The following is a 72,089-nucleotide window of genomic DNA, read 5'->3' as shown; positions in this document are numbered from 1 at the left end:
CTGTTAAGGAAGACTACAGGCTGGTCTAGGCACTCTTCGTTCAGTTGTGAGAGCACCTCTCCCAGACCATGCTCCAAAGCGTCAGTCTGCACGACAATTGCTTGGAGAAGTCAGGTGCCTAGAGCACGGGCATCAAAAACTTTCTGGCAGGATTCGGTACAGATCACTCTCTTGGGCTGCTTCCTGGAAGTCAGCTCTGTTAAGGGGGCAACAATGGTGCCATAGCCTTTAACAAATCTCCTGTAGTAACCGTAAGACCTAAAAATGCTCTTACCTCTGTCTGGGTCATGGGAGGCTCCCAAGCCAGAATGGTGTCAATCTTGGGTTGTAGGGGTACCACCTGGCCGCTTTTGACCTGGGGTCCCAAGTACACCACAGAGCCCTGTCCGATCTGGCACTTACTGGCCTTGATCACGAGGCCTGCCCTCTACAGAGCCTTCAACACTTCCCAGAGGTGCTGCAAGTGTTCTTCCCAGCTGGACCTGAGCACTGCAATATTGTTCATGTAGGTGGCACTGAAATCCTCCTGTCCAGCCAACAGCTCGTTGACCAACCTCTGAAAGGTGGCAGGGGCATTCTTCAATCCAAAGGGCATCACCCGGAATTGGTAATGCCCCTCTGGGGTTGAGAATGCTGACCTCTCCTTGGCCCCATTGGTTAAGGCAATCTGCCAGTACCCAGACGTCAAATCAAACGTGATGAGAAACTTGGCAGCTCTCAACCGATCAATGAGCTCATCAGCTCTGGGGATGGGGTGAGCGTCAATCCTAGTGATAGCATTGAGCCCACGGTAGTCGACAGAAAACTGTTGTTCTGGAGTGGCACCGGGTGCAAAACCACTAGGCTGGCCCAAGGACTGCTGGAGGGCTCTATCACCCGTAATGCCAACATCTTAGAGACCTTTTCTTTGATGCTAACCCTGACCCGGTCAGTCAACCTGTAAATCTTGTGTTTCACAGGAGGGCTGTCACCAGTGTTCACATCATGGGTACACCAGTGAGTAACACCTGGGGTCAGAGAGAACAGTGTGGCGAACTGTCCCAACAACTGGTGACAGTCCCCCTACTGTTCTGGGGTCAGTGTAGGGGAGAGGATCACACCTTCCACTGACCCATCGTGCTCCTTGGTAGACAGGAGGTCAGGGAGAGGTACACTCTCCTCTTCCACCCCATCATCTGTTGCCAAGGGAATGCTCACTTCGGACCTCTCAAAGTGAGGCTTGAAGCAGTTCACATGGAGGACCCTCAAAGAGTTCCTGGGAGTCTGCAAATTCACCAGGTAGGTGACATCACTTTTGCGCTTCACCACCTCAAAAGGCCCAGTCCACTTGTCCTGCAAGGCACAAGGTTCCATGGGCCATGACCCATGACCAAAGTGGCCTTCTGGTCATACCAGCATTTCTTCTCCTCCTGGCTTGCTTCCAGGTTCGCCTGAGTAAGTTTCCTAAAGCGGGCAGTTTGGTTCCTGAAGGCAAGCATGTAGCTAAATACATCCTGGGGAGTTTTCCTGGGAGCGGCCTCCCTGCCTTTCTTAACCAAACTAAGAGGTCCTCTCAAAGGGTTCTCATACAGAAACTCAAAGGGACTGAACCCTAGAGACTTCTGTGGTACCTCCGTGTATGCAAAGAGAAGGAATGACAAGAGGATGTCGCACTTACACCCAATGGGTGCTCTTAGACCCTTAATCATGTCCTTCAAGGTTTGGTTGAATCTCTCCACCAAACCGTTACCCTGGGGGTTGTAAGGAGTGGTGAACTTGTAGGTTACACCACACTCCTTCCACAGGGGTGTCATATACTTCGATATGAAATTGGTGCCACGGTCAGAAACCACCTCTCTGGGGAAACCCACATGGGAAAAGATCCCCATTAATGCCCGGCCCACCACTGGTGCCATCGCTGTCCTGAGAGGGATTGCCTCCGGGTACCAGGTGGCATGGTCCACCAAGACCAGGATGTACCTGTTGCCAGGATGTACCTGTTGAAGCTCTGGGCTACCACCAGCACACGGGCTGACCCAGGCTCAACAACTTTAGGCTCGCTGTACAGGAGACCATTCTCCCAGTAGATCCAATGTGATCCAGATGGATCATCAGCTGCCTGGTTTGCAGCCTGCTGCCACAAACCCTCTAGAGAAGGGCATTCTTTCTGCTCCCTGCAGAATTCTTCCCTGGTGGGACCACTTTCTTGCTGCCAATGGGTCAGCTCAGATAAGTCCCCCAGTTCAGCTACCTGTTCCCCAGTAGATACTGGGGTGTCTCCCTCAAGGTCAGCCTCCTCCCAGTCTGTGGGAACCTCAGTGGCCGGTTTCCTGCCCCCCCCTGCACTTCTTCTTGGCAGGGACCTGGGCCACTGTTTCAGGCCCTTCTAAACACCCTTTGTGGCCACCATTGAACGAGTGGACAAGCATGCCCACTCTGGCAACCCAAGCATCTCCAAGTGAGACCTGAGCTCAACATCCTCCCATTAGGACAGCTCCAGGTTGTTACCTAGCAGACAATCTACGGGCATGGTAGGGCTCAGAACCACCCTCAAGGGACTTGAGACCCCCCATTCAAAGGACATCTGAGCCACCATACACTGGCGCTCCAAGTTGTCTACAGCAAGTACTTGGTGGAATGCCCCGGGGACTACTTGGTCCTCAGTGACCAAGTGACACCAGACAGAGGTCACACTGGCTCCAGTATCTTTGAGAGCTCCTACCCTTTTCCCATTGATGGTCACCCAGGTGCTGTATTTCTTTGTGTTAGGGGGCACCTGGTTCCCTGAGACCACCTCACTGTCCCCTAGTGAAACAAGCATCATTTCAGCAGGATCCCCACCCTCCTGTGAGCACCCCTCCTCCCCAAGTGCTACCCTAGCCAACACCTTGGTCTGCTCACTGGTGGGTGGCTGTACTCTCTTGGGACACTTGGGGTCCCCCTTCAAGTGATCCACCTGGTCACAGGAAAAGCACTTGTGGGGGCCTGTTCTCTGCAGGCTTTCCTGAAGAGACCACTGCTTTCTTGTCCCATGGGGGATGGGAACCTTTACCCTGGGTATCAGTTTGGGGCCCTTTAGAGAACTCCTGTGCTTTACCCTTGCCCCCCCAACTCTTCTGCTGGGGACCATGCCCACCGTGGGGTGAGTCTACCCCAAAAACTTTCTTGTGGACTCTGGTACTAACCCAGAGGTCTACCTCCATAGCAAGCTTCATGGGGTCAGTCAGCTTACTATCAAATAAGTGCTGGCGCAGCTCTGCAAAATATAGACTAGACAAGTGCTCCCATGTAATCAAATTGTAGAGCCCCTGATAATCTGTCATATTACTGCCCTTCATCCAGCCATCCAGTGACCTGCAGAAAGAATGTACACATTCAAAGCAAGTGTTGGCATCAGTTTTCCTACTGGGCCTAAATTGGTCCCTGTGCTTTTTCAGGAGTGAGACCATACCTGGTGAGCAGGACCTCCTTAATGTCAGCATAGGTGAGGTTATACCCCTTACCCAAAGGGTAGAGAAACAAAATATCGAAATTAAAATATCGATATACAATAATATCGATGTTTTAATTTCGATGGTATAGAATATCGATGTGTAATATTATCGATAGACAGAATATTTATATTAAGGTATGTATGTTACTAATATCGAAATTTTGTTTAGTGTTATGTATTTTATTATGTTGTTTATATGTTTGTTAAACATGTTTTTTAATGTATGTTTAGAATTAGTAATTTTGTTTACATTTTGCGTTTTAGTATGAGAGCGGGTTGTGGGTTTATAGGGGAATAGGGTGGGAAGTAATTTAATTATAATTAATTGATTAAGTGGTAATTAATTATTATTAATTAGTTAATTAAATTAATTAGAGTTAATGTAGTAGTATTTATTATTTTTTGTTATTGTTAATTAATAATTAATCGGTAATTAATTATTATTAATTAGTTAATTAAATTAATTAGAGTTAATTTAGTAATGTTTATTATTTTTTGTTATTGTTAATTAATAATTAATTGGTAATTAATTATTATTAATTAGTTAATTAAATTAATTAGAGTTAATGTACTAATATTTTTAATTTTTTGTTATTGCTAATTAATAATTAATTGGTAATTAATTATTATTAAGTGATTAGATGACAATTACATTTTTTATGTGATTTATCTATGTGTAGTGGGTTGTGTGTTTATAGGTGAATAGTGTGTGACATAATTAAATTAAATTAATTAAAGAGATTGTATTTATTTATTGGTATTTATTGTTAATTAATTGTTAATTAATTAATTGGTAATACATTTTTTTAATTATTTCATAATATTAATTATAAATAATTTATTAATAAATATTGTTTATTCTTGTAAATATCTTGTTAATTAATTGGTAATTAAATATTAATTGGTAATTAATATGTGTTAATTAGCTAATTTATAATTACATCAATTTAATATTAATTGTTATTAATTTATTAATTGATATTTATATTAATTGTGGTTTTTTGTATGTGTAGTGTGTTGTGTGGTAAAGGGGGAGTAGTGTGGGAAGTAATTTTTACCCCCATGCTATCCAACGCATTCCCTACTGTTGCACCCTCTGGAGTGGGAATAGTAATTTTTACCCCTACGATATCCAACGCTTTCCCTACTGTTGCACCCACTGGAGTGGGAATAGTAATTTTTACCCCTACGCTATCCAACGCTTTCCCTACTGTTGCACCCTTTGGAGTGGGAATAGTAATTTTTACCCCTACGCTATCCAACGCTTTCCCTACTGTTGCACCCTTTGGAGTGGGAATAGTAATTTTAACCCCTACGCTATCCAACGCTTTCCCTACTGTTGCACCCTCAGGAGTGGGAACAGTAATTTTTACCCCTACGCTATCCAACGCTTTCCCTACTGTTGCACCTTCTGGAGTAGGAATAGTAATTTTTATCCCTACGCTATCCAACGCTTTCCCTACTGTTGCACCCTCTGGAGTGGGAATAGTAATTTTCACCCCTACGCTATCCAATGCTTTCCCTACTGTTGCACTCTCTGGAGTGGGAATAGTAATTTTTACCCCTATGCTATCCAATGCTTTCCCTACTGTTGCACTCTCTGGAATGGGAATAGTAATTTTTACCCCTACGCTATCCAACGCTTTCCCTACTGTTGCACCCTCTGGAGTGGGAATAGTAATTTTTACCCCTACGCTATCCAACGCTTTCCCTACTGTTGCACTCTCTGGAGTGGGAATAGTAATTTTCACCCCTACGCTATCCAACGCTTTTCCTACTGTTGCAATATGTAGAGTAAGTAAATATATTAATTCATATGTCGTTTTTAATTTATTTTAAATGTGTATGTATTAGTTATTATTTTTTAAATATGTTTTAATGTTTATATTTATAATTTGCTAAATTATATGTATTTTTAAATTATTTTACATTACTATTAATACATTTAAAAAAGCAATATTTTTAACTTCGATATTTTTGTACTACTATATTTTTTTCCGATATTTTTGTACTTACCTTCATGTAGATATTTTTGTATGTCTATATTCTGTCTGTCGATATTATGTCATAGATTCACCCAAAGCTATCAAAGTATCCCTTGCTTCTCCTGGGAAAAGAGGGGACAATCCTGCCCCCCAATTCTTCTCAGGGACCCAATTCATGTGTATAGATGCCTCATAACCCTGAAACCACCTTTGTGTGTCATCCCCCTTCTTGAATTCCTTGCCTACATTCTTGGGGATGTACACAATTCTGTCTGACTGCCCTGAAGAATTGCTGCTACCATCTGAGTTGGGTCTACTTCTCTGATCCAGCTTCTTTATCCTGATCCCATGGTCTAACATCATCCTTTTCTCCTCCATGGCTAACTTAGGTTGCAATCTTTTTATTTGAGTAGAAAAACAAAAAGGACAGACAGATGCATCAAGCAATATTGCCCAATTTGTGGGCCGTAAACAGTCATAGCGCTACTCATTGCATCAGGAACAATCAAGAAAAACATCCCTTCCCCCTTGTCCCTCCCCCTCCCCCTCCTCCCCCTTCCGCCCCCACCCCGACCAAGGTAGCAACTTATCGTGGCATGAAGCAAATCAGTGGGTCTGAGAGTGATTAGGATCTTTTGATAGTGCAGGGAGGCGCAAGAGCTGCATGTAACTAGAGCAGATGAGCTCGCGAAATTCAGAGCACAGCAAGGTGATGAAGGGACGCCAGAGGTCAGCAAAAGAGGCCCCGTCTCTCTGAGGAGAGAAGGAAATGCGCTCCCTTCCGAGCACGTACCGCAACCTGTGCAGCCACCCCAGCATAGTAGGTGCTTTGTCAGAGCCCCAGAGTGGCAGTATATTCTGTAGTGCTGCCCATATGGCTACGCCCATTTGCTGGCCTTTGCGGGATTTGAGGGGAAATGTGAGTCTGTCCGAGACACCTAGAATGATGTATTCCGGGAATCGTAGGATAATGGTATCAAAATGTTGGTCTATCTCATCCAGCACCTGTGTCCTATAAGCCTTAAGCATGGGACAGTCCCATAGTATGTGCAACAGTGTGCCTGCGGCACCACATCCTCTCCAACAGCTTGGGGAACGACGGGGATCACTCTTGTGCAGCCTAGAGGGGGTGAGATATCAGTTTATCACTATTTTGGTAGCAGACTCCACACTAGAGGTATTACGTGCTGAATGTCGAACCCTGCAATAAATGTCTCCCCATTCTTTCTGAGTCAGTGTCCACCCCAGCTCGGTCTCCCATCGTTTTTGACCTTTATATTTGGTCACTTGTTCCATGGTCGTAAGATGTGATAGAATTCTGTGATAAGTCATTTGGTAGACTGCTTAGTTAGCAGCCACCGCTCGTAAGGGGTAAGCCGTCTCTCAGTTCCCTCGCGTACCTGGGGTTGCATCAATGCCGTACCTGCTAATAGTGGTACCGCTCCGTTTCGGGTATGGCAAAATTGGATCGAAAAATGCCCTATAGACCTGCAGCCTTCCTTGTTCCAACAACCAAAAGCTGCTTGGTCAAGGCCTGGGGTGAAGTCAAGATTATTCATGATAGGGGTGAGAGGTGATGGGAATGTGGTGAGACCATTACCTGTAGCTGTGGCATCCCATGCGTTTAGGGTGGCTCGTGCTATCAGGGATCCATAAAGCCCAAGAGGTCTGCAGGCCCTACGGAGAAAGGGAATCCTCCACAGGGGCTGACTGGCCAGCGCTCGCTCCATAAAGAGCTCGTGCTTTTCGGATTCCGGTTAAGCTCCTTCCAACAAGCAGCAAATCTGTGTAACCTTATAATAACTATCCATGTCAGGTATTCCCATACCCACCTCCCCAGGAGATCTAAAGCTCATATGCCTGCTTATCCGTGGTTTCTTATCCGCCCCGACAAAGGAAGAGAATTCGGCCTGCAGCTGCTTCAACATGCCCGGAGGTGACTCCACTGGTAAGGTCTGAAAGAGATATAATATTTTAGGGAGTATATTCGTTTTAAGGGCTGCATCTCGGCCCAGCCATGAAAGACTAAACGGACGCCAGTGCCGTAAGTCCCGCTGTGTCTGCGCTAGTAGGTGAGTGTAATTTAAGGAGACTGTCTTTGCAGAAGAATAGTTTTTGGGTCCCAGCTGATAGGACATGCTTGGGCAGCTATAGTTGGTGGCTGTAAGGAAAAACCTAGGACCTGCAACTTGGTCAGATTTATTCAAAAACCAGGGACAATGGAGAACTCTTCCAATTCAGCGAGAAAAGCCAGAACAGACTCAGCGTGGCGATAACATCTTCCGCGTACAGGCTGATGTTATGCCTCTCCCCTCCAAAAAGAACCCTCTAATCTGCGTATTCTCTCAGACCCTCTGAGTTAGGGGCTCCATATAGAGGCAAATAAGAGCGTGGAAAGCGGGCAGCCCTGTTGTGTGCCTCTGTCAATCGGAAAGGGGTCATACATAAAGCTGTTCACTCGGACAGTGACCGAGGGGTGACTATATCCGCTGAGCACCCACCTCCAAACTGCTCCAGAGTGGTCTCCAAAAAGGGCGAGTGTACTCTATTGAACGCCTTTTCAGCATCGACAGATAGCGCCACTCGTTCCACTGGTTGGCGATGTGCCTTGTCCAGAAGGTGGAGCAGCCTCCTAGTGTTGTCACTGCATTGCCTTGTTGCCACAAATCCGGCCTGATCTGGCTCTATCAATCCCGGCATTAGCTGGCCCAGTCAGGCTGCCAGTATCCCAGTGAAGATCTTAGGATCGATGTTCAATGGGGAGATGGGCCTATATGAGGCGAAATGCTTACCATCCTTATCGGGCTTGGGCAAGACTGTCACTGCTGCCATGAGCATCATCGGGGGCATGTCTGAGGTGTCTCCGATCGCATTGAAGAGTCGCACCAATATCAGGTCCAGTATCGAGCAGAAGGTTTTATAAAAGATGGCAGTAAACCAATCCGGGCCTGGGGATTTAAGGAGCTTAAGTCTAGCAATATCTGAAATAACCTCTTTGACCCGAATCGGGCTGTCTAAAGAGGTGGCTTGATCTACTGTCAGATGGGAATGTGTGATACCCTGAAAGTACGCAAGGGAATTTTGTTCAGGTATTTGCTGTGCTGAAAAGAGATCTGCTTAGAAGTCCTTGAAGGCTCGTGATATGTCTGCCTCTCACACCAATTCAACTCCCCCGGCGTCGAGAATCATCGGGACTGATGCTCTCTGACGCTGCGCACACAGTTTGTGCGCTAGCAAGTGGCCGCACCTATAACCTCCTGTGTAATACATGTGTTTCAGACGCAAGGCCGCATATTCAGCTCGATCCAGATCCAGGCTGGCTAATTGAGCACATGCTATCTTTAGCTGCCTCCATAACCTAGGAGCACCTGCACATTTGTGAACCCCCTCTAGTTCTGAGGCCTGTTTGGAAAGCTCCTCCCTTTTCTCCCTACATATTCTATTGTCTACTGAAAATGTAGCTATTAAGCCGCCCCTGACCACTAGTTTAAGTGTTTCCCACAGGGAAACTATGGAGGTTTCTTGGATATCATTCTCAGCTAGATAGTCCTCTAGTGTCTTAGTGAGGCATGCAATAACTTCAGGGAGGTAGAGGAGTGTTTCCCTAAGCTTCCAAGAATATGGTGGGTGAGAGGTGGGGGGAAAGTAACTGAGTTGTAGTCAGTGCTGCATGGTCAGAGAGTGTTACAGAAACAAGGGTTGTACCCAAAAAAATCACTGGGACCTGGGGGAATACATAGTACAGAGAAGAGGGGTCCCAGATTGCAGAGAGTTAGAGAGAATATACAAATTTAGTAATTAGAAACATAAATCTCGAAATAGTGACAACATTGTTATTTAATCACAATGTGTAAGTACATTTTGTCACAGGATTTTTTGATAGGTAAACGATTCAACGTATTTTGTGCCCCAGAAGGGGAAACAGGAAGGGAAGGTGGTAGTGTAGGAAGGAGTGTAGGGTAGTTAGAAAAGTGACATAACAATGGTCAACCGACCTTAATATACAATGCAAAAATTTGATTCACAAAACAAGGACCAACGGTTCAAAATTGTTATATGTACATCATGCTTCGGAAAGAAAATACAATCAGTGATATATATGGAAGGAAGCTGAAGATAAGAAGGCTGTCGACGTTTCGACCCACGAATTATTGCAGACAATTGATGGTGCCTTGCTGGGGGGGTCTTCATCAGGACGGGGGTGGGGCGTGTCACCTAAAGAGGGGTTTTAATGGACAGGTTGACATAGGTCAAAAGAGTCTATACTCTCAGGAGCCTCAGGGGGAAAGGAGCAAGGGAACCAGGCCGCCCCCCACTCAAATCTATATCAACAAAAATGGCCTGCCCCATTATACCCTGCGTGTAGGGTGAGCAGAGGCCACATCGGTGCGCAGTGACGAGAGCGACCTATAGGCGGTTTACGGAAACCACTAATGGTTTAGGGGTGTCCGAGAGTCACACATTCTTCCACGGGGGCCGGGTAGGCTCAACATTGGAGGCCACCTGGTACAATAAAGGCAGAATCTAGACGTGCAATACGTATGCTGACCCAAAAACCCTGAAGAAATCACCGGTAAAGTATATGGCGGTGATGAAACATGTCGGTTGGTTTTAACAGAGTGGGAAACAGCACAGAATAAAGTTGTATTTGTCAGTTTAGCTCAGCTCTTTTTAACGGTGGTATTTCCTTATCTTGAATGGAAGAGGTTCTGGCATACTACAGTGGGGTATGTAACACGTGTAACACATAATGGTTTTTTGGTTTGATTGCACATACTTTATCCCCCCTTTTCTTTTCTGGTTGACAGTAGCTGATGATGAGAAGTGAGGATTCAGGCGAGTACCAGTCTGTCAGATCCTCCCCTGGGTGTTGCTCCCGTGAGGCTCTGTCTACCCTCCCTCCCCCTTTTTCACAGTTGAAAGGTACAGGGATGCAATAAGATCGGTGGTGGGCCACACAGACACACATATATGGTTTTTAAAGCTAGTTTAGGTAGTGACTGTGTTCAGCATATTCAGAGAGAAGGTTGAAAAGCATCCTCTATCTGACTGAATTAAATACAAAATTAATCTGGGTTCTTTAACCACAGAGTATAAAGGGGCAGGCCATTTTTGTTAATATAGGTCAAAAGAGATCTAATTTACTCATAAAAATAACAATAATGGTTGGGAGTATAATAATTACCATGAAGTGTTGAGTACTATGGTCATGGTAAGAGGTATCTCATAGTAGGCGAGGAACATCATAGCGTATGAGTGCTACAGAAGGGGGAAAAGGAACAATGATCAAGTAATCATAATCAGACGCGGGAACGGGCAAATTAATCGCGCCATGTTTCTAATTTGCATGGTTAGAGAGAGCCTTTGATTTTATAACCGAGTCCTGTAGGGAAGGAAGGAGAGATTGAGACCCCATGAAATAGTCTAGACGGGCATATGTACCCCGGGAGTGGTAGTAGAAAGTGTAATCTGTTGAATGGGGGTGGAAATGGCGCCACATATCCATCAACCCCAGATCGTGCAGCCACTGCTGGGCACCGGCAGATAGTGCCCCGGTCTGTCCCTGCCTCTGAGCCAAGCGGACCAGTTGGTGGCCATCGAACACAATGTTCAGGTCACCCCCCAGAAGTATGTGCCGGTCTGAGGAGGATGTCAGGTCTGATACTGCTTCATGGAGGAACCCCTCCTGGCCCTCATTAGGAACATAAATAGTGGCTAACGTAAGTGTGTGCGGCCCTATGATCAGGCAGAGCACCAGGAACCTCCCTCAAATCTCTGCTACTTTTGCCCCACCACCCCCGGAAAAGTACGGGAGATAAGGACAGTGATTCCTGTTCTCTTAGTGGTGAGTGAGGAAAAGTATTGCTGTAGGAAGGCCTTAGAGCAGCATAATCTATGTGTGTTCCCACGCAATAGATGAGTCTCTTGTAATAGGCAGACAGCGACAGACGGCTGTTTTGTGGGGTCTGACTGGGTGGTGAGCGAGGTGTGACACTCCCATTGTTGGACGTTCCTTGCCAGCGGAGAGGAAACTGAGGCGGAGGGGCGCCTCTGAATAACAACACAATCCTCTGGGTGCTATACAATTTAAGGGAAGTGACCCTTGGTGTTGACTGGATTCGGCCGGGTGAAGTGTACGTGCTGCATCTGGAATCGGCCCTCTATGTGTTTGACATTCTGAATAGGGGGTGTACCGCGACCTCACCCATAGCGTTGAAGAAGACGTGCACACTACCAGAAAGCAATATGGCGGCAAGAGCAGACTTAGATAAATCCCAATCCAAGGCCTCTAGAGGTTCCAGAAATATCCAGTCTAATAAATTAGACCGCTACACTCTACCTAAAGGGTCCCCGTTGGATCCAAAGAAGAACCCTGCGGGGGGACGGAGGAAGCTCCTACTGGTAGCGAGCCGACGCTGGCAGATCTCATGGCGGCCATCACTGGGGTTCAGACTTCCCTGGGCCAAAAAATGGAGGTCCTAGACAAACTCCGGATCTATTTGAGGAAAATCTTATTCTCAACCACCTGAAACCTAAGGGACTGAGTAACTACTTCACGGTCGAGCGCGTCCACAGAGATCCGGGAGGTAGACCTAGACCAGGGGCCTCTCCCCGTCCTATGATTGCCAGAGTGCTGAATTTTCGGGACAGGGATGTGATCCTTCAGACGGCACGGACTGGAGCTCCACTAAAACTTGAAAACGCGACTCTCTCCTTGTTCCCAGATTTCACTCAAGCAGTGCAAAAACAAAGACAAAGCTTCATGGCAGTAAAGAGGAAACTGAGGGACAAGGGTATAAAATATGCCATGATGTTTCCGGCCCGCCTCAGAGTGGAACTCAACGGGAGGGCTTGGTTCTTCGATAAACCGGAGGTGGTGGCCGATTGGTTAGACAATATACTCACATGCCTGGTACAGACAGTCAAGATCGACAAGAAGCGGAGGAACAATGAACATGTTCATGTCGACTTAATTGGCTTAAATTGTCGTAAGCTGTTGCAGGGCTGAAATGGGGTTTGCAAATATTCCCCTGTTTAGCTATGTTTTGTATTATGTCTGAGAATGAAACAGTGCAGGGGTGGCCGGTCTTCCCATTGGCCCTCCTCTGTTTTCTACATTTAGTTAACGTTAGATTAGATTAAGGGCGACAGGCACACTGCTAGTTGTGGATTAGTGTTATATACATGCAGGGGTGCAGGTTGGAGGGTCTAGTTTTGTGAGTTGGATTGGGGTTTCGGTTTGTTTTTTGTTTATTTTCCTTTTTCTTGCATCAGGTGACAGTATCCTAATTTTATGCTGGTGGTGTGGGGTAGATGTCGAGTGCTAGCCAGGGATCCGGGGTGAAAGTGTTGAGCTGGAATGTTAATGGGCTGGGGGACAAGATCAAACGTGGGATGGTGAATCAGCTAGTTAGGAGATACTCCCCGGAGGTGGTGTTATTGCAGGAGACGTACCTGGTTGGAAATCGATGTATGGCCCTGCACAGAGGTGGATACAAATTAGTTGCGCATGCTGGGTTTACGTCTGGTTCTAGGGGGGTTGGTATACTGCTTAAAAACTCTTGCCTGTTCGAGTTGCAGGCCACATGGTCAGACCAAAGGGGCAGATATGTTGGTATATCGGGACAATTAGGGGGTAGGACAGCTACCTTTTTGTCTATATATGTACCACCGGCCCTCCAGGCTGACACCTTCAAAGATCTGAGCTCTATATTTCTGATTCTGCCTTTGGGTTTTCTTGTTCTAGGGGGTGACTTTAATGCCCTGTTGGATGGTGGAATTGATAGATTCCCTCCACGTGCGCAGATAACAACACAGAGGTGGCTCCCTGACTTTCTTGAATCATTGGGACTGATAGATTGCTGGAGACTGCGTAACCCAACTCGGAAATGCTTCACCCATCTTTCGGCCGCACACAATAGCATGTCTAGATTAGACTACATTTTGGTTTCGGCGGCCATGGCACACACAATTAGAGAGGTAGGACACTTGGGGAGGGGCATTTCCGACCACTCCCCGGTGTGGCTGCAGCTTGAGATGGGACAGCCTGCAGTGGGTAGAGTCGCACCGATCAATGCCTGGCATTTGAGGGACCCTGCCACAAAAAAGGAGGTGCACCAGATATTGGAACATTATTTTCAGGAAAACTTAGGTGCGGTGGACTCAGCACAGTCCCTTTGGGAGGCATACAAGGTAGTATTGCGGGGAGCGGTCCACTCTTTGATTGTGGGGGAAAAAAAGAGGCACCAGGCCGAGGTGGTCAAAGTGGAGGCAGAAGTGGTGGATTTGGGGAAAAAGGTGGCAGAGGTGGCGACTCAAGAAAACATGCATCTGTTAAAATTGAAACAAGATGAATATAAGGGCCTTTCTAGAGAACGAGCAATTGCACAAAACAACTATGTGCAAAGCCGAATATATGAACATGGCGATAAGGCCGGTAAATTAATCGCTTGGCTCTCGTCTGGTACCGGAATTGGAGGGGTCGGGACCTGATAAGATCACCTATCCACAGGCGGTGGCAGATAACTTTTCTGAATATTATAAGGTGTATACATCTGCAAATAGCTTTACCGAGACAGAAAATGGAGAGATGATTAGAGATATAGCCATGCCCAGCCTGTCAGAAGAAAATAAGAGATACTTGGACTCACCCATTACAGATGATGAAGTTGCACAAGCAATTAGAGGTATCAAGTCCGGGAAGGCGACAGGCCCTAATGGACTGCCTATAGAACTGTATAAACTGAATGCCAATAAAATCTCTCCCCATATACATACCATGTTCCTAGAGAGTAGGGACCTGGGGTAATTGCCTTATGATCAACGGGTGGCGAATATTGTCATTATCCATAAACCGGGCAGGGTTAAGACGTCCCCTACCTCGTATCGGCCTATTTCACTTCTCAATGCGGAACCCAAGATACTGGCAAAGTTACTTGCCACTAGATTGGTCAAGGTCATCACTACTCTGATACACCTCGATCAGTCTGGCTTCATGCCGCGTCGGAATACGGCCCTGAATCTGCGTAGACTTCATGGAATATTGGGAGGTTCTTCAAAGATATTAGAACCATCTGTCTTGGTGTCCCTAGATGCCACCATGGCATTTGATCGAGTTGAGTGGGCTTATCTCTTTGCCGTTCTGATTAAGTTGGGCTTTGGCCCTGATTTCATTGGATGGGTTAGATTGTTGTATGCCGCTCCGCTTGCCAGAGTGATTGTAAATAACTGCAAATCCGCCGACTTTGTTCTTGGAAGGGGCACGAGGCAGGGATGTCTGTTGTCCCCACTTCTTTTCGCGTTAGCACTGGAGCCACTGGCGGCATGGGCCGGTGGGACCGGTCAATATGCGGGCTGCGGTGGACGTTGGACTGGGAGGATAAAATCTCGCTTTACGCAGATGATATTTTGTTATATTTAACAAAATCCAGAGTCTCCTTGAGTAATTTCCTAGATGTTCTGGTGACTTTTGGCAGATATTCTGGGTTTGCAATAAATTGGACGAAATCTGTGTTATTTGTCATATCCGGTGACCTGCCTGTCGTCCCACAGGCATGCCCTATTAGGATAGAGCAGGTGGGATTTAAGTACCTAGGGATATATATAACACTGGATCCAAAAGTGAAATATGCCAATAATCTAGTACCTCTCCTGAGTCGGCTTAGAAGGGACGTGGAAAGATGGAGGGCCCTCCCCTTGTCATTACTTGGTAGGGCAGTTCTGTTTAAAATGATGGCTCTGCCCCGGTTTTTGTATATACTTCAAAACTCCATGGACCCTGTGCCTGTGGCTTATTTTCGGGAGATTGAGGCGCTCCAGCGGCAGCTTCTTTGGGACGGCAGGGCTCGTATAGCCTTTATCAAACTCACTCTTCCTTGGTATGATGGTGGAATTGGGCTGCCGGACTTGAAAAGATATTATTGGGCTGCTCATCTTGCGGCAGTAAATCACGTGATCTACGGCTCGCCTGGAGACCCTGGCTTCGCCATGGATCGAGGACTCGCCCCGGGTGGAGTCATAGTCAGAGCTCTATATGCCAGACCGGGGATATTTGCTCTGTCGGGTCCGTTGGCACATGCGGTACACGTTTGGCGCCCACCAGGGGTTTGGGCTGGGAAGGAAAATTAACTATGGCTACTCCCCTGTTTAATTCGGAGAGGCTTGGGAGCCTGTGGCGTACCAAGGGGTTTGACAAATGGGACCTCATTGGTATCAGTCAGATTAAGGATGTGTGGGGGAGGGTCTGTGTACAGACCTTCGAGTCACTCCAACAACAGTATAGCTTGCATACCAATGAACACTTTCGCCAGATTAGACACGCCCTGCTCGCTCATGTGCCGTCGGGTACAGAGCTCCCGGAGGCCTCCTCCCTTGAGGATCGAGTACTTGATGGACACCTTCCTGAAAAAACCATCTCAATGATCTACAAGAAGCTAATTAATAATATGGAAAACCCGCTAGGTAGTATCAAAGATGCGTGGGGTGCAGATGGGTTGGAACTTGACGATGAGGATTGGACAGAGGCAGTCTCTTCCCAGAGAGTAGTGGCTATCCAGATGAGGCTCAGGTTGGTGCAACTTAAAATCCTAAACAGATCACACGTCACAGGGCCAAGGCTGGTTAAGATGGGAATAGCGACTAGCGGGGATTGCAGGAGGGGGTGTGGTGAAGTGGGCACATTCATACACATTTTATGGCATTGTGACGAGATACAAACCTACTGGATGAAGGTGCATGATATTATGGGAGAAGCACTGGGGATGGATCTTCGACCGCAAGCCCGTAGATGTATTTTAAATGTGTGGGAACTCACTGATTTAAACGGCTATCAGAAACAATGGGTGACGTTGGCGTGCATGGTGGCAAAACGTAACATTGCTCAGCTGTGGGGAGACAGCCAACCACTGCAGCCCGCCAAGTGGGTTCAGGATCTGGACTGGTGCATGTTTCGGGAGAGGGCAGTATATGTGGCATGGAGATGTCCTGAGAAATGGGGGAAGATCTGGGGGGCCTGGAACAGTCACCGGGGCGGAATATGTGCGCCCCCAAAGATACTGAGAGATGAAGCAGCGCCGGACTCCCCGTGATCCCAATTACTATATATACTGTAATGATTATTTGGATGATCGACAGTAATGCCCTCATCATGTTATCAAGATTTGCTCACCTGATGTTTTATTTGATTATGTTCTTTTTTGTTTAATAAAAAGATATTTAAAAAAACAAAAAACAACGTACTATCAAAAATACCATTTGTGCAATTTTGCAACAGGCAATCGCCCAACTTGTGATGCAATAGCACACAGCTAACGTCTAGGGGAGGCTAGGAGTCAAAGAAAACAGAGGAAGAGACCGTCATGCATAGCTGAGCCCCTCCCTGGTCAGGCTCTTTTCTGAACGGGGCCGCTGCCCGAGTTATTATACATAAAATTCCCATATAGTACGATGCTAATGGAAAGAGCATTTCAACAATACCAAGACCCACCCCGCAATACTGGCCTGTGCATGAACATTAGACGCAGTCAATACAGTGCAAATACAACACTCTGAATATTTCTTATACTTGCGTTACCAAAAGGTCTATGCATCGTCCAAGATACAGAGGAGATAAAAGATAAGCAATGAATATTTCCACACTCAGGCAATGTTATCGGAGGTCTGTGGGGTGACATGTGGTGGTCCGCAGGAGCCCTGGGAAATATGGAAAGCGTCCGAGAGTTCCTCATCACTATTCAGCCCATGATGATCAGAGTCTGAGTTGGATTCCCTCTCCGGGGACCCGTTGATAGACGCTACTGCCTGCGCCTCCACGAATTGTCCGCTAAATATCAGCTCTGACGTCAGGCCAGATGCTTGGTGGGTGAAAGACTGCGACCTTCTCTGCCTCCGTCTGCGATGCCGTAGTGTAATTTCTGGTGGTTGCTCCGTTCGCCTGGTTTGTGATGTGTTGAAAGAGTCCAGCCACTCCTCTGCGCCTTCCGGAGTATTGAAAAGTGGGTTTTCCCATTTGCCACAACCCTCAGCTTTGCAGGAAACAACAACGAATATTTAAGATCACATTGCCTCAGACGTCTCTTCACCGCTAAATAAGAGTGGTGCTGCTTCTGAACTTGAAAAGTGTAGTCCGGGAAGATCATCACTTTGTGATAATTCACTTGTATGTCTTGCAACTTTCTAGTTTTTTGAAGAACAGCATCTCTAGCCCTGTAGTTTAATAGACAGATTAGGAATGGTATTGGATTCGAGCCCGGAGGTGGGGCTTTGGCGGGGACTCTGTGTGCCCTTTCAACAACAAAGTGCGGGGACAGGACCGCTCCAGGTAGCAGCGGAACAGATCCAATCTTCTGCATAGGTTACTGCATTCTTCCCTTCCACTCCCTTTGGAAGGCCCACAACATGCATGTTATTGCGGCGGGCCCTTCCTTCGGCATCTTCCGCCCTATCTTAAAGGAAATCAACTTGGTTGAGCAGATCACGGATATTCTTTTCAGCTGTTGATACTCGTGGTGAAACCTCCGTTATGTCCCGTTCAGTGGCAGCGGTACAATCTGCGAGTTTCCGATGGTCTGCATGCAGCAGCGTTAGATCAATTGTCACTTTGTCCATTTTACCTTCTAAAAAGGTGGGGATTTGATTCATAGTCTCTCTGAGTTTCTCAACTGCCACCAGCACCACATCTAGCTTATGCATCATAAGATCTGTTGTCTCCGCCTCCGCCATTTTGTCCGCCTGTGCCTGGGTCTGTGGATGAAAGCACGTCGCACCCCCAGTGCCGATCTTCGTTCGTCCTCCTGGTGACATGGAGCTGAAGGGAACGAGCACTATGTTGGACGTATCACTCCTCAGCTGCCTCTGGAGTTGTGCCTGAGTGCCCCATCGCCATCCACCACTAGTAAAGCCTTCAATCAATTCAAAGGGGCGGGCGCGTCTCACCTATGCTGCTCGTGTCTGTGCTGCTAGTCGGTTACTCGCAGGTAGTTAGGTGAGTCACACCGCCCCCGAGTCCGATAGTAGTATCTTGGAGAGTGAGGCGTGGCTGATGTGACTAGTCTGTGATGCCAGAAACCGGTCCCCGGAAAGCTTGTTTCCTTCCCAGTATAAGAATTGGCTTGGTAGTTTGGTTTGCCCTGTTCCCATCATGCACTGGGACAGGAACAGACTAATTTGCATATAGCCAGGTTCTGAGCTGGGATGGTGCAGTGAGCTAAAAAACGGTGATGGATTAAAACCATGATCTATTGACTTGGTAAGAGTATTCTGCATCATTCAGAAACTCTGTCCATCACCACCCCCCCTTTTCCAAAATTAGTCACGGCATGCCACCATGTATCAGTCCATAGCTGCAGCAGCAGCTTTGTCAATCTAACTCTGTATGGTACCAGCGGGCAAGGCACCCTTTGCAGCAAGTTTCTCGAAGTGGGCCATTCAGAAGTGAGGCGTGCCCCACTTGGTATCCCCTGGGGCTCTTTAGATGTCTCTGCACGACTTAGTCAGTTCCAGGGGAGTGGTGACTCAGTCAGCCCCGCTAGGCCGCAGTTACGTTGCCCAAACTGCTCAGGACACAAGCGTCGATTTGGGCAGATGGCACACTAGCTCCACGCAAATTTTTAAGAGCTGTGCTCCTCAGGTGTTATGAATGTCCAAGACAGGGGGAGCTCTAACATGTACACCCAGGCTCAAAGGGCAGGGCAGCCACCAAGCATGAGCATACTGTGAGTCCTACATTACTGTTGTGCCCAAGGCAGCAATCATGGAGGGGGATAGATTAATTTCTGTGTGACAGCCTCTCCACCGCCAGTACGCACATCAGCCTCACAAGCGTTCGCAGGGTCCGCACAGCACGGTGCAGCCTCTTCTCCGACGTAGCTCCACTTCACTCGAGTAGCCCGATGGGCAGGGCTAGACCCCGGCCTCGCGTTGGGAAGCACAGCCGGCAGCAGCTCTCCGCGCTTGGTGGCCCAGAATCAGTGGGGTTCAGTCCGGGGCCGAGCAGGATTCACTCTGCATACCCTCTCGGTGACATGCAAATGAGAACCGGGGTTATCGCGGCAGCAGGAGGTCCGGGAAACAATTCCAGGCTGCAGTGCAGATCAGGGCCTAAGGGGCGGGGTCAGTCCCCGGCGCCACATACCTCAACCATCCCTACGTCCTGGTGCCGCGATCAGCCGTAATGAAGGCAGGGGGTCCGGTACGGTGTTCTATTACTTCCGTCAATTAATGCGCTCAGCAGGGCATCGGGATCGTTTTAGGAGAAGCCGCGACTGGCAGCGGCCCCCTGAGCTTGGTTACTGATGAAGTATTGCGGCCAGGGAAGGGAGCCACAGACAGAGCTCCGAAGCTACATGTCCGACTCCATTGCTGGCCAAGCCACGCCCCCGTCCCCATGAATATGTGATACCAGCCTCTCGGAGGTAAGAGATGATCAGGTGAAAAGTTTTGCACTTGAGTAGGGTGGAGACTGCGAGGTCTTGGAATAACATAGGTTTGAGCCCTGATAAGTGAAGTCCATACGACGCCGAGCCTCTCGGAGAATCTTCTCTTTTAACTGGATGTCGTGGACGCTTGTCAGGATACCTGCTGGAGGGGTGGGGGCTGCCCCCCTAGGGCCTACTCTGTGGCAGCGATCCAATTTGGTGCCAGTAGACATGTGGGGCTGTGGGACCACTACTATTGCAATGATGCCTCCTCTGGCCGTGTACCTCTAGCATGGTGAGCTCTCCCTATACGCCTCTCCTTGGTCTCCAGTGGGGGGTGCTCGATATTCCACCAGGACTCTGACTCGGGTGCCACTCTGTTGCACTGGTGTCCAACTCCTGCCCCAACCCGCTCTCACCTCACATTGGGGCCTGTGATCTGGTTGCCAGAGGAGGGGGGTAGCCCTGAAGCTGGTGGGCCAGAATGCTCCTGTAGCCTCCCCTTGATTGAAATGTTTGTTGATGCCTGCAGATGACCCCGGTATGGTCAGAGTCAGTGGGGCCCCCTTGCGTGCCTCTCCTCCAGTAAGGCCCGTGAGCGGTGTGTGCACGACTCGAAGGCCTCAATGAGCTGTTCGTAATCCATCAGGAGAGACATGCTTTCTCCTTACAACCACTAGGGGGAAGTGGGCTTTACAGGTGGGGGGCCCGTGTGAGCGTTATGTGCGGCTGGTGAAAGTGACAGCCCGTGTTCTGGTAAGTGCTGACCTGCAGGCCCACCAGGGCCTATGTAGCCGGAATCTCCCTGCTGCCCTTTCTTTGGGCAGGGCCCGTGGACATTGCAAATGTCTCCCGGAGGCTTCATGGAGCTGTTTACTGTCCTCCCAGGGGATCCTTTATCCCTGTAGCTGTGTAGGAGGAAGGTCCTGGCTGGCTGGGCAGCCGTGCAAGTTCTCAATGCTGCCGGTGCGGGCAGCTGCTGCAATTGTCAATAGCTGCTGTGGTGAAGGCCTGACAGGGCCTACCGAGCCGGGGCATCGCGTAGTCACACAGCCCGCACTCGCTTCTGTGGCCACCTGTGTGCATTACTTCTCCCGTTGCCGGCGCCACTGCCAGGAAATGCTATAGATCAGTGTTGGTCCCTTTGCTCGTCTCGAGGGACAGCCAGGAAGCTTGCTAGCGTGCCTTCTTCTCGAGGCCCGCGGCCTCGCTTGGATTCCGGTACATCTCAGACCGCACCATTGCAGCCCTCCAAATAGCCTCTCTCGTCAGGACCAGGCCCTCCGCCATTGCCAGGAACTGTCCCTGTTTGACCGCCAAAGCAGACACCGGTACCCCTTCCACTGCTAGAAATGCGGTAACAGGCCTGGCGTGAGTAGAGAGCAGAGGAATTGCGCCTTACCAAGACGCCATCTTGGCCACGCCTCCTCAATGGCTAACTTAAGCTTCTCCAGTTTCATAGCAACTCTCCTTGCTTCCCGCCTGTCTCCAGCTCCTCTGGGCACAAGCCACTGCTGCCTGGTTTAGAGGGTGCCCCCTCTCCCAAAAGCACATCCATCCTTGGAATAGGCTCCTCTGCCTCCATGCCAAAATCCCCAGACAGCTCACTAGCATGTCTGGCTGCTACCCAGGGCCTCAGTGCCTTTTGTAGCTCCTCTTTTCTGGTGAGGCCCCTGATTTGGACTTTGAGGTTTTTGCAGATTGCCTTCAATTCCTTTAAATTGTAGGTTTCTAACGTCTCCTCCTCAAATGCCACTTCCAAGGATGCTGCAGATTATGCAATTGATTCAGGCATGTTGTACTGGAAAGTTCAAGTTCAAGACCAATGGAAAGGCAAAAAAAAAACTAGACTACCAAAAAAACAGTACGTGGTATGTAATGATCTGCGATATGGTAGTAGTGCACACCAATCACTGTAAGTCAAGTGCAAACACAAGACCTATCCTCACTGCTGGCAATCAATGTTAGAAATGGGGGTCTCTAGTTGGCAAGAGTTTGCACCTCTGTCCCAGTAGGGACCCTTCTTCCAAGTCAGGGTAAGGTCATTACAGTCCTAAAATAACCCTTGCTCACCCCCTTGGTAGCTTGTCACGAGCAGTCAGGCTAATATTAGAGGCAGTGTGTAAAGCATTTGCACATAACTGACAGTAATACAGTGAAAACAGTACATAAGGACTCCAGACCAGTTTTTGAAAAATATCCAATATTTTATATACTTAAAACAAGACCAAAACGATAAAAATCCACAATACAGTACTTAAAAAGGTATACTTTGTAAGAATACTTGAAAAAAACAGTTTGTACGAGTCAGGGGCTACTGCGATGCTGAAAACAACAGAGTCTAACAGTGCCAGCCAACCATGTTGGTACGGTCCAGCGAAAGCGTGAACAAACTCAGTAACAGCACCTTTCTCGTTCCTGCTGACACGGTGGTGCAAGCCATTTGTGGCAATTGTCGCGGTTGCGTTGCAAAATGGAAGCAGTGCAGGGTGCGAGGTCCTTTCGATGCGGTGCAGGCAGCGGCTCAGTGATGATCACCCAGATGGCGTTGGTGAGACCAAGGCTTACGGTGCAGGGCGAGCCGGTGCTCGATGCGCTGCTAGCAAGTTGCAGTGCAGGCGACAGAGCCGGTTAGCGGGAACTGGCGTCGGTTGGCCCAGATGGCTATGTGGGATGAGGCGATGCATTGTGAAAATTACAAGAGGTGCCCCCAGCCATGATGCGGTCACCGGTGTCGAGATCAGTAGCGGCTACAGCGTCGGTGAGACCAGGATGGGGACGTGAAGCGAGGCTGTGCAGAGTGTGGTGCCCACAGGCATCGGCTCAGTGGCGGCAGCATCGGTCATCGGTGGGACCAGGGTTGTGGTGAAAGATGCGGACGGTGTGGTCGGTGGTGCCTACAGGACACAGAGCCAGCGACGGAGTCGGTCACAGAGTCGGTTGAGTTTCCCTTCTCTGCGGCAGCTGAAACAGCGGTTCCAGAAGCGGTATCCAGAGGTTGGTGAAGTCTTTGCAGTCCCTGAGACTTCAGACCAGGAGGCAAGCTCTATTTCAGTCCCTTGGAGATTCTCAATAAAGAAGTTGCAGAAAGTTCAGTCCAGTCCTTTCACTGTCCAATACAGAATCAGCCACTTCAGTCTAGCACAGCAAATCACTCAGCAAAGTGGTAGTTCCTCCTCACAGATTCTCCAGCTCTTCTTCTTGGCAGTCTTCTTGGTCCAAAAGAGTTCTAAAGTTCTGGGGTCTGGGCCCTAACATTTCTACCACAAAATCCTTTGTTTCTCTGGAGGCAGAGAGCATCTTTGCGGAGCCAGACCAATTCTGTCCTCGCTGGTGCTGCTTCCTGGCAGGAGGGGGAGACAGCAGTATCAGAGCCAGACCAGGCCCATTCCGGTGAAAGGAAATTTCCTCCCCCTACTCTAAATGCAGCCCAGGTCTATTCAGCCCATCTCTGACCATTCTAGACTCTCTGGAGCTGCTGCTCCTCTCCAGCATCTGTCATCCCAAAGCCAGACTGTCAATAGACAAACCCAGGAGAGGCATACTGGATGGCTAAGCAAGAAAATACCTACTTTCTAAAAGTGGTATTTTCAAACACAGAATGTGAAAATCACCTTAACTAAAAGATGCATCTTTAGATAAAGAGTTCAGGCATACTAAACGTTACCTTTCCACTTTGTTCCCATGGGTAGTTATGTTCATAAGATGCAATAAACAAACTCCCTATTGTGTCCTATGGGAACAGGTAGTCTTGCAATAGGGAAACACGAAATGGAAGTAATTTACTATCAGGACATTCCACACACACCAGGGCATGCCCTACCTTCTTTCACATACACTGCAACCAGCCCACAAGGGTACCTTGGGCCTACCTTAAGGGTGACTAACATGTTCAAAAAGGGAAGGTTAGGGGCAGGCAAGTGGGTACACTTACCAAGTCAATATGGCAGTACCAGACTGCACACAGGCTCACCAATGGCAGGCCAGAGTTACAATTACAGGCTGCTTGTGTGGGAGGCATTATCCGTGCTGCAAACCCACTAGCAGCATTTGATTTACAGGCCCTGGGCACACTCAGTGCACTGTACTAGGGACTGATTAGTCGATCAAATCCGCTAATCATGGAAACACCAATACGTAATAACAATTTACAACAGAAGCACTTGCACTTTAACACTGAACACTAGTGAGAAAGCATGCAGAGACACTAAACCAACCAAACAGAGTCAAAACCGTGAGGTCAGAAAGCAAAAAGACTGGGGAAACACGCCAAAAGATGCCAAATAGTACGGCAGCTTCCTGTGAGACATGTGGGTTGTGCGGCCTTGTGTTCAACATCAGCAGCCAGGGCCTCTTTAACCAAGAGTAGGAACAAAGTACATTGTGAAGCGACAGCAGTAGGAAGGTACATTTCTGGTGCACTGAGGATGGTGCAGTCTATGCTATCTGCCTGGTCTAATCAGATCTGTAATTGGCCAAAGAGTAGCAGGTAATCTCTAGCCTTCACCGAAGTTCCCTGGAGGCGTGGAGTAAGTATTTGCGATGAATTGGATGATATGAATGTTGGGGCAGAGAAGCATAGGAGAAGAGAGACATTACTGAGCAGGAGTGGGGTGGGATGAACACAACAGAGGCAACTGGAAAACACATGTACTCTCATGGAGTACTTCCCAAAAAAGAAAAGAGTTCCTGAACAGAGAGTTTTCACTGAAGAATACAAGATGGATGGGCTAAAAACAAACCCAGAGAATAAAAGCAAGCAATGTGAGTGACAAAACACAAAGTCAGTGGTAAACAATGGGTGGAATGCATTATTAGGTAAGCTTTCATCGTGTCTCCAATATGTCATGGCAACTAGGCAACTTCGGGGTCTGGCACTCATTGACCTAAAAATGACTACATGGGTTGATAGTATTAGGAAATGTGCTGAATAATTTGCCTTTTCTTGCTGCATAATTTAGTCAACCCGGGCACATAATTTAGTCAACCCTGCCACATAATTTGGTCAACTCTGCCACATAATTTTATCCTCCCCTGCTGCATAATTTCAGAGGCCCTGCCTATAGGCCTGTCTGTCCCTGGTTTTAATGGAGACACGCTAACTAACCATCTGTCTGGACTGGTGCTTGTCCTCCATAAGATGAGGGAGGCTAAAGTGTGTTTGTAACCTAAAAGCCACATTCCAAACCACGCAGGTTTAAAGCAAAAATCTATACACAATAAACCTCGAAACATTCCCGCAGCGAGGATCATATTCTGAGCGCGTTTCTCAGAAGTCCATGTAAACACAGCCTGTCATTTAACAGGGAAGACGCTCGAATTAGGAAATGTTGACTGAACTCTAAACGCAAGCCTGACCTTGCTCCGTATTGTTGTGAAGGGGATCCTACAGACCACGTAATGGCCCCTTCTGCCAGATAAATGGCTAACCGAGAGCAATCACTAACTCAAAGACAAGACAAGGCAAAGCTAACCATTGAATACTGCAACGTGATTGGCTGAACTGCACAAAGGCGTTATCGATACATACCTTAAAAGCAGTCCCCCCTCAAAGCGCCCAAAACGCTTGATTTCTAAGACCACTTTTTTTTTGTCCAATCCTGCAGAAAGCTGGGAGCCGCATCGATCTAGACATACCTTGTGACGTACCCTTTCTTTAGGAGCGACGCAGGTAAGAATTTGTTTATTCCAAAGGCACCTTTAATTACCGCCTGTAATTTCTAAAAGTCATTTTAAGTCACCAGCACCTATCACTTCACGCACTTTCACCTTTTGTGTGAGCTCCAGGACTAGCCCCTAGAAAGTGGATGATATTTCGTTTATGATATTAATAAATGTGATGTCATTCGTACAACCTTGTGTCCCCCTCATACATTGGTATTCCGGTCCTGCTTGGACCCCTTCTTCATTACTAAACCCAGACGAAGGCTATACCTTGATTATTGGTAGCCCGGGCTACTTGAGGACCTTAGTGGCCTCCCCCAGACCGCTGTTCTTTTAAACTACCTTGCTCTGCTGCACTGACACAGAGTTCTGCATAGACAGGTTACTCTATCCTGCTTTCCTGTGCTACACTGGCACAGAGTGCTGGCAGGCTGCCTCCCTCTGCTGCACTGGCGCAGAGTGCTGCATGGACAGGTGACTATAGGCTGACTTCCCTTGCTGCACTGGCGCAGAGTGCTGCAGTGACAAGTAACTGTAGGTTGCCTCCCTCTGCTGCACTAGTGCAGAGTGCTGCAGGGACAGGCTACTGTAGGTTTGCTCCCCTCTGCTGCACTGGTGCAGAGTGCTGCATGGACAGGTGACTATAGGCTGACTTCCCTTGCTGCACAGGCGCAGAGTGCTGCAGTGACAAGTAACTGTAGGTTGCCTCCCTCTGCTGCACTAGTGCAGAGTGCTGCAGGGACAGGCTACTGTAGGCTTGCTCCCCTCTGCTGCACTGGCACAGAGTGCTGCATGGACAGGTGACTGTAAGCTGCCTCCCTCTGCTGCACTGGGGTAGAGTGACGCATGGGCAGGTTACTGTAGCCTGCCTCCTTCTGCTGCACTGGCACAGAGTGCTGTAGAGACACGTTACTGTAGGCAGCCCTCCCTGCTGTACTGGCGCAGAGTGTTGATGGACATGTTACTCTAGGCTGCCTCCCTCTGCTGCACTGGTGCAGAATGCTGCAGGGACAGGTTTCTTTAGGCTGCCTCCCTCTGCTGCACGTGCACAGAGTGCTGCAGGGACAGGTTACTGCATCCTGCTTTCCTGTGCTGCACGTGCACAGAGGGCTGCAGGGACAGGTTACCGTATTTTTTCTTCCTCTCCCACACTGACACAAAGTACTGCATTGACAGGTTACTGTAGCCTGCCTTCCTCTGCGGCACTGGAAGGTTACTGTCGGCTGCCTTCCTGTGCTGCACTGGTGGAGAGTGCTGCTGGGATAGGTTACGGTGCGTTACCTTTCCTGCTGCACTGGTAGGTTACTGTAGGCTGCCTTCCTCTGTTCCAAAGGCACAGAGTGGTGCTGTAGGGACAGGTTACTGTAGGCTACCACCCTCTGCTGCACTGGCTCAGAGTGCTGTAGGGACAGGTTACTGTAGATTGTCCCCCTCTGCTGCACTGGCACAGAGTGCTGCACTTGCAGGTTACTGTATCCTGCCTCCCTCTGCTGCACTGGCACAGAGTGCTGCAGGGACAGGTTACTGTAGGGTGTCTTCCCTGCTACAGTGGCACAGAGTGCTGCAGGGACAGGTTACTGTAAGCTTTCTCTCCTCTGATGCAGTTGGGTGTGCTGCAGGGACAAGTTACAGTGGGCTACCTCACCTCTGCTGCAGTGTGGCATTGTCGATTTCTACTAGCTGACTCTCTTCTGCTGTAGTGGAAAAAAATGCTACTGTGAGAGATGAGTACAAACAAACATCATACACTGAGGTGACATTACCATTTGTGTGATCCTCAGTCAAATCACTGATTTTCCTATTTGCCTGTCAAACTTGTAGTGCCTACCACAGAGTGAAAAATAGTATTGAGTACTAACGTAACATACGCCTTTACTCTGCTCAGCTCATATGCTCTTACAGGCTGTACAGGCCACAGTTCTTGAGGAAACAGAACTTTGTCTTTGTCAAGCTTACTTTGGTTGGTTGCAGGTGGTCAGTCATGTGTAGGGCATTTCTTACAGTTTTAGTAAGTTGACATCAGTAACACAACACCATTAATGACAAAATGGCATGAAGCGAATACATAAAACGATGCCAAGTAGCTCTCGGTCCTGTGTGCCACCTTTAGGTAGCCCTAGATGTGGTGGCCAACAGCACACTGTGTTCTGGAAAGTTTGTAGGTTTGTAGATATATCGAAAATATATATAGAAAATCACTTTCAGTATTTGCATGCCAGGATTTTTAAGACCATACACAAAGTGCTGCTTCATAAAAAGCAGGAGTAGGGACCACCTGGCCACAATGCTCCAGTCATCCTGTACTCCTGACACAGAGCTTGTGAAACCCATGTATGTTGCAGGTAACAATATTTATGCTGACCAAATAGCATGCCTACAAACCTGTGCCCTCCTTATTTGCAAACATTGGTAACATGGTACGTTGTCCTCATTTGAATATTGAAGTGAGCTAAGACTACAACTCCCAAAATTAATCTACAAAACGGAGGCTTAATAGGCAAAGAAGGTGCTTCACTCTAAAATATGGGTTGTATGCCCTGAGTGGTGCATGTCCACATTTGATACGAATCATTTGTATTTGTATTTCCAGTAAGCATTCGCGAAGCGAACATGTTTCGCATTTCAATGACATTACCTGACCTTTTAGCTTTGTCAATGTCTTAGTCGATGCTCCTTCAGCATCAGCAATAAGAAAAAAAAATGCTTGTCTGCAGATGTGGACCAGCATCAGCAAAAAAAAAAAAGTACAATGTTGAATATGCGCGCATGCAGCATCAAGCCGACGCACGTACACGTCATGACTCTATGGTGACCATTCTGTGATGCCATATGCGCATGCTTGTGCATCATGACACTGTTTTTGTTCGAATTTGCCATCCCAAAATGGCGGGCACTCACCTTGGAGTGGTATATTTATAAAAAACAATAAGGGGCATATTTACAAGCCCCTTGCGCCACTTTTGCGTCACTTTTCCCATGTTAAAAATGGCGCAAAAGTGGCACAAGGGGCTTGTAAATCTGTCCCTAAGTGTCAAAGTATTTAAAAAAAGAGCACACCAATAGCAAACTGTTGGGCTCTAAAATAAATGACTGAAAAAAGTGAGGGGGAGCAACTGTGGAGCAAGGAGGAGTGATGAAAGTAAAAGAACATTAGTGGGACTAGTGCAGGGGTGGAGATGGGTGGGGGAAGTAAAGGAAGAGCTTTAGTGTGGGGGAGCAACATGGCGAGCACATAGGTGAGTATGTGAAGGACAGAAGCAAAACAAGAGGAGAGATCAAAAAAACACATGCAGTCCACGAAGTGCCAGAAGCAAAATTAAAAAAAATAGTTCCCTAAGGTATGTAATATCACAAGGCATCCAATCAAAAGGTTAATTAAAAAAAACTTTTCTTCAGTGGTCAGACAAACACAAGAAGAGGAAGGAAAATCATCAAATAAGATGCAAGCAAATGAGATTTACTAGAAAGTCAACCAATGGAAAGCATGGACTGATGCAAAGCTCACTGCAAGTATTGGTATTGTCCAGGATAGGTCTTTGGCAACAGTCAGCTAAGCGCTATCCATTAGTAAGACATAAAAATGACCTGCTGATTGCTTGCTTAATCAATGGTGCATGCACGCATATCTTGCACACTGCGAAAATGTGCTGCAAGAACAAATGCTATTTCTGAGCAGCAAGTGTGATGGTGCCCCTCACACAAAAGAAGGGCCTCCTGCAGGTCTCGTTTTCTCAACCACCATATCCATAGATGGCAGCTATCAGTAGTGCTGTCTGACACGTCCTTAATAACTCAGGTCTTGGGTATACTGACACTTAGATTACTAAGAATTTAGGAAATTTCAGGCTGCTGTTCCGTGCCTGCTCTTCTTAGCCATTCTCAGTCAATGCCACTGTTCTTGACGAAATCCATACAAGAGGAGTAGAGACTGTCTGAGCTATGTGCCCTTTCATTCCTCTTGTTGAACTGCTAATTTCCACTCCACTAGTTTCCCAAGGGCCAAATTGAGCCAAATCGACCCTCAACGAAGTTTACTACTTGATGCCCATTCAACAACACTTGCCAGACAACTAGTGAGATCTATGAACTTCTGGCTCTTTGGTAGACCAGCCTATCTTCCTTATCTGGTTCAGTGTATGCATGAGATGAGTCTGGCTGCTGAGTTCTGGATTGTTTATTGACTTATAGTGAGTTGCTTGGTGATCCAGGCATAGAGGGTGTTCCTGTAGCCAAGTTGCTGGTGACTTTGGCGTGAGTGACTGTTTCTGTAGTGTTGCTTGGAGCCATTTGAAAATCTTCAGGACGTGGAAGCTGGATGCAGTGATGGTGCCGGCTTGTGTGGTCATGTCCAGTCTGAGGACAATGATTTATTATTCTGAGGCTCCTGGCATGGTTGCTGTCTGTGGGTGAGGGTACGAGTTTGGCCAACCATCAATTGAAGTCCCATGACAAGGTGTTCTTTCTGAAATTCGCTACTTCTGTCTTGTCAGTGTTGGGCTTGAGACAGTTGCTTTCATCTAGTAAGCAGCTTCAGTCATGCAGGCTGTAAACTTATTTGTCTTAGGGGTCTTGTCTGAAAAGGAGAGTATGAGCTACGTGTCATCGACAGACTAAAGTACGTAGATGTGTGCACGGACAACACTGCAAAAAGAACAGATGATGGACAGAATGCCGAATCAATCGAACAGTTACAGATCTGGGTTAAATCCATCATTTGTTTGCACCCTACGTCATTTCAGTTTATACCCAGCATATGCAAATCAGTCTTGACCCTGTTCCCCATGGCAACAGTCCAGCCCGAACTGCCGGGCCATATCCTCTCTGGACCAAAAATAAGCATCCTAGGACCGGTTTCGAGGTCTCACCCCTCATCAGCCAGGATAGCATGAATCTGGTGGTGTAGTGAACACGGGACCCATGTCTGGGGGTTACTGTCTGAAAAGTTTCAGCGCTCTGTCCATCATCTCCTTCTGTTTGCTTTGCATAGACAACACTATCCAGAAGGATCATGTATGCGTTGAAGTGTGTGGGGCTGAGCGATGAACCTTGATGCACTCTACAGATGAGTTTGCAGGCTTCCAATGAATAAGGTGCCAGGGTGACAGCTTGTGTTCTATCCAGTAAAAAGGAGCAGATCCGGTGGAAAGCTGGTACTTGGATGTGAATCTCATACAGGCTCCTAATGAGGATGAGGTATCAGACAGTCAAATGCGTCAGAGAGGTCCAGGATAATTTAGGCTACCATGTCTCCTCCGACAAGGATCATGCGAATGTTGTCTGTGGGAGCGGTGAGTTCTGTTTCTGTGCTGTGGTTGGTCCTGAATCTGGTCTGTAAGGGGTCAAGGAGCTGGTCATTGCTTAGGTGGTCATTGAGGCATTACTTAAGTTGTTTCTCTAAGACCTTTGCTGGGTACGGTAGGAGGGAGATGGGTGTGTATCTGGAAAGCGTGACTGCATCAGCAGATGGGTTCTTGAGCAGGGGCATGATGTTGGCATGTTCCAGGTGTCCAGGAATATAGCTGAGTCGATGGAAGCGTTGCAGATGGGTGCTCATCATTGCAGAGGTATGCCTGAGCTCTCTGAGGTCTGTTTTTCCTTTCTTAATGAGTGTATGGTGTCTCCTACTGTACGCTGAACCAAAATGAAGTTTTTTTCTCACAGAAAGAAGTACCTTGCACAGTGGGCCAACATCACCCATCTGGTGTTTATGTATCCATAGTAAGGCATGAAAGGCAAATGCACACAATGGTATATAAATCACCTCATCTCCATGGTGTTGGCATTCTATCCAAAACAAACCCTGCATTACACGTTTATGCATTTCACTTGGAGTTTGTAGGCTAATATATAAACCCTTTAAAGGAATGATCTTACTAAGGACAACTTTTTCTTGATTTAATTTAGTTTTATTGCACTTTCACAGAAAGCAACTTTGCAGCACTGCATGAGCTAGAACATTGGCCTATTCAATGACTCAAGCTGGTAATGGACATCAAACATTCAAATTCTTATTATGTTCCTGGTTATGTTGGATCCTTGTTGAGAGAAGTGGTGCGGTACTTACAGAAGAGGCGAGTTCCACTGTGGATTTCATTATGATTTGAAGGAATTTTTGGATTCTTGAAGATTGAGCAGAGGGCTATAATATCATCTGTAATCTCCACAAAGAGATAATCTGAGAACTTGCACTAGCAATATTGATAAATATTGAATGACCAACTTTCAAATTGGGCCCTTGTAAATTAATCTTAAGTCTAATACGCCTGTGGTTTTGAGGAGTTCTTCAAGCTAGCAAGAGTAGGGATTCCGCCACTATAGAATAACAAGACTGGTTTGAATGATGCCTCCCTTTGACAACAGATGTTGAATCGGTGACTTAAAAAGTGCTACCTGCCGCCTGATGACCTACAGTATAGGAATCCACCCATTTTGTGCCCATCTAGACTATGAGGTGTTCTATCTTTCATGTAAAAATGGTGCCTGGATGAGAATGGAACAGTGATTTGTCTGTTAATTGGCAAAATCATATTGTGAAGTGTCAATGTAGAAAACTAAAATTAGCATGGATGGATTACAATGTATTGCATAAATAATTATATTAACTAAATCACACTGTTTAATATACAAAATGAAACTTTGTTACACTACAAATAATACATCTATATGTGTTTTTTCCTAGGTAAAATCTTGGTCTTACACAGCAGATATTCGCGATATCTTCTCAGTGTTACCCAATGGTTCCCATAAGAGGTTGGTGTTGGTTATATCAAGTTGTCACTGTTCTGGTGTCGTTTTGTCCTTCGTTGACTTTGAGGGCACCCCCTCTCATCAAGAAGTCACCGTTCATTACGGTTTGGAACGCTCCCACCGAACAATGTGAAATGCGTCGCAAGACCCATCTGAATCTTAGGCTTTTCCAACTGGTAGGCAGCCCAAAAAAGACTGCCACCAATCAGGCGATCTCTTTGTTCTACAGCGACAGACTTGGCTACTACCCCTACATTGACGAGGTCACAGGTGAGGCTGTTAACGGCGGGATACCTCAGTTCATTCCGCTCACTCATCATTTGAAGAAAGCTGCAGAAGACATTAGCTTTTACATACCAGCCAAAAAACAAGCTGGGCTGGCAGTGATCGACTGGGAAGAATGGCGGCCATCTTGGGTCCGGAATTGGGCATCGAAGACTGTGTACAAAAAGCACTCTGTGCAGTTTGTTCAGTCAAAGAATCACACCCTCTCCCCACAGGAAGCGCACTCCATCGCCAGAACCGAATTTGAGGCAGCATCCGAGTTTATAATGAGAGAAACACTCTCATTGGCAAAACTTCTGAGGCCAGACAAGCAATGGGGATTTTTCCTCTTCCCCGAATGTTATAATTATGATTATAAACAGAAACCAAAGGATTATACCGGACATTGTCTGGAAATAGAAAAGAAAAGAAATGATGGACTCGGGTGGCTCTGGCAGGAGAGCACAGCGCTTTATCCCAGTATTTACCTGGAAACAGTGTTGAAATCTTCGCCGAATGCAGCACTTTATACAAGGCACAGAATCCAGGAAGCTAAAAGGGTTTCCACTGTGCGCATCAAAAGTGCTCCGCTGCCAATCTATGTCTACTCGCGTGTTGTGTTTACAGACGACCCACTGACCTATCTCACCCTGGTAAGTCACACTGCCATGATAGTCATTATATAGATATGATCAGCATACAGATATTGTATATAGGATAAATTACTATCTTTCTATAGGATGCAGATTATTTTGTCCAGATTGCCAGTACTGCCTGAACTAGGTTCAGTGGTCAACAGTATTTTCTTTCTGATTAGCCTCCTTTGGCCAAGAACACAATTGACTTTTCTTCTAGCAAGAGGAATGTGTGCTCATCCTTGATTCAGATTTATGCTTGCACCCTTGCTCAGGTAGTTGTGCATGAGCATCAGTGCACAGATCTTTTGTGAATAAGTTGTGTCATAAATGGGTGGTGCAACAGTTATCATACAGTCCTCAAATAACAAGCAATCGCACTCTACAAGCAGTGGCTTGGCAACCCCTCCACCATTGCAAGGGATCTCAAGGAGGAAACTGCAATCTAGATGAAAATTAGGAGTCAGTATGATTTTGAATTTCAGACAAAACATTCTCATGCTGTCCTACTTGGCCTCAATACCAACAGTTAGAGTTCCTGATTTACAAAAGTCTAATCTCAAATCGGTGCCTCTGTTGGATCCATACATACACAGTGCTAAAGAACAGTCTTTTAATATAATCAATCATTCACAACAAAATCCCTTCTCTCCAAAAGCCTTTCGTTTTAGCTGCTCACTCTCTTATGTTAAAAGTTAGAATAGTTAAATAGAAGTAAGCAAATTATGGAGAAAAAAACACGCCTCTTGTAACTGGACGAATCTCATAATAAGCCAGTTAATACTTTTCTTGGTGTACCTACAGATGTCACACTGCTCTGTTAACCAGACCACTGACATTTCCTAGGCACACCAAGACAAGTAGTCTCATTTGCAGGTTGGGGGTTTTCTAAATAGGTGATACTGCTTAGTGGAGTGAGGGAGCATAGGTGTTGCAATCCTTGATGAAACCCAAGTAAGAATGGTGATCCAGCGGGCTACCAACCTGCGAAAATCTATTACCATACACTCATCTGGGCCCATATACACATACATTCATATAGGCTGGTTAACACTACTGGGGGTCAATGTTATGAGTGCTTCAATTTAGATCCGTTGCCTATCATTTCTCTAATCTTTCACTGATCATAAAGCCTTTATTTTAGTCAATGGACCTATTTAGTTGGAGTAGTAATTAGTGATATGACATAGGTTCATTTGCCTCCTATTTAATAAATAACCACATACTCGGGAAAGTTTAAATGTTTTTTCTAATTATATCATATGAGCAAACAAATTACAGTGTTAACTCCATCTTTCCGAAGAAGTAAGATCTCTTTTTTTTAAAACTTTGATTTTATTTTTATTGGCAGTTTTACATTTCATGGTACATAGTTGTGTCTCATTATTAACACATGTTGACAAGTAAGTGCAAGTAATTGGATGGTATCATTGCAGCAGATAACAAACATCCCATCCTACAGTTTGCATCATATGTAGGATACAGTGAGATGAAATGGGGAATACCCTTCCGTTGGATCCCATGTGTGGTGATAGGTTCTTTGGTGTCTGTATATGTGGGTGTCCCGGAAGTATGGGTTTGGTGTTCATTCCCCATCCCTATTCCCGTAAACCCACTTGTTTAGTGTGCATGAATTGTATTCCCAATGTGGGTGGATTGGCTTCAGGGGTGCCGGGGAGGGGGGGTGGGGGGGGGGGAACCAAAACTGTGAACTGGGGAGGGGGTGGTCGGGGGGGTGTGGAGAGCCTTCGGAGTGTATAACGTTGTCTATCTGTTATGTGGCTAATGCTGGTCTGCCGCTAGCATGGTGCGGTCTCTGCAGCGGGTGGAGAGAGAGGAGCCAGTGGGTTGTGCCTCCCATTAGGGACAGGGGTATGTTTCTGGTAATGTCTTAGTGCACCGACGGTTTTACGTATCTCCTGGCTGTTGTGCATTGGACATCGTCCGCCCCATGGGGGACAGGGCTGGAGTCTGCGATTGGGATTGTGTAGCTGCGGGGGATTCCTCTGGCGTTGCCTCCTGAATAAATTGGAATAATAGTTGTGCCCATTCCATAGAGATAGGATGTTTACGTATCCCCTTCACCTCCTCGTCCCTCAACGTTTCTTCCTCTGCCGCCCCCCATTTTTTCACAGCACCTACCCATGCTGCCTCCGGGGGACCTGTTGGAGTTCGCTAATGCATGGCTATTCCACGTTTCGCTAGAAGAATGGCTAGCGATGCAAACCGGCATTGCACCTTTTCTGTCTTCCGCCTGCGGAAGATCTCCAGGGCGCACGCCTCCCATGTAGATATGACCATGAGGTTGACTGTTGTCCGGAGTGTCCGGTGCACCCTATCCCAATACTGTTGGATTGTGGGGCAGTCCCAGAACATGTGTTTAAAATTCGCCTCAGGAGTCTGGCATCTAGGGCATGCGAAATGTGTGTCTGGGTAAAACCGGTCGAGCCGGTAAGGTGTTAAGTAGGCACGATGTAAAATATTGAACTGGATGTTTTTGAATCGTGCGTTCCTGAAAACCTTTTTGGGGTATTCTAATGCCTTTTCCCATTCTTTGTAATAGAACACCTGTCCTATCTCGTCCTCCCATTTCTGTCGTAAGACGTGTAAGGGGGCTGTGATCAGTTCCCGGATCGCTTTGTAGTTCCAGGTGACTAAGTGTCTCCCCATACCCATGCATAGAATAGTGTGTAATACCAGGTGTGTCAGTGGCTCCCCCTCAGTGAGATCCCAGCATTGTCAGGCGCTATCCACTAATTGCCTGTGCGTCATGAATCGACCTGGCGGGAGATCATAGCATTCTCTCATTTAAGCATAAGTTCTCAGCTGCCCATCCTCAAACAATGACTCAACCTCCGTTACTTCATGATGGGTACATACCGGGAGGGCTCGGGAGGTGTAATATTTCTCCCGTCGGGGAAAGCCTACCAATGGGAGCAATGGGGAGTAGAGGGACTGACCTCTTGACATGTAGTGTATACGCATCATGCATTTGTGGGCTATTGAGACCTGTAGGGGGTGTGTACGCCTGGGTTTAGTACCGGCATCAAGATTCTTCGGAGGGCCGGGATGGGTACCCTGCCTTCATTGGAGAACGTCTCTTCCAGGTGGCGTTCAGCTGTCCAATGAGACAGCCACTGAACTTGAGCTACTAAGAAATAAGCTTCAAAGGAAGGAGCACCCAGACCCCCTTGTGTTGTGGACAAGTACAGTGTATGTAAGGCCACTCTGTGTCTACCACCTTCCCATATTAATGTTGTGAGCAATGCATCTAACTCTTGAAAAAAGGAGCAAGGTGGTATTACCAGGAGGTTAGTGAAGGAGTAAAGTAGTCTGGTACCATAATCGTCTTTGCTAGGGCCACACGCCCTATAGGGGCCACGGGTAAGGTCTTCCAGAAGGCGACCGCCGTGCGTAGCCCCGCCAAAGTCTTGCGGTGATTCCCTTCATAGAGGTTCTCGGGTGAATGATATAATCTCACTCCGCGTTTTAACCAAGTGTCTGGGGTCCTATCGATACCTCCGACGGAGCCAGGTGTGGACTTAGTGGATAGATCGTAGCTTTGTCCCAATTGACCTTGAGGCCAGAGGCCTCTGCAAAGCTTTGTAAAATTGACCCGATTGACTTAAGATCGCTCGTGATAGCCCGCACATAAATCAGGAGGTCGTCTGCGTATAATGACACGCAGTGAACTGTGTCTGCTATTGGAATGTCCCATCCTCGATCCCCTGATGCAAGCAGATGGCCAGGAATTCCACTGCCAGGGCAAACAGGAGGGGAGACAGGGTGCACCCCTGTCTAGTCCCCGGATCCACTGGGAATGGGGTTGAAATGTACTTCCCTATTCTCACCCTAGATTTGAGGCCCTTATAGAGGAGTTGTGTGTATGCCATCAGGATCGGACCGACACGTATTTTTCGGAAGACAGTAAATAGGTATGGCCATAGTAGTGTATCAAAAGCCTTTTCAAGGTCCAGGATTAGGCATGTGGTGTGTGGGAATTGATCTTTCGCGCTGTCCTGTATATGGAAAAGTCTGCGGATATTCTGTGAAACGTTACGCCTGGGGAGAAACCCACTTTGGTTTACGTGAATCAACTGCGGGAGGACTTGGATATAGCGATCCGCTAAAATCTTTCCCAAAATTTTACAGTCTGCAGTAAGCAGGGTGATCGGTCTATATGAGGACTGAAGGGTGTGGTCTCTATGTGGTTTGAGGAAAGTTACCACGTTGGATTCCCTGAGTGAGTGCGGGAGTTCGCCTTGTTGTAACGCGTCTTCGTACATAGACACTAGCCGTGGGGTCAGCTAGACTAAGAAAGTGGTATAGTATTCGAGGGAAGAGCCATCCCTTTCCTGCGCTTTACGTCGTGCCAGTGCTCTAATTGCATGGTTTACTTCCGGGGGTTTAATCTTTATCTCTAAAGCCTTCCCATCCGCTGGTGGGATGCGGGGTAGAGGCAGTGAGTGGAAGTACTGGGACAACACTGGTCGTGACGACGGCCGTGGAGCCCGATAGATTCCTGTGTAATAATCGCAAAAGATTCCCAGTATATCCACTTGGGACTGTTTGGGGGTGCCCAACGCACCTATCAGTTTGGTGATTTGTTGTATTTCCGTGTCCTGTTTCGCAAGCCGGGCAAGGAGTGTTCCCGCGCTATTACCCTCACGATGTACCCAGGCTGGGTAGACGCAGAAATTATATTTGTGGAGGTCATTCATTGTCTCCACATAAGATGTTTTGGCTGCCGCCACTTGCTCTGGGGTAGCCTCCCCTTTATCCATGCTTTTTGTTAAACCCGCCAATCTTGCTTCCACGTTTTGTAGTTATTGCTCTAGTGTTTTTTGTACTCCCACTATCTGTTGGATGCAGTGTCCCCTGGCTGCGACCTTGAACGTGTCCCATTCTATCAGTCTAGATGTGGCTGTGCCTGCATTGAGTGTGAGGTATTCCAGAATGTGATGGCCATGTGTGTGACAGAACACCTGATCAGTGAGGCATTCCAGAGGCAACTTCCATGTGAGTGCGGGGGTGGGGTGGTCGCCATCTAAAGGTCACTGTATGCACGTCATGGTCATACAGGACCGTGCCCAAGAAGTCCGAGTGCTGTATTTGGGGCTGTATTGCCTTGGAGCAGAGGAATCTATCTAACCTCACCCATAGATTATGTGGGGCAGAGTGAAAGGAGTATATTTTAAGGCTTGGATTCTTTTCTCGCCACACGTCCACTAGTGTCCAGTGGTTCACGCAGTTCCGAAATTGTTCTGTCTGTTTCGGTGCGGGCGATTGCACCGAGGGGGGGTGGGATCTATCCAGGCCAATGTCCAGGGTACAGTTATAATCTCCTCCCAACAACCATGGTATTGATGTGCATTGTGCCAGCACTCCAGTGAGTCGGTTCCAGTATTGCTCTTGTTCCACATTGGGGGCGTATATGCTCCCGAACAGGATTGATCTACCCTCTAGTAGTCCAGCTATTAGGGAGTGTCAGCCTTTTTTGTCTATCACTCTTGCTTGTTCCCTGAATGGGATCCCAGGTCTAATCCAGATCAGGGCACCTCTGGCAAATGCAGAGTATGTTGTAGCACAGATAATGCCCTGCCATTTTTTGCGTAGGCGTTCCACCTCTGTCACCGTCAGGTGCATCTCCTGTAGGAGAGCTATGTGTGCTTGCTGTTGTTTAATGTAGGCGTAGATTGCATACTGTTTTTTTGCTGTGTGCATGCCCCGGACATTTAATGCAATGACTTTCAGATCTGTGTTAGGGATCTTGCCTGTCATTCTGTCTAGTGGCTAGGTGGAGTTTCTCCTGGCTTAGTGTCTCCTCTGCCCCTCATGTCGCCAGCCCGCCAGAATTTCTGCCACTTGTGTATGTGCTACATTTCTCCGCTCCGTGTATATTCTCCCCTGGGAGTGTGGGAGGGCGTGAAGTGGGGGAAGGTAAGTCGGATCAACGGGAAACAGTCCCAACTCAAGTGGCCTATCGCTCGAGGCGATACGCCCAAACTGCACTTCATGTGCTAACTTTAGTTTGTTGCTTGGGGGCAATGGCCGTCCGTCTCCACTAGCCGCTGCCACTGAAGCTACCCGCTTATTGACTTTGTTTTTTGGGAAGCCCAGAGGTGGTTGTCTCTTCCGCTGCCGACCATGCCAGTTTAGGCCTGTATTCATTCGTCAAGCGTGTCGATTGTGGGACTGACACAAGAGCGTCCCCTCGGTGTCGATCAATAGGTCCTAGTTTTAGGGGCATTGCGGTCACGGAGGACACCTTCATTAAAGTTCGCTATTCCATGCTGGGGGGATCAGATCAGTGTGGCCGCCATTTGGGGGGTTACTTTTGGTGGTGTCATCGAGCTATCCCGGGGAGTATTTGTGTCGCTGCCTTCCTGCTCAGAAGTGAATATATGCGGGCTTCTCTCTCTGGTAGACTCAACTCTGTGGCCGCTTGTAGCACCCGCCAGCCTTCAGCTATGATTTGTTCGAGGTCAGGAGAGTTCTTGTTGGAGGAGTCCGAACGTGGGCTCAGCTGTGTAAGAGTGACTTTTTTCAGTTGTCTCCTCTGACGGCCCGATGGTCGATAGGTCTGTACTCTCCTGGGATTGTCCAGGTGGGAGAGTTGCTGATCTACCCAGTTGCTGGCTTCTGCGGGGTCTGGGAAAAAGTGAGTGTTTCCGTTGTGGATGATTTTAAGTCGGGCTGGAAACAGCAGCGCATATTGTATGTTCTTTTGGCGTAGGATGCATTTAACTGCTAGGAAGTTGGCCCTCTGTTGTTATACTGTTTGTAAGTAGTCTGGGAAGAGCATAACTTGCTTATCCTCCACTCGGAGTGTCCCTTGTTGTCTCGTGGCACGGAGGATGGTGTCTCTCTCCTGGTAGTGGAGCAGCTTGGCGAGAAATGGACGGGGCGGTGAGCCTGGCAGCGGTTTATGGGCCGGTACCCGGTGTGCCCTCTCTATAGAGAAGAAGGGGGTCAGATCCCCTGCCAGTGTGAATGTCGCGATCCACGCTGTAATGTATCTGAGAGGGTTAGACCCTTCCACTCCCTCAGGCAGATTGAGAATTCGGATGTTGCTCCTGCTGGATCGTCTTTCTAAATTGTCCGTTTTGTTCTCCAGGATCTTCACCCGTGATTGCAGGTCCTTCAAGGTGTCTTGTTGGTGCTACATTTGCGGTTCCAGGGTTTGTAATGTTTTCTCCTCTTGCTTGACTTTGTCTGACAGCTTCCTGTGGTCGTCTCGGAGCAGGTTAAGGTCTGTGGCTAGTTCCCCAAACTTATTTTCCATGGTGACTCATGAGTGTTCAATTGCCGCAAGGACTTTGTCCAGTTTGTTCGACATGGATTCTGAGTGTGAGGGCTCTTCTTCCATTTGTACATTGTTGGTGACAGGGGAGGTCGTCTTTAGGGGCCCTGGTGCCTGTGATGTGCTCGTTGCGCGTGGATGTCCAATGTTGGTTGTGTCCCTCGCCAATGTTCACTGGTGAGTTCCTGCCCCGTGTTCCCCTCTTAGAGGTCCAGTGGTTTGCGGCCGGCTGTGGCCTGTGCTTCTCTGTGTGGTGACCTTCTCCCCCATGCCAGTGGGTTCTCTCAGTAGTGGCCCGGCCACAGGTGGGGAGTGCCCCTCAGCCCGTTCCAACCTCGCGTTGAAGACTATCTCAAGATGTGATGTCTATGAGTGCCCAATCACCCTTGTGTGCTTCCTGTGGTGCGGTGTCGCCGAGGTCTGGTGGCGTTTAGGGGGGTAGGGGAGAGGGAGACGTGCCCCCCATCCGATCTCTTCGTTCTGCCGTCCGCGAACTCGTTCCCCGCTGGTATGCATCAGGGATTTTCAGAGTGGGTGGGGGGGCCAGCTAATCGCCCACGTCCAGGATCTCCAGTGGAGAGGGGGGCTCCCAATGTGGCGCCAGCAGCTCCCAGAGGTTTGCAGACTGCAGCAGCCGGCCTCCCAACCCTGCCGTCTTAAGGATTGTGGTTGTGTCCCGTGTGGCCCTGGGGGAGTCGCGGACAAGGTCCAGGAGTATCGCCGTGCAGAGCTCCTTCAGTGTCCTCCTCAGGCCGTCATTCTGCAGCCTTCCTCCCTCGCCGGCTCCAGCTGTCCCGGGCGATAGTTTCATAGGGTCCTCGCCTCAACCACCCCGGTCATCAATGTGCCTCCACATTCTTTCGTGCCCCACGTGCCACGGTCTTCAGTACCGCGCGGGATCCAGGGCCCGATACGTCAGGTCAAGTCCAGTGTGGCAAGAAGAGTGCTCTGGTACCCCCCACCAGGGAGCAGTCCGCAGGGGCCTCATGATGGCAACCCGCATGTTGGCCCTGATTCCGAATGTGTCCCCCCCGTGCACCTCGGGCCTGGTGCCATAGCGGGGGAGGGTGCCTTGCTTGGGGGTGTTCCGGACGCAATGTGGGGTGTCTGGGTGCCGGTGGGATGTCCCCTCCGTTGGGTCTCTGGCGCATGGGCGTCCCGCTATGTGGGGCTCGTGAGTGGCCGCGGCAGCGCTCTCACCTGTTCCCTCTGGTCACCCGCTACCGTCCAGAGATTATTTATGTGGATCACGAGGTGTCTCCATGTCCGGGGATCGGTGATTGCCAGGTCTAATCTCCGCACCTTCTCCAGTCACCAGGAATGCTCAGGACCCGCGGGGCGCCGTCATTTTGTGTGTGTAGCCGGGGCCCTACCAAAGATCTCTGAGGCATTGGGAACGCCTCCACGGTTGTCTTCTGGGACTCAGTGGGTGCTTCTGAGGGACATTACAGCGGTGCTGGCATTTTCAGACAGTTCTGGAAAATTAGAGCATACTGTGTCTCGGGCTGCCGAGCGGAACGCTAAGGAAACGCGTCCATTATCTTGGCCGGCTTAGCCACACCCGATGAAGTAAGATCTCTTTACTAAAATTTTTGCATTCTATTTCAATGAGATAATCACAACAACACGACCTCAGAAAAAAGAATAGAGAGAGAGAAGTACATTGACATAATACACAGAGATATATTTACCTAGGATGGTGTGAAAATCAGACCCCTCTGGCAAAGAGTTTAATGGGTCCTCTGGGAAAGAACTGGTGACAGGGACTTCAGGATAGGATTCAGGACAGGATAGTTGACCTCTTCCGGATTCGACACCTGTGTCTCACCCCTCTCTGACACTAACTTCCTCCTCGATTCTTCTGCAATCTTCTTCTAATAATTTACCTCCTAGATTTTTCTGCGATCTTTTTCTAATAATTTGGCTTTAGAATTCTTAGTCTGCTTCTTCAAATGTTCGATCAGCATTTGGACAGCATCCCGATCTCTTAGCGTTTCTTGCTGCGACTGTGCACTGTTCTCCCTACACTACCTCAATTATACTTTCTGAATGACATGTACCACCCCTAAATGTTTCAACTTTATGAAACTCCTATTTCTGATTGGACAGGCTGAGGGGATGATCATCACACCATGCTAAGTTTCAATAATTTTCTTTAGTTCATTGTTTTAAGTTCCTGCCGATTAATTTGTTCTCCCAAAGTTTATTTCCCACCCGTATTCTCAATTTTATCAACAACAATGTATACATTTTTACAGTTGTCCATTGGGTTTTCAGGATGTCCAACTGGTTCCCAGGACATGTACGGAGAATGGCCTTGGACGAGTTTCAAGACTTGACATCACTGTTTCTGACTTGTCATCTTTGCGCCTGCGTGAGGAACCACTTGTGGTGCAGACTTTAGCATCATTCAGAGGCTCAAATACAAACTAATAGAGAGGTCAAAAGAAAAATTATTAATTTCAAAATAAAATGATTTCACTGTATACCACCTATCTCTACTCTCACCCCATTTACTTATGACTCCCCAAGCATTAGCATTTAGTATATAACTCATTTTAGTTTCAGCAAAGCAGATGCTTAGCATGTGAGTTTCCAAGCAGCCATTTCAGATGCATTTGCGCAGAAGTTTCCCTCCAAGCGTAAAGATGTAAATCTGCGAAGATGCAGCTGACGCATGCGCAATACAGTTTCCCGCGTTAGCAGCCATTTTAAGTCACACTCGGGTTACTCGTTAGTAGAACACATAGGCAAGCTTTATCTAACTAGAAATCACAAAACATTATTCATATTTTGTTATGGGTTTATATGAGAGGATTTCGTCCGAGCAAGTCTCTTTTATATGAGTCCTTGCTCCATCAATCCCCTTTCTGATGGCATTTATGCCATCATAAATTACTTATACCCAACCAAATGCCAACTTTAGCACATCTCAATTCCCTTCCCTGTCTTTTCAATTTCCACTTCATCTTCATCTTTCATGTTTTTCATCTTCTTGTATAATTCTCCTTTCATTTCTTCAAGTTTGATTTCTTCATATTTCCTTTTCTTTCCATGTTTATTTACGTCATACCCTCTTCTTCTTCTACAACATTTGCACAATATCATTATTACTAAAGCTATTATGGTTAATCCAAATAAAGATAGTATTATTTGAGCTATAACTCCTTTACCTAGGCTAGCAAACCAAGACGCTATTGATGTTAGGTTATTTGTTAATTTCTTCCATACATTATCAACTTCCAGTGGTTTCAAATCTTCTTCAATTTTGTAATATTTTTAATGTACCCTCCAACTTCTACACTTTTATCCGGAATATATGTGCAACAATGTTGCGCTTTCAGCATTTTACAAACTCCACCCTCTTTTGCCAAAAATATATCAAGGTCAAGTCGATTTTGTAGAACCATTGATCTGATCGCAACCATTTCAGTAATGATCATGAGAAACCCTCCTGCAGTATCAGTTGATAAGCGATCAACTTTTGTCGATAATTGACAAATTCTTCGTGAATACAGAATTAATCCCACTGAAAGTATCAATGCACTAAATATGTCACCTACTATTTCAGAAAAGCTGGCTCTCTCATTACGGATTAGTTCATTATTGTTTTCATTGCTTCCAGTGATTCTTTTCACATGATAAACTTTAGCGAATACTATTCCACAAAAGCAACTCCCATACCATCTTGCAGGTAACTTGAAATAAGCTTTATCCCCACATACATAATAAATTCCAGGAAATACTGCATCAGTTCCCCCTTTTAGTCCCCATCCTCCAAGAATCAGGAAGTTATGTTCATATTCACTGGAACCAATAAATACATGATTAAAATCAGTTTTTAATCTGTGGAGACAGATCTTTCCTTTCTTTTCAAAATCTAGAGACATCACAGCATGAGTCTTGCCAGGTGTATACATTTCTTCCTTCTCAGCCCAAGGTGGAATATGGCTTTTCTGTTCAATGGCTTTCTTCTGAAAATCCTGTCTCCTTTCTTCTACTAAATTCAAAAATATTTTCTCTTCTTCTCTTAATGAGCAAGTTAAATTATTCTTATGAGCTTCTGCTATGTATGCGGGATGCTTGTAAATCTTGCTTAGCACATTGGGCAGCGCTTTTTTGAAACCTACGTTTATTTTTATTCTGTTACTTTCTGCTACGTCCTGATTTTAATTTTAACTCGCACACTCGGTAGCTCCACTTACGCACTTGCATGCTCCGACCCCGGTCCACCGCAGCTGTTGCTGTTTGTGTGGAGGGCTGACCTGCATAGCGCCACACACACCCCTGCCTCGTCACACACAAGGGGGCAGGCGGGGACTATTTAGCGTCCGATACCCGGACGTGCAGCGGATGCCTGTAAGTTTTACCTAGCACATTGGGCAGCGCTTTTTTAAAACCTACGTTTATTTTTATTCTGTTACGTTCTACTATGTCCTGATTTTAATTTTAACTCGCACACTCGGTAGCTCCACTTACGCTCCTGCACGCTCCGACCCCGGTCCACCGCAGCTGTTGCTGTTTGTCTGGAGGGCGGACCGGCATAGCGCGACACCCCCCCTGCCTAGTCACATGCAAGGCGGCAGACGGGGACTGTTTAGAGGCCGATGCCACGGACGCGCAGCTGACACACGCAGTGGGCAAGCACGTCTGTGCCCAACCATGCCAGGCCCAGAGACCCTGGTCCTCTCCCCACTTGCCATTAGCACTACTCCAAAGACGATCTGCTTAATCTTAACCAAAAGGGAGTTTACCCTCGTTGTGTGCGTTTAGCGGCTTTTAGAAATAGCCTAGCATGCCCATGCCATTTAAAACTGCCATTAGAACAGATTATCAGGGCACCTTACCGCATACAAGAAGTCAAGATATAGAATCTCAGCTTAAAGACAGAAATCAGGAGGCCATGACCCCAGGCTCAAATAGAGCTTCTAAACTTTAATACCCCTCTAGCCAATTAAGGGCTTATTGCAATCTTTTGCTCCCCAGGTGTACCCTGCTACATCTAGAAAACATGATGAAAAAATGCTCTAGTTGCAGTTTCTCTCTAGAGACTACTCAGGGCCACACAAATATTTTCAAGGGCAACAAAAATAATAATACTAATCAGGTAGCCCCATTTAACAAGGAATATTCCTTTCTCAATACAAATTGCTGCTCTCTCCCTAAGCATAAATCGGATATTTTTGATCTATTGGTTAATGAACAACCAGACGCTGTTTTTCTTATGGAGACTTGGCTCCATGAGAGTTCTGGCCCTGATATTGCTGCTGCCCTGCCATCTAAATATGCAATAGTTAGGAAAGATAGAGTTTCTAAGATTGGCGGGGGCATTGCCATTATTTTCAAAAAGGACTTCCAATGCAAATTTGAAAATTGACTGTTTCTGAATTGTAAGGCAGCCTTATTTAAGCTGGCCCTGACCCCGAAATTCACCTTCTCTGGTATACTGGTATATCGCCCTCCTGGGCTATCCACACCTTGGGCCTCTTCTTTCTCTGGCCTGATAACCCCTCTGATTATGAGTACTGCCAATTTCTCAATTTTGGGTGATTTTAATTTACATCTAGACAATCCAACATGCAAAATTAGCACTAATCTTATTTCTGATTTGGCAGTATTAAATGTTAGCCTACTTAATTCTGGCCCCACGCACGAGGCGGGCCATTTGCTGGACCCTATCTTCTCCAGTCTATCTGGCATTTCCTCTTCCCCGGCACTCCCTCTATGCTGGTCTGATCATTTTATCACTAAGTTTTGTCTGAAACCCCCTGAGAATCTTGCACCTACTATTTCCGTCTTGGGAACTTTAACTAGGGATTGGAAAAGGATAGACGCAAACAATATTTTGTGCTCCCACATGCCCTTTTCTAAACAAATGGTGAATACGCTCTCTGCTTCGGTGAAAAAATGGCTTCTCAATGCCATCATGTCTGTCTCCATCTTTCTCAAAAAAGGGCTAATAATCATCGTCCTCCTGCACCCTGGTTCACAGAAACTCTGAAAACAGAGAAGGCCAAATGCAAAGTAATGGAACATAGGTGGAGAAGGAACTATACCCCCGAAACCCAAAAATGTATAAAACAGCTAAACAAGTGTATCATAGTCTTTGCAGGACAGCCCATGCTGAATATGTTTTAACTACCATCTCTAATGCCCTGAACTGCTCAAAAACACTGTTTAATATGGTTAAGGAGCTCGCAGGTTCCAAAACCCAATCTAGGCCCCCTTCACTCAATAAACAGAAATGTGAGGATCTGGCTACTTTTTTTGTCCAGAAGGTTGAGAAAATATACTTGGACATAGTGAGTGTGCAGTGTGATAACCCTCCTTCGCTGCAACTTACTAAATCCCCTCTAACAACATCTGCACCATCCTCTGATGGCAATATGCATTCTGATCAGGATAGGGCGCCTGACGCACCTTCTAACTATCTGGACACATAGCCATTGTTAAACACAGCTACCTTTAAAGAACTTTCAGATAGTGTCAAATCAGGATCATCTAGGGATCCTCTGCCTATTTCCGTGCTCCAGCAGCTGGAGCCGCCATCTCTGCTTGTTGTTATTGACCTTTTGAATGCCTCCTTGCAGGAAGCTACTGTCCCATCAGACTGGAAACACGCCATGGTGCTCCCTCTCCTCAGAAAGGCCAATGCTGACCCCGATTTATCCTCCAACTATCGGCCCATTTCACTGCTGCCGGTCTTTTCTAAAAACTTGGAGAAACATATCCACGCACAGCTCTCTAATTTTGTAGCAACCCAAGGGTTTCTTCATCCCTCTCAATCGGGCTTTAGAGCTGGTTTCTCAATGGAAACTACCCTGTTGGGGGTAACGGAAAGACTGCACTGTCATCTTGATGCTGGAGACACAGTGGCCCTCATTTTTCTGGACTTAAGCGCAGCATTTGACACGGTGTCTCACACCGTGTTAGTTAAAACTTTAAGGTCATTAGGTATCTGTGGCTCAACTTTATATTGGCTCACTTCTTTTCTTACTAATCGCACTCTTCAAGTCTTCTCCCCAACAGCTAGTTCCTATATTCACTCATCACCCCATGGGGTACCCCAGGGCTCCATTCTTAACCCTTTACTCTTCAATCTATACGTCAGACCTCTAGCTGATGTTGCAGAAGATGCTGGGCTGTCCCTATTTTCTTATGCAGACGACTCCCAGATCATCTTCTCTCTCTCCATGAAGAGTACGGCTGGGCCATCGCCCCTTCAGCTGGGCCTCAGTAAAATCCCATCATAGATGCAATCAAATTACCTCAAACTCAATGGTGAGAAAACCGAGATTTTGATACTTGGGAAAAATAAGGATCTCTGGGGCCCTCAACACTGGCCCTGCTAGATGGGTGCACTTCCTTTAACTTCCTGTCAAGTTTGCAACTTAGGCATCATCGTCAATGTCTCGCTCAGCATGCATCATCAAGCTGTCAAGGTAGCTGCTACATGCTTTATCATTCTGAAGTGGCTAAAAAAGATCATCTGGATGCTATCAGAGTCCACCCAGAGAACGGTAGTCCAGGCATTAATCACCTCAAGGCTGGACTATGGCAATGTTCTCTACCTAGTTTCAAACAAGGAGGCGACAGGTAGGTTGCAGATGGTCCAGAACTCCGCTGCAAAATTACTTTGCCGGGTTCCCAGAGCCACCTCTATCTCTGGCCATCTATGAGACTTGCATTGGCTCAGGGTGGAGAATCAAATCAAGTTCTAAGCGCAGAGCTACCTGTTTAAAATTAATATAGGGGTTGCCCCTCAGTATTTGCAATCTCTGGTCCAACCATATGTCCCTCCTCGAGATCTCCGCTCATCCATTCAAGGGAAATTCTTTGTTCCTAAAATTAGACTATCTAGGATGGGTGGAAGGTCAATTGCACATGTCGGTCCATCACTTTGGAATGCTCTGCCTATAGCTCTTTGAAATGAAACAGAGTATGTCCAATTTCGCAAATCATTGAAGACTTGGTTTTTTAACCAGTAACCATTAAGCCGATCACACAGTCTCTGATCTGCCATGGCACCGGGAAACGCTTCTTGGGTAGCTGTTGTGCCTTATAAATTTAATAAATAATAATAATAATAATATATCTGTTGTCTTTTGTGTTAGGAAAAATTCACTTATAAACTGTGAAGCTTGATCACTAAGTACTGGGGGGACATCACTGAGGGGGCACCTTGACGCCGCCGTGAGGGGAACGGCCAGATACCTGAAAGCGCCGTGAGGGCAACGGCAGTAGTTCCGTCGGGAACTACATTTCCCAGCAACCCCGGGCACCCCGCACACCTGCCACGAGACCAGCGCGCCTGGAGGCGCTACAAAAGGCAGAGGCTGAATGAGCTTGTGTGGGGGACATCACTGAGGGGGCACCTTGACGCCGCCGTGAGGGGAACGGCCAGATATGTGAAAGCGCCGTGAGGGCAACGGCAGTAGTTCTGTCGGGAACTACATTTCCCAGCAACCCAGGGCACCCCGCACACCTGCCACGAGACCAGCGCGCCTGGAGGCGCTACAAAAGGCAGAGGCTGAACGAGCTTGTGTGGGGGACATCACAGAGGGGGCACCTTGACGCCACCGTGAGGGGAACGGCCAGATACCTGAAAGCACCGTGAGGGCAACGGCAGTAGTTCCGTCGGGAACTACATTTCCCAGCAACCCCGGGCACCCCGCACACCTGCCACAAGACCAGCGCGCCTGGAGGCGCTACAAAAGGCAGAGGCTGAACGAGCTTGTGTGGGGGACATCACTGAGGGGGCACCTTGACGCCGCCGTGAGGGGAACGGCCAGATACCTGAAAGCGTCGTGAGGGCAACGACAGTAGTTCCGTCGGGAACTACATTTCCCAGCAACCCCGGGCGCCCCGCACATCTGCCACGAGACCAGCGCGCCTGGAGGCGCTACAAAAGGTAGAGGCTACTCTCGCCACGCGAGTCGCGCGCGGGAGTTGCCCGGGAGAAGCCCGGGACAAGGGCGGGACAGTCTACGGCAGTCCAAGGCAGGAACAGGCAGGGCTGGGCCGCACATCGTACATCTGCTGACAAGATGGGTAAGCGAAAAAATGGAGCGACTGTGGATGAAGGGGGAAAAAAGGCTAAAGTTGCTAAACAATCAGACTCTATCACATCTTACCTCACCACTGCGGTTGGGGCGCTGTCTAAAGAAATCGCGACGGCACAGCAAGAACTGGGCTTATTAGCCGTTTCTCCCACCACATCACAACTAACCCAAGCTCAAGTCATCCCCTTAGAGCCTGACGTTACTATAATGAAACCCACTCCTACCCCCAGCGTGACACAACCATGTGCCCCACAAGCTCCGCAACCCATAGTGACTCTAGATCCACCTGCAATTTCCGAACCGACCTTGATAAAGAGGAAGAAGAAGAAGGGAGAAGGAGAGGGGGACACTGAAGCCAGAAAAGTGGAGTAGGAAACTTTGAGGGACCATCTTGATGCTCTTTTTGAGGAACGGATTGAACCTTTATTAGTGGGCATTGCGAAGGATATTGTTGACACTATGAACACATGCCTTGAAGGTTTGTTAAAAAAATGTGTTTTGATAGACGAACTAGTCAAAAAATTTGACAATGCACACAAAGGACCCATTGTGGGACCTGAAGGCCCCCCAAATTTGTTGTCAAAACCATTGTTACCATCACCCACTAACAACATCATGGCTGTAAATAGCGTAGGGCTAGTTACAAATGAGAAACACCAATCACCCATACCTAACATATTACAAGGGGTTCCTCTTTTGGCAAAGGAGCACACGCACTTAGAAAGTAGGTTCCACCTAAACCTGCCCCCAGCTGTAGCACCTTTTGTGGCAGTTTTTATAGGGGTTCCCCGCTAAGAAAAGGAGAGGTTGAATCGACCGCTAATCTTATGAGAAAGACTAAAAAATGGTGTGATGACTTCAGTAGTGGAGGATTAAATATTTCCTCCAGCATTATTTTGGCGAGAAGGGTGGGTTGGGTGGGGAAGCGAGCCAAAGCTGTGAAAGGGTACTGTGTGGTGATAAATTTTGACAACGCTTACTGCCCAAATAGCTTGTTCTGGGATGGGTCTGATATCCGAGATAATGATACCCTTAGAGCAGTCCCTTTAGGGTTCTTCTATCCCCCAGCAAGGGGGTATGCTCGACCTAACATACATACGATTACAATCCCTAACATAGGGACAACGGGAAATGGGTGGCAAACAATATCTAGTAAGGCAAGGCAAAATAGACCTGTACCCAATAGTGAAGGCCCAAACCTGGATCTAGTAAATAGATTTGACCCACTAACAGATTTAAACACTAATGACTGACAACCAGCCTCAATATTGCCTCTAACATCAGTACCCCCGAGGCGATTACTCCCTCCTTATGTACATTCCTGACTTGGAATGTCGCAGGGACGAGCGCTAAAAGGTCAGATCCAAATTGGCTAAATTATATCTCTAGACACCAGGTGATAGCCATCCAAGAAACTTGGGACACTTCACCAACCTTTCTATTAGATGGTTTTTCAAGCTTTACAGTACCAGCAACCCCAAGTGGTGCGGGGAGAGCGAAAGGGGGGCTTGTTTTACTATTTTCTTTGGAGTTAGCGGGGTCTTTTAATCAGTTGGACTCAGGTTCACCAAATATCCTGATAATAGAATGGACTGTTTCCCCAGAGTGCACCCTACTTGTTATTAATTTTTATAATGCATGGGGAGGACAAAGAGAAACGGATCATGTGGAACATCTGGAGAATTTCTTGAACAATTATAGTCAAAATACACTTATTCCCCTTGAGATTTTTTTGATGGGGGATTTTAACACTCATAAATGTAAAATGCTGTGTCATTCAGGTGTTTCAGAGGTCCCTAATGGAGCAGACACCCCCCACTTTGAACACACCAAAACAGGAGAGGCGCTCGAATTACTGCTAGCTAACTTTAACTTGTATGAACCAGTTAACACAGGAAGAAATGAGATGGTACCCACTTATAAAGGCTCGCCAAATGGGTCGGTTATTGATTACATATTTATTTCCCCAGGCATTATTTTTAAGGTGAAAGATTACAAGGTATCTGTCTCACCACATAGTGACCACAACCCCCTGTCAGTGGAGTTACACTGGAGTGACTTATGGCGCAAGCAAGTAGGACAAACACGGGTTTGCACCATGGCGGTGCCCAGTGACCAGGGCAGATGGCTTAAATGGGGCAGGGTTTGTTTAGGAAACGTTTATGAACAACTTACTGCCTAAAATTGAGGGCTCACTCAAAATTTGCATGGATCTTACCATCCCGAATCCCCAAATTATAGTAGCTTTTGATTTTATCTGTGCACAAATTGCTAAGGACCTTACAAAACTCTCACTACAATTCCCTCCAAAACCCCATAAATGGTTTGATACTAAATGCTCACGGTCCTATAGAGCTCTAAAACAGGCCTTAAAGGCCGAGGTAAGAGATAAGGTGTTAATTTCAAAGCTGAGACAGGATTATAAAGCAAATATTAAGGCAAGAAAAAATGAGATCAAAAACAATGCCTGGAATGATCTCCTTAACATAGATGTCCTTAGAGACAGTAAACAATTTTGGGTCATCATAAATCATTCATTCTTTTCGGGGGATGATAACACAGCCACAGATTGTGTGATCACTGATGAGAAATGGGTGCAGCATTTTAGCAACATATATGGTGGTAACTGTAATGATACAGTTAGAATAATGGAGGGGGATCATTGTTTATCTGCAGTAGAGTTTACTGAGGAGGAGGTTCATAAAGCTATAATGGAGTCCTCAAAAAACAAGGCGCCTGGCCCCGACGGTGTGCCGGCGGATCTTTTTAAATATTGTCCGACACTTTGGTCTAAAGTACTAGCTAGAGTCTTTAGGGTAATAAATGAAGGATTCTTTCCTGAAACATGGGCAATGTCTATCATTGTACCCATTTTTAAAAAGGGTAATCGGAAGGACCCAGGGTGCTATCGTCCCATTTCCCTCATCGACTCTGCCTTTAAGATCTTGGGCAGAGTCTTATTGGCCAAATTGAGGGAAAATTTAGAAATATCTGGGGGGCTCTCGAATATCCAATATGGGTTCCGTGAAAAAAGGGGCACCCTGTAACAATGTTCCAACCTGCACCTCTTGGTCTCTAAATACACGGTGGCCGGGGAGGGGTCAGTATATCTGGCCTTTATGGACCTCTCCTCGGCCTTTGACCTGGTGAATAGGACCAAGCTATGGTCTCTTTTACGTGAGATAGGGATAGAAGAACATCTAGTGGCTCTTATTGCTAGTTTGCACCAGGACCTCTCTGCTAAAATAAGGGTCACTAGGGACGGAAGGTGCACGGAGAGTTTTAGGTCGGAGAAAGGGGTGCGCCAGGGCTGTATCCTGGCCCCCCTTCTCTTCACCATTTATATAAATGGGCTAGGGAAATACTTAGAAGCAGGTATGGCTGATGTGCCGCGTATAGGAAGAGAACAGGTGCCAGCTCTCCTATACGCGGACGATGCTGTGTTAATCGCCCGCACTGGCATTGGTTTACAGGCCCTTTTAGATCGTTTTGGCTCCTTTATGGAGAACCTTGACTTAAAAATTAATGTTACAAAGTCACATACTATGATCATAGGCCGTAAAGGAAATAAGTTGCATGCCAAAACTTTTACCTGTAAGGGTGAGGTCCTCTCTAGGGTTCCTGTCTTCCCTTATCTGGGGGTCCTTTTTGACCAGAGAGGTTCCTGGGCGCCCCAGATTAAGGCAAAGAGTATAAGTCTAGCACGAAGTTCATCAGCCCTATTAGCGTTCACAAGAAGATTAGGGGCTAAACCAATGGAGGCAGTGATAAAGGTATATAACAGCAAGTGTATCCCCATTGCCGTGTATGGGTCTGCTATGTGGGGCTATGCAAACCTGGATAAAATCCAGAGGGTGGAAAATGGGCTTATTGGAAAAATTTTATCCATTCCCAATTCCACGCCTACCTTTACGATCCATGAGGAAATGGGTTTGCCTTACATTACTGACAAACTGAAATTAGCACCACTTCTTTTTTGGACCAAAACATGGTTGAACTCCGAGCTAACACTAAATCATGCAATCCTTAAGGATGTAACCTCAAGGGATAATGCCATAAGAATACCATGGCTGAAATACATTAGATCTGCGTTTGCCGCGCTTGGGAGACCGGAACTCTTTAATGACCCAACTAACATCAAGAGGGAAGACATTAAATGGATTAAGCAAGAGTTTCTGGAGAGGGCACGTCTCGCGAGAGAGGAGATGGAACTGAGGAAACCCTCGGTACGGGCTCACATAGTTTTAACCACCACTCCCTCTTTGGAACCATATTTAAAAATCGTCATTAACCCACTCCACAGACTCCTGCTAACTAAATTTAGGCTGAATTTAATTAATTTTACACTTGGCAACTTCCCTGTGTGGTCAAAACCTGAAGATGGACCACCCTGCGATTGTGATCAATTTTCAACCCAGGATACCCTCCATTTTATATTTTTTTGTGGTTTGTATACCACCGAGAGGGCAAAATATTTATTACCTGTATTAAAGGCTGCTGGATTCATCCAAGTAAGGCCAGCTTTAATTTTTCTTCAATTGCTAGCAGACACTCAAACCATCTTTAGCGTTGCATGTTACTTAACAGCTGCCTTCAGATCAAGGAAGAAAAGAATATCTGGAAAAACTTTATTTTAATCTAAATCTTAAATCTGGTTTTATTTGTAATTTTAATCATTGTAAGTATGAGGACAAATGAAATTAATAATTTATTTCATAATTAGCAATTACATTTTTTGCTGTTTTAAAAAATTTGTATTGTATTGTATATTGTCCTTTTATGATTTTAACAAAAATCGAATAAAGTGTATTTTGACTGACTGACTGACACTAAGTACTATATTCATATTCTGTTGAATAGTAACTTCTGAAAATATCACATCTAAATTTGAATAATAATATTGTAACTTTCCTGTTCTATAAAACAGACTTGTGAATACACTACATGATATGCCATATGTTAGCGGTAAATGGTGATATGTAACACCTTCTGCTACTGAAGCTGGTAATTTCATACGTACATATTAATCACTAATTTTCATAGTGTCTACATACTGGAATAATGACTTGGTGAATACATTTAAAGCAGTGTTATTATCTGTAACAGTGTGATGTATTTCTAACTCATCTGATGCTTCTACTTCTACTCTATCTCCTCGCATGTTAGCTAACTTTCCATTGGTGTCAGTATTATTTTTCTCTTCTACTTTCATCAAATATGGTACTGCTATTTTTAAAAATAACCAAACTACAATCACTGATAAAATGCTACATATACATAATCTACAACATTTCTTTAAACAATTTCGTTTCGGTCTTTCAGCAACTTTATCTCATGCCATTTTAGGAAGATTTATTTTCTTTCTTTTACATTATTTTCGTAATTTAATTTTTTTTTATTAGTTCAAGGGGGTCTCACTTTTCCTTTGTCAATCTGTTCTACATTCAATTTTTCTTCACTCTCTTCATTTAAATCTAGATTCTCGAGTTCTTCAAGAATCACATAGGTCCATTCAGGGCCTTTGAATTTGTTATTCAGTACTTTTAATCTTTGACTTCTTCACCGGTGTTTCTCAATTAATTGTCCTGACTGACTAGTAACTTCATTCACGTGTTCAGGTTCTTCATCTATTGTTTTTCGGTGTTATTTTAATCTTTTGACATAACTCAGCCAGTTATCACCTTTTCTAACCCTTTTACCTGGTACTGTACTTTTATAATAATAATAATAATCCACATTTGTAAAGCGCACAATCACCCGTAAGGGTCTCTAGGCGCTGGGGGCCGTCGGGAAGATTAAGCAAGCTATTGCCCAGAGTCACATGGTGCTGGGCTAACCTGCCGCCGGAGCCGGGGATCGAACCCTGATCCCCAGATTCCAGCGTCAGTCTCCACTGTCCTCGTCTCTCTCAAGAGTCCTTTTATTTTTGTTAAGTTGTGGCACAATTTGATTTTCTTAGTCTTCTGAGTCCCTCTTTATCTGTCCTGGCTCAGGGCTTATTTTTGTGGTACGATTCACCTGAACGTGTTCTTCTTCTTCTATCTGATCCTGTTCAGGTCCTACTTCAACTCTTTCTTCTTCTTCCTGAACTTGCTCTTCTTTTACTAACTTGTCCTGCTCAGGTCTTACTGCACTTTCTTTGTTTGCAGCCTGAACATGTTCTTCTAAGCCTATCTGTCCCTCCTCAGATTTGTGAATATTTTGGTTCACCTCTATCTGATATTTTTCTTTCCTTATCTGTTCCTGCTCAGGGTCTCCAACAATCGCAAATTCAATTTCCTGAGCTTGTTCTTCTATACCTAACTGGTCCTCTCTAGTTTCTTGCTTTTCTTATCTTGTTCTATTTCTTGTTTTGCTATTCACATCAGGTACGTCAATTACTGGTACCCAATCCTCCTAACTTGTGCTTGGTTGGTCAGCTACTTCAGAGTCTGTAATTCTAGACTCTTCAGCTGTACAACCTTCAGCATCTTCAACTGCTGGTATCAGTTGTGGATTTTCTTCCTCGGGAGCTGGTACTTTATTGGTATAGCTGACTTGCGTGTAGCCAGTTAGGCAAACCTGCACGTTTCTCTGCTGTTGTTGTAACCAGTATGACCTGTTTTGGTGTATCCCACGTGTGTGCTAGGCACGTCTCTCGAGTGTGATTCTTCACCACCACCCAGTCTCCAGGATTGAGATCATGTACTTGATCTGGCTGCCTGGCAACTGTGTCTTCTCCAACTTGATGAGAGACAGAATGCACTAGGTAAGCCAATCTTTTACAATAGTTTAATACCAGATCATCAGTTATACTTAACAGTTTATGTCCTTGTATAAAGGCTAATCTCATTGTTTTTCCCATGAGTATTTCATTGGGACTCAATCCTGTGTTTCTATCAGGATTGTTTCTGAGTCCCATCAGAACAAGAGGTAGTGTATCTGGCCAACACAGTGAAGTAGATGTGCACACCTTGGCCAATCTTGATTTTATTGTGCCATTCATTTGCTCTACTACCCCAGAAGCCTCTGGACGGTAAGCACAGTGCAATTTTTGTTCAATTTTAAATGTTTCATAGATCAAACAAAATATTTCATTATTAAAGTGAGATTCTCTATCTGATTCCACAGTTTCTGGAAAACCAAAACATGGAATCAGTTCTCTCAACAGTAATTTGGCAACTGTTTTGCTGTCATTTCTTGTAGTGGGATATGCCTCCACCCATTGTGAGAACAAACATACTATGACAACAATGTACTTTAGTCCTCTACATGGTGGTAACTGAATACAATCAATCTGCAACCTCACAAATGGTCCCTCTGCCTTTCCAATTTTTCCCCAGCTGACCACTGTTTTCCTGCCTGTGTTTTTCTGTTGACAAATTAAACATCTCTGGCAAAGACTCTCTGCGACAGTCCTAAACTTCGGATTGTACCAATTTTGTCTAAAAAGTCTGATCATGGCATCTCTCCCTATATGTGTATCTTCATTGTACATCCTGGCCATTTGTGAGAGCAAGCATTCTGGCAAAACCGGTCTTCCATCAAGATAAATCCAGACATTATCTCCTGCTCTCCTTTGACATCCCGTTTTCATCCAACCTTCCTTTTCACTCACTTCCACCTCATCCTGTAAATGTCCTACTTCATCCCATGTTTCTAATGCTGATATTAGCATAAGTTGGCATCTGATTCCACTCATTTCAATTTTCTTGTTTACTGCTATATTGGTTTTGGCACAGTACTGGGCAACTTGTTCAGCGTATCGATTACCAGCAGTCAAATAGTCATCTCCAGACTGATGTGCAGCACATATGACCACTGCCACTTCTTTTGGCAATTGTATTGCTTCTAAAAGCTCTTTCACAAAATTTCAATTTTTCATAGGGGTTCCTGAAGAAGTAATGAAACCCCTCTGCATCCAAAGTTGGCCAAAGTCATGCACAACCCCGTAACCATACTAACTATCAGTGTAAATGGTTACTCTCAAATCTTTCCCAATTTTACATGCCTTAATCAAGGCCATCAATTCGGCTACTTGTGCAGACTTGACTCCTGGTAAATAGGATGCTTCGACTATTCCAGCCAATGTATAGACAGCATAAGCAGCACTTAATCCTCCTTCCTCATGCACAAGCCATCTACAAACAGCTTGTTTCGCATTCCTTCAGGGGCTCTTCCTGTATGTCTGGGTGAGGTTTGGTACAATATACAGTAACATCCAGACAGCCATGCTCAACCTCATCTCTCACTTCTTCCCCATGTACATCAGGCAATAGAGTAGCTGGGTTTAGGATGGTACACCTGATCACTGTCACATTTGCTGCGCCCAAAATGATTGTTTCGTACTTAGTCATTCGACTTGGAATAAGGTACTGAGTCCGTGTTCTAGTTAAAAGAATTTCCACTGAATGTGGGACATAAACCTTTATGGGGTGTTCCATCACAATAGACTCACTTTGTTCAAGACTCATGCACGCAGCAGCTACTGCTTTTAGGCAGCCAGGTAATGCTGATGCTACAGGGTCCAGAGTAGCAGAGAAATATGCTACCGGACGTTGCATCGAACCATGTCGCTGAGTTAATACTGTAAAAGCACAATTTTCTCATTCACAACAAAATAATGCAAATTCGTTTGTATAGTCTGGCATACCTAGGGCAGGAGCTTCACATAAACAATTTTGTAATTTCACGAAAGCCTCCATGCTTTCATCATCCCAGACTATTGGGTCCTTTGCTCGCTTTCTTGTCATTTGTATTAGTGGTTTGGCCAGTAAAGAAAAACCTACAATCTATTGTCTACAATACCTACCACTCCAAGAAACATTCTGATTTCTCTCTGGGTCTGTGGTAACTGCATCTGTTTTATAATTTTTATTCTTTCAGGTGTCACTCTTCTCACTCCTCTCTTTAATTGATGTCCCAAATATTTTACTCTTGTTTGACTGAATTGTAATTTATCTGGTGACACCTTGTGTCCTCCATCAGCCAAATGATTTAATAAAGCAATTGAGTCAATGACACAGTCATCTTGTGACTTTGATGCAACAAGCAAATCGTCAATATATTGCACCAAAATTGAATTCCTGGGCATTACTAGTGTTTCTAAAGACTTTTTCAAAATCTGATTAAATATTGAATGGCTTTCGGTGTACCCTTGAAGAACCCGATTCCACACAAAAATACAATTTTGAAATTTGAATGAAAAAAGATACTGGCTGTCTGGGTGTAATGGGATGGAGAAAAATGCATGACATAAATCAATCATGGTAAACCATCCTGCATTCCATGGTATTTGATACAGGATCACTGCTGGGTTCGGCACTACAGGACAACAAGGCACCACAATTTTATTAATTTTCTTAAATCTTGCACTATCCAATATTTCCCGTTCGGTTTCTTAATACCAATTATAGGTGAGTTATATGGACTGCTCATTATTTCTTTCAAAATGCCTTGTTCAATCATTTGTTCTATTTCTGCTATGACACCTGCTTTAAAATCAGGGCTCATTTTGTATTGTCTCGTGTTTGGGTAGACAACACCTTCCTTTACAGTCACTTCAACTGGATCTACATCTGTAATTAACCCTACTTCCTTTCCAGTGAAGTCCCACTCTTACTGATTTACTGTTAATTGCAATTTATTAGGTAAGTCACCTTTTGTCATCATTGAATACATCTCATCTAGTTCTGTTCCTTGTTTTGCTAGCATTATTTTGTAAATACCATCTTCATCAGGGGTCTGAATCGCAACACCATCCGGTGTGCAATAAATTGTACAATTCATCTTACGCAATAAGTCTCTTCCTAGCAAATATACTCGACTAGAATTGCACACTACACATTTGTGCATTTCCCTAAAATTACCAATGCATACCTCCATGGGTTCTGTGATTGGAGTTCCAATCTGTTTATTTGAAACACCTACTACTTGGATCGCTTCTTCCGAGAGGGGTAGGTTTGGGATGTCTGCTGTTCTCACAGTAGAGCAGGTAGCACCAGTATCCAACAAAAAGGTAATGTCTTTTCCTTCGGCATTTCCATGTATATACGGCTCTGATTGATCTACCGGTAAGGATGCGCCAAGTACGCACTCCTCTTCCTCCCCCCTCAGGCACCCTCACTGTTCATCTTCAAAAGAACAACTATTCTGCAAAAGAAATTGTGAAGTTACAGAATTTATCTTACCACTTACCACTTTCACCTGAACTTCCGGCATCCGCACTGTACTTTGCTCTGTTCATAACATTTGGCATAGGGGCAGGTGGTAACTGACTCTGTTGATTAAAAACCTATTGCGGTTGACTTATTATCACCTCATTCTGCGTCGGTGGATTTAAATTTTGATTTGGGCCATTATTATTTTGAATATTTTTACACTCGTTTTTCCAATGCCCCAATTTTTCGCACCCATGACAAGGAAATGTCTTCTTTGCTTCCTCTCTACTCATTTTTACTTTTGGTTCTCCCTCATTTTTTTCATTTTGTCCATATCCTTTTGCTTGATCATTAATCTGATTATTTAATTAAATCTCATGTTGTTCTGCCAATTTGTACTATTTTTAATGTCATCTCTGCAATATTTTGCATATTTACGTATTTCATCTATTGGTCTTCCCTGCCAACACAACATGTGCTGCTGAATCATCTGTGAAATTTCAGGTCTTAGACCAGAAACAAAATGATAAACAAAATGTCCCTTACCTTCATCTCCGATATTCTCAAATCCACTATACTGCTTGAACACTTGTAGCAGGTGTTTATAATAAGTATGTACAGTCTCATTTATTTCTTGAGTTGATCTGTCTATTTTTATCGAATCTATTTCCTCTGGAGGAATTTTTCCCTTCAAGAAAGTAATCACCTGGTGATATTTCTTCATTACCTTCTCTGAAGGTGCTCCCATTTTCTCATCTCTTGGGTATTCATCACTAGGCCAATCAACAGTAATTTTACATTTAGTCCATAAATCTGTAGGCACTACTATATCAAACAGACCATCTAAATTCTTCAACAAAACTTTTGAAACTTTCACAAACCTTTCCACCTGTCTATACCATTCAACTGGCTTTTCTCTTAGTTTCGGGAAGTCATTAGTAAATGACAAAATATCTTGTTGAGTCTATGGGACATGTACATATCCTCCTCCTGGTACCTCTCTCATTGGGCATAATATTTCTGTCTTTTTAGATTCTCTTAACAAATATTCAGATGTGGTCCTGTTTGCCTGTGCTTCCTCCTTTTTCTTAGCCCACCTAGTTTTCCACCTGTCCATTTCTGTAAAATTGTCATTAATTCCTTAATCTGAAGTTTTCTTCCAGACATATTCATATTGTCCAAGTCTTTGTCAGTAAAGTCTGCTCTGTATGGTTCCTGTAATACCTCCGATCTCCCTATTTCAATTCCCATCTCAGAAGCAACCTCCGCCAATTTTTCATGAAATAATTTTACGTTTCTAGTTATACTCCTGCAAATGAACAACAATTCTTCTTCACTGTACCTATTTAGCCTGTCTATTCCCACATTTCCAGATATCATCTCTTCCAGTTCTACTTTTAATTTAAAGATGTCCAATATCCTTGGTTGTTGATTCGGCTTGTCTGTGCCCTGTGTCCACCTTTCTAATTCTTCTGCAGATACTATTGTGGCACTTTTAGTTCCTGTAGATGTTTCTAAATGTATTTCTTTTGAACAACTTGGGGTAACTCTTTTCGGAGTTTCATTTATCTGTTCTCTTATTGGCAAATCCAATAGAGAAATTATTATTCACATTCACTGACTTGATCCTCAATTATTATGTTCTCCTTTCTCGGTTCTATTATAGGAGTGTTTTTGGACAACTTCCCTTATCTCTATACAATGGACAACGGGACCTATAGTCACTGGCATAGTTAAAGCTTTAGGGTGTACACTCAATTGGGTTATTTTCTGTATTCTCCGTTTCTTTTTATTGCTTCCCTTTCCCTTTCCTGGAGTACCCTTCCATTTATTGAGTCGTGCATAACTTGAGGAACCAATAGTGTGTCTAGGGCAGGGGCACTTGGAGTAATTCTAGTGGGTCCCTCCTAATATGGTGGAGGATTTCTTGTTAGGATATCTTCCATAAGCTCATCTTCTGATTCCCCACAGTCTGACAATTTTAAATGCTTAGTTTTTTCTGTACATTTGCCTCCCGACTGTTCCTCTAACATGAAAACAGGATACAGTCCTCTGTAATCATTACTTGTCTCCATTGTCTCATCTGATCTTCACGCGACTCACGCATTCGTTTTGAGTAAAATCCTCTGTAACTTCTAGTACTTCTAGATCTATCTCGATCAAATGACTCAGCTTCCCATTCTTCTAAAGCTTCATACTGAGTTAATCTGGGTCTGGGCTTTATTTCATTTATCCGCATTCTTACATTTTGAAGAATTCACCCATTAAACGTACCAATTTCAGGGAAAGCTAATATTCCATCATTTTTAGTATATTTGATCCAATTTTCTAACCGCACAGAGGTATGATAGCCTCCTTCCATCATCATAAATGAGGCAGGTGTCTTAGGTGGTGGGAACAGAATACCCTCCCTAGTCTTAATGGGTTTATCTTTCTTGAAGTAAATATTGATTTTATGAATAAACAACATTTTCCTTTTTTCACCACACATTTTAGGACAATATCTTTTTATATATTCTTCTCTTCTCTTACAAAACCTAAACATCTCCTATCTGGGTGATTCCCTATTAATGTTGGATCGTATTTCCACATTCAAACTCCACTGTCTAATACTATTACTGCTTCTATTTTGTTAACCAATTAGTCCTTTTGTTTACACTCAGGTTTCTCCAATCCTGTTGCAGCTTTTATTTCTTTATCCGATCAAGCTGAAATGTAAAAATTTGCTTAGCAAATACTAGCGTGACGTCAGTATCACTCCTTACTACTGATTCCTCCTTTACAAACCTCCGTAAATCGCACACCCGTTGTTTCAACCAATCCCAGCGCGGCACTCTGTAACATCAGCGCATCTTTGGCAGCTGACCCTCCCTTCACAAGGTAATACATAAACTTATTTTCCTTTAACCTCATAATTTTCATTATTAACAACATAAAAACATTTGCTACTCTGTCTGTTTCATTAAACTAAAGAATGGTTGATTTATTTTAGTACGAGTAAAACCTTCCACTTACTCTTCATACACTGCGAGTAAAATCTTTCCGCTTACTCTTCACCCAAGTTCAGATGAACCTGCTACTCCTCTAGTGTTACCCTTTCTAGGTGATATAACCCCAAAGTTTCACCAGCGAACTCTTTGCTAACAATCACTCTCACTTATTCACAACACTGTTTCAAAAACAGACGAGTAACCTTGCTGCAGTATGGCTTCAAATTCACCACCCGCTATACACTTCCCGGGAATTTCCAGACAACCTAAAACAATATACAAACGGGTTTGTTAAAAAAAACATAAATCGATAGCCAATAATCACCAAACTAATAAATAGAAACCATATCTCTGCTACCAGCATTTTAGTATTGCAATATATTATTAATATTTCGTTACAGGTTTATATGAGAGGATTGCGTCCGAGCAAGTCTCTTTTATAGTAGTCCTTGCTCCATCAATGGTCAATGTCATCTCCTGGTTGAGAGCTTTCTGTGCGGTAGTGCAAGGTAGCTGAGGAAAATAGGTAATTCAATTTCTACTTAACCATTGACAGTATGGAGAGTTTTTTTGCGTTTCTGGTCTTCATTGCAGAGGGTTCCTCTGGGGGATTTGTTTACCCATGAATATATAAGTCAGTCTTTGATTACTGTGTTCCTCAATCCCTGAAGTTTCAAACACTGACTATGTGTCTCCTTTTCCCACCACCTCCATGCAGCTCCTTCACCCATCCACAATGAAAAAATCCAAGATTCTCTTGGATGTTTCCTTGCAACAACCAAGATAGTTTAGTTTTAGATAAACAGTGTGCTATCCATTAAGTACCTTCTGGGGAAAAAACATCTCTAATGACTATTTTTATAAAATGTTATTTAAAAAAGTATGTATTGACAACTGAATATGTGAAGCTTTTATTCTTTATAAGGATACATTGTAATGCAATTGCTTTCAGTATGAAGGTGCACAAGATTATCTACATACCGTGCACATCTATAAGAATAAAGAGCTCCACAAAAATACAAATAGAAGCCATACAGAAATTAATACAACAGGCTAGAGGTTAGGCAGAACTCTCTGCACTAATTGGGCATAACATGCTATAGGAGGTTGGAGGTTGCAACTCTCTTATAATATACAGGCTGTATGACTCACAATAGAACAGACTAGAGGTGAATCTGGACTTTACCATATGCTCCATACAGATCAGTACGAGCAGACTAGATCTATAATATAGATATCTTACTACAGCAAACTAGCTCTGCATTGTGCTTATCCTAGCCCAGGCAGAGAATAAATACCTAATTGTAGCAGCTGTAATTATTATGCAGTCTGGGGATTAGTTACCCTAGCAGATGTTAATGCTTGTTAAATATGCCTTCTGGTCTATACCATATAATTCATGTTCATGCTGTAATGCTACTAATGCCTTCTGATATAATGCATTTTCATGCTGTCATGTTACTAATGTCTAGCATCTTTATTTGACCAATGGTGTTCCACATGTTTATTGAACCACTGTATTTGCAGAGTGACCTCGTACACACTATTGGAGAAAGCGTGGCTTTGGGCGTCTCTGGTGTTGTGATGTGGGGCGATCTTGGTTTTGCAAAGAATGTGGTACGTTAAATCACTTATTTCAGTTTAGTTTGTTTTTTTGTAATACATTACAGCTATAAATTTTTAGATGAAATAGCAATTTTTTCATTGGACAGAGAATAGGTATTTAGTAATATGTGCTCAGGAGTGGAGGTGGGGTATTCGTAACGAGGGGACACTATCACAAGCAACACCACCTTTAGGTCATTCCTACTGCAAGGCTTAGATAGCTCACAACCATGCAATTCTTGCTACAGCTAAGAATGAAATATGGTACCCAATGTTTCCTAGACACCCCTTAATCCCACTGAGGTAGCAAAACAAATCAACAGTAAGAATAATTAACTGCCCGGTGTACTCAAAGGTCAGGAATAGCAATGTATAGGCATATATATTTGTATTCTCTGAAAACATTAGACTACTGTTTAGGCTGAAAGGCCAAATTGAGGGCTTTACCCCCTTAGGTGCGTCCAGTATCCACAAACAAGTGGTTAATATCTTTGGGCATGCTGTTATCTCATGAGGATGGCAGTTGAGAATCTGATCATGCTTGAGAGTTTCTGAGGGTACTGCATATGCGATTTGTACAATGACGATTGTAATTGAAGCATAGGCAGTAACTTTTAGCTGACACAATCCTGAACTCAGTGGTAATATATGTATATTAGAGTGTAATACGCGTATAAACGGTTCAATGTATAGGGCATTATAACAACTTTGTTCTATTGCCTGCGCTGTGAAGGCACAGAGGGATTCCAGCTTTATTCTAATTGACGTTTCCCCCTCAGTCTTGTTCAGCTCCCATGGGACACTCTATATTGAATGTAAAGTAGATTCTTCTCCTAGGCTAGCCCCTACAGGGTTTATCTGAATAGCAAATAAATGTTCAGCAAGGAGGGGGAGAGGAAGTCTAAAGGCAGGGTACCCAGGTAAGAGAACAGAAGAGGCAAGTTTCCAAAAGTACAATTAGAAATCACAGTATGGTATGGAGTAAGGCACTTTATGAATGACCCTGGTACACGAGGCGTGACTGATACACAAAGGTATAATTTCAATCAAAACACCCATTTCTGATGTATCATCCAAATGACTTATTATTAATTTTTTGCTTTCACAGAGAACATGCAGAACGCTTGATAGATACCTACAACATGTATTAAATCCCTACATCATCAATGTGACCTTGGCAGCAAAGATGTGCAGTCAGGTCCTGTGCCAAGGCAAGGGGGCCTGCACGCGGAAGCACTGGAACAGCAATGACTATCTGCACCTGAACCCAAACAACATCTTCATCAGGACAGGAATGCATGGGAAGTATTCTGTCATTGGACGTCCAACTGTGGGGGATTTTCAGCAAATGGTTAAGAAATTCTACTGCAGCTGCTATGCAGGATATAATTGTCACCACAAAGGCCGTATTCACAGACCTCCAAAGATGAACATCTGTATATCGGATGACATCTGTATTACAGCAAGCCCAGGTAATGAGATGAACCTCTTTGAGTGGATCTTCATTGCATGTAAAATGCTGTCAGTGCACATCTACAACAAGCATTTGCAATTCTATAGGTCTCACATTTGCGAGAGTTTAAGCTATTGGCATTGTAAATGATAATGCCTTTCATTTATCTGTTTTGATAATTAACACATAAATAAAATGCATTGTCATTTATAATGCCATTAGCTCAAACTCTTGTTAATGCAAGACCTATTTCATTTCAAATAAGCGTCCGCCATTGTCCCGGGCTGCTTGGAAAGTGAAGGAGCGCATGGTGTGCTGACTGTTGCAGGAAAGCATGTCGTGTCTGCAGTAGGAGAAACACATTAAAAAAATAGTGTTTACAGACTAAATAAGACATACCATGTAACAACAGAATTAAAAGGGCCAGTCCTCATGGGTATTTACAAATGACGAAAAGGCGGTACTAAGGAGGAACTAACAAGCCTATTAACTAATCAGAAGCCAGCATTTATAGGACAATAACACAAGCCAATGAAAAATATGTGCAGAGACTGGGCGAAGCTCCAAGTCCATACTCGAATACAGCGTGCCTCGCAGAGCAGCGCATGCGCTGCTCAGGCTCGACCTAAAAACAGTAACCAGATAACAAAGGTCCAGCTCACAGGACATTTTTGCTTGGCACTCGTTGGTGTAAGTAAGGCAATCATCGGTGCAAACACTGTTTTATTGCTGTTCTGTGAATTCAGATTTGCAGAGTTAATAATGTGTAAAAATAATATTTGTGCTTGTTTGTTGTGGCGGTTTTGTTGGTAAGTGATTGCATTGTTTTGCGGAAAAGCAATAATATGGTGGTGGTGTCTATCAGACACCGCCAGCCATATTATGATGGTTGTTTTCAGGTGCCTTTCCGCGGCGGCGATGCCACCATAGAAATGCATGCTGTCTTCACTCTGGGGGCCCCCTGCGGGCCCCCAAAGCGAAGGAGAGGTGGGGGGTGCACACGGGGGGTACCTGTGGTACCCCCTTCATTTGCATTTACAAAGCGGCAGGCACCGCGTGGTGCCTGCCGCTTTGTAAATGCAAATGCTGAAATGCATTTTTAGCATTGTGTCGGGCGGTGCGGAGAGCACCGCCCGCCACAATGCTAAAAATACAGGATGTGCCCGCCACTGTGGCAGGCACATCCTAATACCCCCCACGGGACCCCCGTCCTTATGGCGGGCGGTCGCACATAATGACAGGATGGCGGGCGGACAAAGTCTGCCCGTCATCCTAATAACCACCTTACTGTTCTGAAATTTGTCCAGAATTCCGTTTTACAACAGTATCGCGGAATAGCCAAAATCCTGCCAATTCCGCAGGCAGAACAGAATATTTCACCTACCCATAGTGATAATTTAAGTGATGTGGCCCAATGTAACTTTCAGGAAGGATGCGGTTAAATATGGTAGCTTCCTTGAACATGTTGATAGAAATGGGAAGCCAAATAATCAAATATCTAGCTGTGGAATAGTAACTTTAGGCCTGAATTAGAGTTCAGATTTTGGGACTTTGCGTCAAAAACATACGGATGTTATGTTCACTGTACTGCAAGTGCATTACAGCCTATGGCACTTGTGATATGGCGGATGGGCTATCTATCATGTTTTGAAAGAGTATCCCTACTGATGAACTATAAGTAAGACCAAATCAATTGCTGCACAAGTCATGAACAAAAAAATGAAAGAAGGTGTCAGAGCAATTGCATACAGATGCCATGAAGAATATGCAAATGTTTGCTAGAAATCTTTGTTTTGTATGTTATCAGTTGCAGTGATCTCACACAAGTGAATAGTCATACTCAATGTTCCCAAACGTGATGTCACAGTACCTGCATTTGCCTTCCCCCACTGGCACATCGCAGACTGTGAAAGGGATGCTGCTGATGCCTACACCTCATTCACCTCCATACTGGTCTCTACAAACACAATTGAAGTGGAGAAGCCACATTTCGCCACTTCTCTTTGTCTTCCCCAGGCTTCCCCAGGGTTCTGTGGATGCTGAGAGAGCACAGGGGGACATGTGGCTGCTTTTGGTAGCAGTACGGGCAGACAAGAGGTTGTCTTTGGACTTTCTTCTACCAAATTCCTAATTTCTCCTTCTTAGCATCATTAACTGCACCAGCCAGGCCCTTGCCATGTCCATATTAGGAGGCTCAGCTCTCCTGGAGATAACCCTTGCTGCAGTGAAAGCTACTCTCCACCCACTTGCTTGACTGATCACCATGAAATGGAAATTAGATCACATCATCCATGCGTCACAAACAAAGTAAGGCAACTCTTTTAAACCCCCCTTCCAGCCTGAATCCATCTGAAGCCCTAATGTGTCAGCCAGAGAGTAGAAGAATTCCTATCAGAGAAACATTGTGTCCACAGCGGTCTCTACACAAGCCACAATCAAACAGATCTTGAAAGCCCAGAAGGAACAAAAACAAATGTTCTCAGTCCACACACCAAAGATGTCGAATGACCACCCCTTACATCTCAGACCATTACTACACTCTGCAACAGTTCTGAAAGGAGCTCCATTGTTTTCACTGTTTGTATACCAGGAATAGAATGACTCTTGTCCAATCTACCCTGTTGACACTCCAACTCAAGCTGTCTGCCTACACCATCTTTAAAACACTTGCCAAAAATGTGTTGAATGTTTGATATGTACACCATGAAATACGTAAATGTCCACTTAGTTATAAGTGCAAGTGTTTTCACCTCAAGTTAAAACAATTTGAAGTGAGATATTGAGTGCACATTTAGCCCATTGCATTGCTTTTGATAAATCTTGAGTCAATAACCTTGAATCTATCAAGCAATTTTGATTTTTTATGTTTTTTTTACTTCTTCTTTAAAGGGTTTTAACCAGCAGTGTGTCTGTAGCGCACTGCCCATTTTCGGTCCTTCTCAGCTTAATCTCTACCACCCTCAACCCTATAAAATACTCTGCCATTTCAGTTTGGAATCATTGCCCTTGCCTCAAACATGCATACTTGCTTCCATGCATGTTCTTTGTGCCTAATTCCTTCTGAGATGTCTCCAACCACAGTTGTCCACGCCCGCTTGCCTCCCAAACACCTGTCTTGGTGGTGTCCTAAGAGTTTCACTTCCACAACTATTTCCCGCCAGTCAGCTTTCGCATCATGATATCCATTTGCACACGACTTCCTTACATATCTTTCGAGAGCATACCCTTTTTTCTTCCTCACGTATGCCCAGACTTTTTCCCTTTTTTCCCCAGTATTGCCCTCCTCGTGCCTTAAATCTTTCTGTTGTCTGTAATGCTGTTAGCTTGGTAGCAGTAGTAGGATCTTCGGCAACAACACACCAGCTGTTAACCTTTCGACTACTTATATAGTAGTTCTGTATTTTTTTCCATAAACACGACTAGCATTTTGTTAACTTTTTCATCAATTCGCTTGTATAGATTGATGGTTTATGCATGTATTGCTGAATATTACTCAAGGATTTTGACTCATAGTTGCACTCACTGGTTGATATTTGAGAATTTAATTGTATTCCAGATAGTTCTGTGCAAAGTTTGTTGCTTCTTTTGAGGCCAGGCGTACACAATATGAATGACTCCAACGGTGTAACTAAAGTTCTTTATGACCTTGTTCAAGCTAAATGGGAATATTGATACATTGAATCCAGATATCGGGCTCTGTGTTCATACTATAAAGATCTGAAAGAAGGTTCAACCCCGGTCGACTGTTTAGTCCACATATCAAGAATTTATAAGTTGCGGCCATTCTTTTTGTTGCTTCTTCATTTGTCTCTGGAAGACTCCAGTGATTTCCTTTCTCCTTACGAATAGCAAACCACCAAAACCATCATTCCAACTTCTCATCTCAGAGTTATATCATAGTTCTGCCATTATCTTTTCCTTCCTACACCTCCCCTCTTACCACAACCTTTTCAGTCCTCTATCCCTTTACCTATTCATCTGCAGTCTGTTTTCCCTCCCTCTGGTTCCTGCCTCAATCTGTAGCATGCCCTAGTCTGTATTCCCTTCTCTAATGTCCTTCTCACTCTGCAGTATGCCCCGGCCTGTATTCCTACTCCTGCCCCTGATCTACATCAACCACGTGCCTTGTGTTTGTGTCCCTTCTTCTTTGCCTCACTTCCTTATGCCTCCTGCCCACTGTCTGTGTCCTTGGCAGTATTTGCCAATTGCATCTACCGCCAGCCTCATCTTTGTCACTCCACCTGCTTGTCCTTTCAGTCTTGAGGTTGTGCCTTATCTATGCCTTCCTCTTATTCTCAGTGAGCTTCCAGCCTCCCTGCCCCTCCATTGTGCCCTGGCTAATTTCTCATTGCCCATGACCGTCTTTGCATATGAAGGTGTCTGAAAGAGAATGTGAAAATTGGTATCAAGTACAACATGGAGATGAGGTAAAAACTCTCATCGATATTTATAAGGTTGTGGATAGTGGAAGTACTTGGTACAGGTTTTTAAACGAGCCCGCTTAAACCAAACCACTCTTATTACTGATCACTAGTTTACATCAGTCAAGTTGTAGACATCCTCCCAAGAACACCATATTGCTTACTATGAGAACCCATGTCTGGAAGGACTTTCTTCTCTCGTTGGTGGTTGAAACAAACTTGGTAATAAGTGCAATGCATTCTAAAAAAATAAAAATGTGTCTGTAAATTTACAGAAAATTGAAGGATGCACAGATATTGACTGCAACAATCACCAAGGTCAACAACACATGACTGATTTTCAGCAATGGGGTTTTAGAACACAGGATCTATGGTCACTTTCCACCTCCTCCACAGCTCGTAAGCGATCACATGGCCAAAGAAGGGACTTTGCAGTGACTACACCCAAACAGCCAACAATGTTTTTGTTATCAAACTCAAACTAACGTTTGGTGCGGTCCTCCAGGAAGCTGCAACAGAACACAGTGACACCTAACAGACTACCAATGTGCTGGGATTTCTGTTTGATGGCATGAGCAAAGAACCAACCTCCAAAGCAACCCACCACTCATCCCCTAATGAAACTAAACAGGGAAACCAATCAAGAACATGTCTCAAACACCAAAGCCCAGTTAAAAAAAAAGTCGGACAGATTTTTGCCCCAATAAGTGAGCACATAGATGCTTCAAATTGACTGCCAAAACTCAAGCAAACGTGCCAAGAGCATCATAAATAAAAGTTTGATGACTATTTAACATGGCTAGTACTGAAGGTGAAAAGTATTTTGTCATGAACATTTACAGGAGTGGTACTTAAGTCACACCTTTTTAACAATGGAGTTTGTGTTGAAAAGCCTAATTGAAATTGATAATTAGAAACTGTTTTGCCATACTGTACGCTATCACTCTTGCTGCTCAATAGCACCATACAAATTAAATATTCCTCTTATATTAATGAATGTGGATGATGCTGTCCTCATTGCAAGGACAGCAAATAGTTTGCAGAACGTTTTGGATGCTTTTGTAGGTTTTATGACTTCTCTAGATCGTAAAGTGAACTACAAAAAAACAAATGTTATGGTTTATGGACCCAAAGTATTTGTGGCCCAGGGGAATGTGATTGAGAAAGCTAATACCTTCTCCTACTTGGAAATAGCTTTTAGCTCTCAGCTTTCTTGGGACACTTTGCTTACTCTAAGAGCTCTGCAAACCTCAAGAGTAGAGTAGGCACTTTTTAGATTTGCAGCCCAATTGGGTCACACGCCAGTGAAAGAGTTGCTGACTCTTTAAAGAGTGAAGTGTCTATTGATCACCACTTATGGAGCAGGAGGCTGGGGCTACTGAAATTGTTCCAAGCTCAAGGTAATAGAGAATAACTTTACCAGAAGACTTCTGATGGTATCCAAAAGTGTGTGATCTCTTTTCTGTCACTTCGACTTGGGTCTGGAGTAACTTGACGACCAAGTTGGTCTTGCTTCCCAATTGTTATGGGCTAAGATTTTGAATACACCTGAATTGGAATTTACAAGGTCTATTATACTGAATTGTCTTTCTTTGACCAATGCTGAAACTAATCCATGGTTTAATTACCTCATGTGTGCATTCCAGGATTTGGGGTTAATTTAATTTTTTAATAATCCCACAAATATGCCCCATCAAGCTAACGCTGTCATTAGAACCGCTTTTGTAACTAGGGCCAATTTAATTCACTTGAAGGTATTGAACCAGCAGAAATCAGTGGGTGATTTAGATGTAATTGTTGTCACTAATCAACTGCGTTTTTACCTTATCTATCTGATGAATCCTCAACATAGATTTGATCTTATTAGATCTGTATCTGATGCACTTTTAGGTGGCTTTTTCAAAGCAATGTAGTTGGTCTAATAATCTTAGAACT

General features: G+C 45.3%; 1 protein-coding gene across 1 annotated transcript; it reads left to right on the top strand.

The window, feature by feature from the left end:
• The first annotated feature begins 32,269 nt into the window (after positions 1-32,269).
• On the top strand, positions 32,270-70,437 carry LOC144772634 (hyaluronidase PH-20-like). Its single transcript, XM_078657080.1, has 4 exons — positions 32,270-33,199; positions 64,203-64,292; positions 65,389-65,752; positions 70,430-70,437. The coding sequence occupies exons 1-4, from the start codon at positions 32,270-32,272 to the stop codon at positions 70,435-70,437; spliced, it is 1,392 nt and encodes a 463-aa protein (XP_078513206.1).
• The last annotated feature ends 1,652 nt before the right edge of the window (positions 70,438-72,089 follow it).

The sequence above is a fragment of the Lissotriton helveticus genome, chromosome 1_1 (assembly GCF_964261635.1).
Source record: "Lissotriton helveticus chromosome 1_1, aLisHel1.1, whole genome shotgun sequence".
NCBI lineage: Eukaryota > Metazoa > Chordata > Amphibia > Caudata > Salamandridae > Lissotriton > Lissotriton helveticus.
This window is presented reverse-complemented; position numbering and strand designations above follow the sequence as displayed.

Excerpts from the sequence above, each read along its gene's own strand:
- LOC144772634 (XM_078657080.1), top strand. The coding sequence starts at position 32,270 with ATGGTTCCCATAAGAGGTTGGTGTTGGTTATATCAAGTTGTCACTGTT. Across the intron at positions 33,200-64,202 it reads CACTGACCTATCTCACCCTG|AGTGACCTCGTACACACTAT; the intron begins GTAAGTCACACT and ends CTGTATTTGCAG. Across the intron at positions 64,293-65,388 it reads TTGGTTTTGCAAAGAATGTG|AGAACATGCAGAACGCTTGA; the intron begins GTACGTTAAATC and ends TTGCTTTCACAG.